The 69,219-nt window shown below is 37.2% G+C and overlaps 7 protein-coding genes and 1 long non-coding RNA gene across 11 annotated transcripts in view; 5 read left to right on the top strand and 3 right to left on the bottom strand.

Annotated features, from left to right (window-relative positions):
- Positions 1 to 7,371: 7,371 nt before the first annotated feature.
- Positions 7,372 to 8,043, bottom strand: LOC149108634 (uncharacterized). Its single transcript, XR_016208762.1, has 2 exons — positions 7,798 to 8,043; positions 7,372 to 7,417 (listed from the first exon to the last, which is right to left on the bottom strand). It is a non-coding gene; the product is annotated as an uncharacterized LOC149108634 (long non-coding RNA).
- A 5,842-nt stretch (positions 8,044 to 13,885) lies between these two features.
- Positions 13,886 to 26,740, top strand: LOC110061875 (origin recognition complex subunit 3-like). Its single transcript, XM_020768735.2, has 24 exons — positions 13,886 to 13,943; positions 14,029 to 14,083; positions 14,545 to 14,645; positions 14,987 to 15,122; positions 15,915 to 16,019; positions 16,215 to 16,270; positions 17,063 to 17,155; positions 17,291 to 17,339; positions 17,775 to 17,856; positions 18,416 to 18,575; positions 18,701 to 18,814; positions 19,415 to 19,551; positions 20,610 to 20,673; positions 21,223 to 21,339; positions 21,618 to 21,697; positions 22,180 to 22,266; positions 22,355 to 22,425; positions 22,927 to 23,012; positions 23,240 to 23,331; positions 23,797 to 23,872; positions 24,403 to 24,468; positions 25,048 to 25,164; positions 25,368 to 25,456; positions 25,761 to 26,740. Exons 1-24 carry the CDS (start codon positions 13,914 to 13,916, stop codon positions 25,864 to 25,866), a joined length of 2,169 nt encoding a protein of 722 aa, XP_020624394.2. The 5' UTR covers positions 13,886 to 13,913; the 3' UTR covers positions 25,867 to 26,740.
- Positions 26,511 to 32,594, bottom strand: LOC110061877 (protein MIS12 homolog). Of its 2 annotated transcripts, none has more exons than XM_020768737.2 (10): positions 32,414 to 32,594; positions 32,217 to 32,284; positions 31,466 to 31,507; positions 30,772 to 30,834; positions 30,627 to 30,686; positions 30,000 to 30,083; positions 29,829 to 29,891; positions 28,555 to 28,612; positions 27,971 to 28,065; positions 26,511 to 27,463 (listed from the first exon to the last, which is right to left on the bottom strand). In XM_020768737.2, exons 1-10 carry the CDS (start codon positions 32,496 to 32,498, stop codon positions 27,401 to 27,403), a joined length of 681 nt encoding a protein of 226 aa, XP_020624396.2. In that variant the 5' UTR covers positions 32,499 to 32,594; the 3' UTR covers positions 26,511 to 27,400. The 2 variants fall into 2 exon arrangements, with proteins under 2 accessions (XP_020624396.2, XP_089151187.1); XM_089295061.1 differs by having other exon boundaries at positions 26,511 to 27,460.
- A 252-nt stretch (positions 32,595 to 32,846) lies between these two features.
- Positions 32,847 to 51,272, top strand: LOC110061874 (uncharacterized). Its single transcript, XM_020768734.2, has 29 exons — positions 32,847 to 32,992; positions 33,616 to 33,849; positions 35,083 to 35,230; positions 35,498 to 35,607; positions 36,197 to 36,382; positions 37,481 to 37,516; positions 37,764 to 37,844; positions 38,009 to 38,125; positions 38,227 to 38,325; positions 38,632 to 38,787; positions 39,796 to 39,876; positions 40,740 to 40,772; positions 40,928 to 41,008; positions 41,334 to 41,429; positions 41,701 to 41,778; positions 42,212 to 42,274; positions 42,837 to 42,892; positions 43,098 to 43,163; positions 43,473 to 43,587; positions 44,290 to 44,676; positions 45,177 to 45,289; positions 47,143 to 47,242; positions 47,334 to 47,369; positions 47,899 to 47,959; positions 48,441 to 48,556; positions 49,352 to 49,462; positions 50,239 to 50,456; positions 50,546 to 50,729; positions 50,874 to 51,272. The coding sequence occupies exons 2-29, from the start codon at positions 33,664 to 33,666 to the stop codon at positions 51,144 to 51,146; spliced, it is 3,387 nt and encodes a 1,128-aa protein (XP_020624393.2). The 5' UTR covers positions 32,847 to 32,992; positions 33,616 to 33,663; the 3' UTR covers positions 51,147 to 51,272.
- Positions 51,205 to 54,187, bottom strand: LOC110061878 (trafficking protein particle complex subunit 1-like). The gene is made up of 4 exons (XM_020768738.2): positions 53,965 to 54,187; positions 53,690 to 53,760; positions 52,764 to 52,902; positions 51,205 to 52,221 (listed from the first exon to the last, which is right to left on the bottom strand). The coding sequence occupies exons 1-4, from the start codon at positions 54,061 to 54,063 to the stop codon at positions 52,105 to 52,107; spliced, it is 426 nt and encodes a 141-aa protein (XP_020624397.1). The 5' UTR covers positions 54,064 to 54,187; the 3' UTR covers positions 51,205 to 52,104.
- Positions 54,188 to 54,212: 25 nt separating this feature from the next.
- LOC149108633 (COP9 signalosome complex subunit 9-like) lies at positions 54,213 to 55,509 on the top strand. Its single transcript, XM_089295062.1, has 3 exons — positions 54,213 to 54,396; positions 54,516 to 54,588; positions 55,055 to 55,509. Exons 1-3 carry the CDS (start codon positions 54,325 to 54,327, stop codon positions 55,090 to 55,092), a joined length of 183 nt encoding a protein of 60 aa, XP_089151188.1. The 5' UTR covers positions 54,213 to 54,324; the 3' UTR covers positions 55,093 to 55,509.
- Positions 55,510 to 56,463: 954 nt separating this feature from the next.
- On the top strand, positions 56,464 to 62,833 carry LOC110061876 (lysosome-associated membrane glycoprotein 1-like). 2 transcript variants are annotated; one of them, XM_020768736.2, is made up of 5 exons: positions 56,464 to 56,738; positions 59,256 to 59,413; positions 59,962 to 60,154; positions 60,851 to 61,024; positions 61,532 to 62,833. In XM_020768736.2, the coding sequence occupies exons 1-5, from the start codon at positions 56,687 to 56,689 to the stop codon at positions 61,687 to 61,689; spliced, it is 735 nt and encodes a 244-aa protein (XP_020624395.1). In that variant the 5' UTR covers positions 56,464 to 56,686; the 3' UTR covers positions 61,690 to 62,833. The 2 variants fall into 2 exon arrangements, with proteins under 2 accessions (XP_020624395.1, XP_089151186.1); XM_089295060.1 differs by lacking the exon at positions 56,464 to 56,738 and adding an exon at positions 58,627 to 58,777.
- A 4,130-nt stretch (positions 62,834 to 66,963) lies between these two features.
- Positions 66,964 to 69,219, top strand: part of LOC110065480 (uncharacterized) — a 25,550-nt gene continuing 23,294 nt past the window's right edge. For both annotated transcript variants that reach the window (XM_089294747.1, XM_089294746.1), the window contains exon 1: positions 66,964 to 67,120. In XM_089294747.1, the coding sequence (XP_089150873.1) occupies positions 67,075 to 67,120 (46 nt within the window). In that variant the 5' untranslated portion in view covers positions 66,964 to 67,074. The remainder of the gene's footprint in view (positions 67,121 to 69,219) is intronic.

Here is a 69,219-nt window from a genome sequence, read left to right as displayed (position 1 = left end):
GGAAGATTACTCTTCCACCCACCTTCCCCCTCTCCGTAGGAAGGAGGTGGAAGGGAGGAAGATTACTCTTCCACCCACCTTCCCCCTCTCCGTAGGAAGGAGGTGGAAGGGAGGAAGATTACTCTTCCACCCACCTTCCCCCTCTCCGTAGGAAGGAGGTGGAAGGGAGGAAGATTACTCTTCCACCCACCTTCCCCCTCTCCGTAGGAAGGAGGTGGAAGGGAGGAAGATTACTCTTCCACCCACCTTCCCCCTCTCCGTAGGAAGGAGGTGGAAGGGAGGAAGATTACTCTTCCACCCACCTTCCCTAGGGTAATTTATTCATATATTTAATACACCTAATGATGAAACACAATGAAAAGCACTAAGGAGACAATGAGCATGCTACAAAAGGCTTTTTATTTAACTTTTATTCACCGTTTTACTTGCACAATATAAATTAGTTAACTCCTATCTACAATTTACTCAAGCAGAGCTTGTTAATTTGGAGATTTCAGTAAGCAAAGATTGTTTGACGAACTTTAACTCCTGTGGTTAATCCTTGACTCCTCTGAATGAAAAATGGAGGATTAATTCTAATCCATACTCCTCAACCTCTTTAGGGAGAAGATTTGGAGAGGAAGTTTAACTCTCATCCATAATCTTTCATTAGGCCTTTTACGTTTGAAAAGATTTGTAATATCAGTAAAATCTCTTTGCATAATAATTTTCTCTTACTTGTTTAAGGGTTAAGAGCTGGCGGTAAGACTAGACTATGCATTTATTCCTACAGTTTAGTATAGTCTTAAGCCTTAATTCTCTTTGAGAAAATTATTTTGATAGGAGATTTTACTTATATTACAGCCCTTTTTCGAGCAATCTTCGCCTGTAGGAGTATGGAGACGAGAGTTAATCATTGTGTACAAGGGCTAGCGGAGAGGTGTTTAACTCCCTCTGACGATTTTTCCTGGTATTGCACTCTGCTTAAATGTCAAGTAAAGGACAACGACACAATTTAACCGCATTCACCTTTCGGGTCCTGCGGCATGTTTGTTTTTCTTTAAGTCGTTTCTTTGTTATCTTTTATTATAGGAAGGCTTAAGAGCGTATTGGAGTCTAGTCTTTAATTTGCTCTTTGTACCTTCTTTACATCCGTAAAGTTTGTTTTCTTTAACTACAAAAATCGCGTCCGATCCTTTCTCTTTTTTCATCTTTGCAGTGATTCCGATATCACATACATATGATATATTCACAACTTTATTTGTTAGTTAACTATCTCTCGACTGTCCACTACATGTATGAGGATCGAACGATCTACATCAAAATGAGTTTTTTTTCTTAAAGTTTATTCTCAAGTTCGGAGCATATATTTCCAAGTGTTTCTACACTTGTCTTGTAGCCTGTTCTTTGCTGTTGTGCCGTGTCACTATTCCATTTCCTTACTATTCTTCAGTCTACCTGTCGACAGAATCAAATATCAACAGTACATTAGAATGTGTCAACTAGAATCAATATATATGCGGTGAGCTGTCCAAATGCGATGCTGCTGTCCTTGTTTTATATTTTGTCTTCAATTAAAACTTTACTGTGCTCGCTTAAATAATTACATGTTGACAGGCTGCAGCTATCTTTTGGCTTCGGATTTTTGTGATAAGAAGAGAAATGCAGCAATGGCTGATGGTGTAGGATAGTACCTCATACTGCAGCATTTGCATTAAAATATATACTAGTAAAATTCCACTAATAATAAGCACGTGACTGTATCATTGTGAAGTATAACTTTTCTTATTAATTTTTAAATTATACCCAAGAGTGTTCAAAATCAAAGATATTCTTAAAGGCCTTTCGTAAACACACTGAAATCATCAGGTAGACTGCATTGATTTTCTGACCTATTTTTACTCGTAACTGCTTTTACCCCAAACGTATTGATTGCAGTAATTGATAAACGCAGAACAGAAAAATCGAAAAGAAAGCTTCAATCAGGTTAGTTAGCATCCCCGCGCGTTTGGTCTCCTTTCGCCTGTCCAAATATCGGAATTGGCAATATAGCTCTCAAACCGTTTATTTAGCCTTGCGTTTCTTCTTGGATCAGTATCAGTTATAGCTTATTAGATCCTCTACCATGAGCTGGCTCTTCACGATTTTAAAGCTTACGAGTGTTTTCATCGATTACTGAAAGGTCCTTTATTAAAATACCAAAAACAGCACATTTCAGTTTGAAGGAAAGACCTTGTTTGGTTACAACGCTTAACATCCTTGCTTTTACAGTCCAAAAGGTCCAAAAGAAATAATCTTTGAATTGTGAATTAGAACACACCTTTCATCAGAAGTGATTTGAAATAAGTTCTTGATGCAAATATACAAGATGTTGTTATGAATTACAACCCAAGCTGCCATATACGATTTTGTCTGACACGTGATTGATTCATGGTTTCTAAGAGGTTCTAGTCACAATACCTGCATAGCATAGTAACAATATCAGTAGTAATCCCACCTTTAAGTTAAGCTTTGATCATGCAAATACATTGTGCTTCAGTACCTTCATATCTTATGGTCAGTGCGTCTCACAAGAAAATTTAAAGTCAATGTGTTTTCCACTGTCTTGGTATCAAGAAAAATACAAAATATCCCGAGGTCATCACATATTTTATTTAGTTCAGCAAGGCAAAATTCTTTAATTTCTATGAACGAAAAATGTCAAAGAAATTTTTTGCGCCTGAAATTTCGAACGACTAAACAACGAATGACTTAACTTGGTGACTTTTTGTTAAAACTATCGTAACTCATTTTTGTGTCTCAAGTACTCATTGAGGGAATTAACGTTTCTGTGGCAAACAAGTTGTCAAAGGGTGTTTTACGAAGTTTGGTGTAATTTTCCAAGCTTAATTTTCTGTGTTGATATTTTGGTTTCCACGAAGACTTCGTTCCAAAATCTCAATCTGTTTCGAATCCTAATAGTTTTCAGTGTTTTCAAATCAATTGTGCAGATTTTCAACATTTTTGCAAAATGTCGGAGGTCCGTTTGAAAAGTGGAAAGTCATTTTGACCACTGAAAGGTCATTGCCGCCAAAGTAGTACTATTGGATCCTAAAACACTATATACATGACAAATAATTTAGATTACTATGGCGTAAATACGTTTGAAAATATTTGGTCAGAGGCACTCCTAATTAATTGCTTTTCCATACTCTATGTATCTTTACCTTTCTGCCTGCTTCATTTTTCAAGTACTACATAGTCTATAAAAGAAGACAACTGAGAAAAGAATTACTTGATTAAAATTCAAGATGTTTCCCAAAAGTTGCAACGCGAAAACCTGAATAATGATTATATAGCCTGAAAAGCTGACCAAGCAAGTTGACCAGATAATTCGCAAGTAATGAGCAACTCGTGTAGAGAGTTAATATTTGGTCAAATTGAGTTCCCCGACTTGCTCTATGCGTAACATGCCAGCAAACCGATTTTGCAAGGCTATCACTTTCTTGCAATGCTTAAAATAGCGATTTGGAAAAATTCGTTTTAAACGAGAAACTTAATTTACCGTTTTCTGAAGTACTAAAACTGTTCCACACTTGCCACATAACGATATAAGCACAAAAACAACAGACTTCCATGCACAATAAATAAGGTTGAAAATCTTAGCTTAACAAAAAGTCGAACTCAAAAGGTCGTTACACATTTTTCTGAGCCAAATATAACATTGTCAATAAACTTTTTAGTAATTATCCCTTGATCAAATCGATATAAAAATTAAGAATGATTTTCTTCAAACTTTGTTTTTCAAATGTTTATATAAAAATCATTCTCTAACAATTACTGGTAACACCAGAGCGTTTTTATTCTATTAACTTTCACTTCAAAATTTTATGGAAAAGGACTTCAATTTCAAGTTGTCCCCCAAAACATAAACCAACTGCGATATTAAACCTCTCAAAACATTTATTCTCCCTATCACCATACATTCCGATGTTATGTATAATTATGTATTTTTCATTTCTATCGTCCAATATTTAAGCCTATCATTGCATTGAGATAAATTATAAGATACGGTTTAGATTGTAGTCAAGCCTTGCGAACACAAGCTACCGAAAAACAAGCTCGTGTTTACCACAGCACCACTTGTCATGCCAATAATTATCATGCACTGTGCTCTTTTTAAATTACAGTTGTTGTTCCTCCTTGGAAGTCTGTTAATTCTGTTATAAAATGCATCTTACTTTTGAAAAGGATCTCTCTCGATATGTTTTCTCTCGACAAAAATTCGCCTTACTTGAAAGTTTATATCGGGACTGCTAATTATCACTGCATTTGTAAGCTGAAAAGGTTATCGTAAATCTTTGTTTTTAATAATGTTCATTCAAAAAGATATTTTGCACACCAGCAAAATCACCACGTTTTTAGTCTATTTGATCGACTTTTGACCTCGTAATGTCGTGGAATAGGAATTCAAGTTTGCATTGCGACGAATAAACCTTTCAGTCTCAAGCTCAAAATATTAATTCTCCCTTCTGATTGCCATACATTTGTTTTTGTTGTTAGTTCTAAGAATTTCGTAGTACATCAAGACAATACACCCTGGTTAACATGTTCTTTGTAACATACATCACAACGTATAGACATTGTAAGATGAGACTGGATTTTGATCACTCTTGCGCTGCAGCCGTTACTGAATGCTAAACGACTAGAGAAATACGAAAACGGCTTATCTGCGATAGGGTGTTCCAATGACAGTCAACTTCGTGACGATTAAAGGCTAATACACTGCGATCCAACATGGCTGCACGCTCTTTTGAAAGGATGCTTGCACGTTCAACCTAGGGATAAACAAAGCAAAAACCAATCGATTATTCTAATTAACTTCGCATATCCACAGCATATCCATTTGCTGGGGAGGGAGGTTCCGGGTGAGGGTGGTCAATTTCCAAAAACAATTTCTGCACGGCAAAAACTGCTGAAAAAAAATCGTGCAAGGGGAGCCATGGGGAAAAAATCAAGCGAGTGCCTTCTACTATTATTATTTTATTTTTGCTGTTACAAAATTAGTGCACAAGCTATTTCTCACCAAAGAAAATCATGCAGAACCTTAAAGTGGGGAAAAAAATTTCGTGCCCCAAAAAATTGCCACCCTCCTCCCTTCAAAAAATAATGGTCTTTCTCTTCAGACATTTGTAGTGATTTTCTGAAGCAGTACTTTACATAGTTATAGGTGAAAATTTTGCGGATTAGCAAATTTTTTCCATCTAGTTACTTTTGAAAATTTGATAATACATCAGAAAAATTCCTGATTGCCTGACCGCGAGGTTCTGTGTTCAAATTAGTCGGGGATTAGTCGGGGATTAGTCGGGGATTAGTCGGGGATACTTCTCTGTTCCAGACTCTCGTCATGCTAGACATCTCATCATTCACGTTTTCACATTGTTAACATATTTCTAAACAGGATACTTCAGAAACTGTTACGTTGACAGCAACAGACTCAGGTAAAATGAGAAAACGATTAACTTAGCTCAAATAAGATGTTTCCAATGTCAAGTAACAGCAGAATCCAAAAGCTACACGCTGCAATCAAATCAAGATGGCTGCCTCATCTTTCAGATACCTCAGTGTGTCACCCTGGCAAATAAAGAGCAAGAATTAGTGAAATGATGGAGTTATGTTTCTTTCATTAACAAATGTTTAGTTGTAAGCGTCAATTCAATTTAAGAGAATACAATCCTGCAGGGTCACTTCCTGCAGTTGAAGGAATTTTAACAATTGGAATTTCAACTTTTGAAATGGACTTTCGATTTTGAATGTCACTTTTGATATCGATGGCCACTCTCGGCTACCACTAGCTGGCAAATTTCAAATATACATGGTACCTCTGAAAATTTGAGGGCACATTAAGATAATATCCCTCAGATAAGCTTTTCTTTGTAGAAAATGAAAATGTATCGATATGGAATAATAGATAAGATTTTAATAATTCTTGGACTGAAACAGTCCGATGGTTAACGGAAGAAGAAATAAAAGAAAATTGCGATGCCGGACATATTGAGGCAACCCTTACCATCAGCAGTGACATGCGTACACTACAATTTAAAATGCTGTACGTTCTACTTTCTTATAACCTGTCTGGTCAACTGGGAAAAACCATGGAGGAAACAACACAAATGAAGCTTTTTTTTATATAATAAAATTTTCAGCCACATTGGAGACCACTCGTCCCAAATATTTTGCAAACAGAACCCTAAATGAGCAAAAACTTTCCTATAAACCAGAGGAGCGGACTGGGATGAGACCAAAATTATTTCCGGTCTCTCAATAAAGAGAAAAAAGATGCGAATTGTGCCAGGTCATTACCCCAGCTTATATTCTATTTCAGTTCCTTAAAGTTCAATAAATCAAAGCTTGTTAATTTAGTAAAATAATGGTTGGAGCTTGTTTGTGGAATACTTGGAAATATCTCCTATTGGGATTATATTTATACTACTGCTATAAAAATTACCGTTGTAATAACTACTAATTTTGTTGTTGTTTTTGTAATCGTCGCTTTGTTGCTTCTGAAGGTCTCTTATGTCCAACTAAAATTTATCTAGGCACTAAAGATGCGGGTTGGAGAATTTTGAAAAGCTGCTTCTTATATATCCGTTTGGACATCTTCACCATGTTGCTTCAAATTTGTTTGCTATAATTTTGTTTCATCAATAACTGCTTTGATTTGGAGGCCAAATACGTCAAAAAAAATACGCAAATACGTCAAAAATCCAAAAAGATCACAGAAAGTCTGCGATAAAATCTAAATGTGATGGATCCAAATCAGTTGTTAAGTGAAAATCTTACTGATTAAAATGAAAATGAAAAGAGTTTCAGTTCGGTTGAACTGCGTTCAACATGTGTGGCCAGAAGGCAGAATAAAAGCTGCCCGTGATAGATCATCTTTCACTATCAACCGTCAATATTATTTGACTCCAAATTATTAGATTGTTAAAATTTACAAAATGCCAGATCAGGAAATTTAACGGTAAATATCCACGAATTGATGGTTTTCTGTATTCTTCGGAATTGTTTTTGAACAATATTTTGCATTTAATTTGAGAAGGGAAAATAGATTGTTCGTCCCAATTTGATTCTAGGTCAGCCGAAAACCAAACTATTATGGGTACAGTTTATATTATTAAAAGTCGATCGATACTGCAAAATTGTCAGTCACCAGCACTGATTTTACTCAGAATATCCATTCAAACTGGCTGTGAAAGTCTTTTTACAGCTCCTGTAACGTCTGCAGCGACTGGCAAATTCCAAAACGAGACGAAACAAAATGAGCTCTAGGCGTGTCGCGACAAACTGGTGGGTGGGACTACTTTACAGGTCGTCTTCAAGGGTACACAAGTAAACCACGGAAAACCAAAGTTGACGGTTATCGGCGATTTATTGCATCAACATAAACGATCGTAAACTGAAATAACAATATGTAACGAATTTCTTTCAATTTAGCGGAAAAGTTGCGTAACAAATAGTCAAAACTTACACGAGACAAACTAACGATTTGGAATCGACAACATAACGAAATTGAATAACATTACATCAAAAAATAGCCAGCGTAAATGCTACGCTAAGATACTAAATAAGATTCGATCACAGAAGTACACAAAAAAGGAACTAATTAACAGCTCAATGCTTTCGAGCCTAAAAGGTGGGCGTTCACTCTAGTAACGTTCAGAACACTTTCTAATTTAGACGATTACAAGTCAATCAACATTGTACAAATGTTCCTTTGTATTCCTTCGCCCATAGCTATAAAAAACGTAACCTAATCAAAATGACAAAGGTACTCACATATCGGTCCCGCTTGAGCCAAGGGTTAGGAAATCAAAAAACATCAAGAGTTCAAGGTTGACAAGACCACGCGAGAAGGAAAGAAAAACTACTTTAAAGGGACGCTAACTCAGCTTTTATGTGCGCGTGGTGACGCTTAAAGGTCCGATTACAAAACCAATAAAAAAGAAGTAAACATTGTAACTACGTTCGTAACTAAGATAAAGAGACGATTATTAACTAATCGAAATTGACCTTTGTCTAGTGTCCTTAACAGCTCCTGTTAGTTAAGGCTGTCTGTTATCGATCCATATTGTTTATCAGCACTTCTATACTATTTGTCACTGGTTTCAGTAGTAAACTACAAATGAATGATTATTAGAAAACAGTTTTCACAGTTTTTTATGCAAATTGGGTTTGTAATGGCTTGTTCTTCTTTGTTAACATCGACTTCTTGTCACAAGTAAGTTTCTCAATTCAACCGGTTGCATGTCTTTTGTTCTTGTTTTTAAAATCCCTCTTGCAAAAATATCTTATTTTGCCGAGTTTTACGATCAAGTCTGTATTTGGTTTATCAATATGGAAAGGATGGGATTTTAGACCAAAGCGACGCGTTTGTGAAAGTGATAATTGAGATTTGAGATCTAGAAAATTCACTGATAGCTGAGAGATTGGCTATAACATTTTCTGATAGCTGATAAGTTGACGCAAATTTGACTGATAACTGAGATTCCAGTGGTTTCGCTCCCGACCCTCTTCTACATAGACACACATTATGAAATAACAATTAAATTACCTACTGTTTGCTGCTAGAAATATTAATCCTCAATAGTTACTGTTTGCCTGATATTTCTTTTAGTTTTGCTGCCATATCAAGACAATTCTCCTAGCTAAACTCTTTCCTATCAACGCTCGTTTTTTGTCCGATGTGCTAGAATCTGGAACGTTTTGCCTGAAAGTCTTAAGGAACACAATCAAACACCCCTTGCTTTTAAGAGATCCTTACTAAAATATTACACAAATGCTGTAGATATTTTTGATCAAGAAGATATAAGGACGTGACGAACAATTTGCCCAAAGTGCAATACCGCTAAGACCTTAACGCGCCCACCGCATTGCTGCTTTTAAGCTCCCTATACTAGATTTAGATTTATATATATTGTATAATTTTGTCTTAATTATATCTAAGGGGGCCGCTGTAATTGGCTAAGCTGTAGCGGCTCCCCTGGCCATTTTGTATTTTGTTTTGCAGTCTTTTTTTTTGTTTTTTTTTTCTTTTTTCTTTTGCTTCCTCTTCTTTTTCTTTTTCTTTATGTGTGTAATAGTAGGCCGAAGCTTAATAAATAAATAAAAAAAATAGTTAACATTTTCTTCATTAATGAGAAAAATTTAATCCATTTATTTCAAATCATTAAATTTGGCTAATTGACAGTGTAAATGGTAAGGAGATTTAATATTTTGGTCACTTGGAATGAAACCTGTTGGTGTAAACGACAAAACAAAAAAGGAAAAAAAACATGATAGACTTATCTGAAGTGATCGAAGTTCTTCTTCCAGTGGCTAATCACCAGGATTCAAGAGCTGCACGCTGCAATCCACAATGGAAGCACTTTCTTTCGAACCATCTGTGCTCAAATTGCAGGGAAAAAAGAGGAGACCTCATCAAGCTTAGTTAAACTATTTTTCAATCTCTCAAATCAGGCTTTTACGAACAATTTTAGCTCTGGTTTCAATACTGTGTCAATACGTGATAGAAACAGCACAATAATATAATTATATTTTTGATAATAAATAGAAAATCTGTCAGTTGGACTTTGACACTCCATATTATATGAACTGACGGTGGACTTACCTGAAATGAGATGTTTCTAGTGTCAACTTGTGCTTGCGTCCAAGAGTAACAAAGAGCAATCCAAAACTGGCGTCGCTCAAATGTAAGCATTCTTTTCAAAACGTCTTTGTTCAACCTTGAAATAAGAAACATCAATAAAGTAAGCTGCCTTTCTTTGTTTTGTCGACTTTTTACGAAAAGGCTTGGTTCTGATCCACTTTCGAAGCACCATTGAACTGAGAGTAAGCTAGGCATTTATAAGCAGTGCAGCAGTAATGAACAGTTACAGACTCATGCACTTGTCAGCAAGTACTCGTACACCAGAATTGGCAACAAATTTAAAAATGTGCAAACACTGTGATTAAATTATCTGAAATTGAAGTTGTTCCCCTCACGAAGAAGTCGGTTAGGACGGAATGACAACGTCAACAACACTCGCTAACTGGTGACTGGCTCCAAAGCTGAACATAATCAGTTCTTGGAAAGACTACAATTTCGTTGATGAACTTGTTATCTTGTGAATAAGAACGAGAAAAATGTTGATAATTTAGTAACCTTTTTGGAGAGGTCAGTGGGTAATAAGTTTGGTATCGTGCAGAAGACCTTATTTATGATTAGCGCGTGAACCCAAAACTAAAGATTGAATACAGTTGTGCAACTTTCAACATGAATCTTGGCATCTTCGTTCGTTCCTTTGCAATTGAGGTTTGCTAGGCTTCCTAACCATTCCCTTCTTTCACCGTGGTATGCATGTAGACCTGATATTTGGGTATTGCAAGAAGACACAACATTTTGATCACTCCTGCCTGAATCGTAGAAATGTAAATGGAAGGTGAAATAAGAAAGCTTTGAAGTACTTATCTGAAAAGAGATGTTTCCAATAGTCAACTAATGGGCCGGATTCCAAGAGCTACACACTGCAATCCAAGATGATGGCGGTACTTTCTTTTGAAAAGATGTCTAACCTGGCAAAAATGAGGAGACATCAATTATAAACCATCAAATTATTTTTCATCATGAAACTCAGCCGGATTCATATACCATCTTCAGAAAACATCATAAACACATAGTTACAGTGACTTTATCTTGTTTCTAAAGCAATAGCTGAAGTGAAAGCTGGGGGGTTTTTTTCTTACGTCTTTAATTGAGCAACTTTCAACAGGAATCTTGGCATCTTTGTTCGTTCCTTTGCAGTTGAAGTTTGTTGGGCCTGTTAAACATTCCCTTCTTTCACCACGCTATTAATGTACAGTCAAGACCTGATATTTGGATATTGCAAGAAGACAAAACATTTTGATCATTCGCTACCTGAAATCCTGGAATTGTAAATGGAAGGAGAAATATGAAAGCTTTGAAGTACTTATCTGAAAAGAGATGTTTCCAATAGTCAACTAATGGGCCAGATTTCAAGAGCAACACGCTGCAATCCAAGGTGATGGCGGTACTTTCTTTTGAAAGGATGTCTAACCTGGCAAAAAGAGGAAACATCAATAAACCATCGAATTATTTTTTATCATGAAGCTCAGCTGAATTTTCAGTCAAGATGTACCATCAGAAAACATTTCAAACACAAAGCTACAGTGACTTTATCTTGTTTCTAAAGCAGTAGCTCAAGTGAAAGCTGAGGGATATTTTGACTTTCGACTTTAAGTGAGCAAAACTGTGGAAGAAGAATGTACCCTTAAGAATTAACTGTACAATTTTATATCCTGTAATGTAAATCAAAGACGTAAAGGAAATTAATCCTGTAAATCAACTTTCAAAGTGTCATTGAAAGTGAAGGATGATCCTCGCATCTACAACCGCAGTTCAAAGATGAATTTTTTCATATATACTTCACGTCAAAGTGTCATTGAATTCACTGAATTTAGTGTAAGCTGCCCATTCATTCAAGGTTAGCAGTAATATAATTAACGATTTTGTACATTGGGAGTTCCCTGACTTCACGTCAAAGTGTCATTGAATTCACTGAATTTAGTGTAAGCTGCCCATTCATTCAAGGTTAGCAGTAATATAACTAACGATTTTGTACATTGGGAGTTTATCAACAAGACTTGGGCACTAATATCGACAAAAAACTACAAATCTGTGAAATTCTGTGATAAACTTATCTGAAAATGAAGTTGTTTCCATCACGGAGAGGCCGGCTAGGATGGACTAACTGTGTCGACCACCCTTGTGCTGAACGCCTCGCGAAGAGAATGCAATTTCTTTGGACATATCTCTGGTATGTTGTGGAAAAGAACAAGGAAAACGTCAATAATTTAGTAACAGTTAGGTATATTTGTCCGTGGGTAATAAATTTCAATGGTCATTCAGGACGGAAACTATTCAGTCTTTGCTATACATAAAGTTTAGACAGCAAATAAATGAATTGATGATAAACTTTCTCTCAACCTGCAGAACAACCTTCGTAAAATCTATGGAAGTTATTGGCGTCATTTTAAAACTTAAAAAATAAATTGGAAAAAAATTAGGGAACTCAAAAGGGAGAATATACACCATAGCGCACCGAACCGGGAACGGAAGGGTTACAACTGATGACGAGCGAAAAGGCATAACGTGCGGTTGAAACAAGCTTAATATTAAATATTCGTAAGAAACATTTTAACTGGACTGAATCTTTATGGACTGCTTACGAACCAAAAAGCTTGTTCATTGTTAATAAATCCGCAGTATTTCATCAACTTACTTATTGAACGGCGCTTTCATTATGGCGTCTCTTGGGCGTCACTGATGAACACCGAGCCGAAACGTTAAACGTGCCATAATTAAAGAGACAGCTAAACGAGACGAAAAACGGCAGCAAATCAGTACACGAATAAACAACCAAGAGAAGGGAGAGACAGTTAGAAACTGTGGATTTACCTGAAGGAACTAAATAGACGAAAGATACAGGTTCGCCTTGTTAGCACACATGCAACATGACCGACACCAGAGTGATGGGTGTGTCCCTTGAGACTTCGTTATATAGGCAATTAAAATTCACATGTAATGTGAGAAATATTCTTCGCTCACACCGAATTTTTTTTTTTTTTGCGATTGTTATGCATTGAATAATTGGCAATTGGGAGAACCGACTGCGTCAACAAATTCTTAGTTACCATAGCTTCCTGACTTGTAATAAATCTCGACGGGGTTTTAAATGGAACAATTCTTTGGATTTCGACTGACGGGTAATTTCATTAACGCGAGGAAAGAAATGAAGAAAATTTATGGATAGCTGGTACCCGTAAAGGAAGCATTCCATAGACGCATGCAGGCGTCGATACATTCTCTTAATTTTCAAGTGATTATTTAAGCGCGTGAATTCAAGTCGCATATGTAAGTATGCCGTATTTTGGCGAATGTCGGGCGAGTCAAAATTCAACTCAACCTCAATCCCAGGCTCTTTCTGCTTTACCTCCCTTGTCGTTGAGGCGAGAGATTTTCTCGAGAGGCAAAGGATAAAGAGCCTAGGGTCAAGGTTAAATTCAATTGACGAGTAAAAGCGCGCAGGCAGCCAATAAACCATGACTTAAACTGTTTGTCGTTTCACTCGGCGGGGCATTTCAACAAAGAGAATTTGTGAATAACAGTCTACCATTGTTGGCAAATCCACCGTAGAGACTTTTCTTGGAAAAGTAAAATAACTCCAGGGTGCAATCAGTTGCTTAGAAACTTGCGGAAGAAAACTTGGTTAAGTCCACTCAAGCAAACCCATCATCAACCGACACTTGTTCCCTGATTAAAAGTTGGATTATAAAAGAAAAAACTGCACTTTTGGACCTTGATATTTTTTTTTACGCCAATTTAACTGCTGTTTTAATTTAGTTTGTGTGACCAATTTCAGCTTTGATTGAATTTCGGCGATTAGTGATAGGCACGCAAAGCGCGCACGAGCTTTTTCATAGGGAGTATGGAATGTGGAACGGTCTGACTTGGAACGATCTGACCCTGTACAGTCAGATTGTTCCACAAAAAAAGTCGGATCGTTTCACTTTTAAAATGAGTTTGAGAAATGTTGCCTGTTACCTCTGTTTCAAAACGAGTCCTCATGCAAAACTGACTTTGATTTGCATGAAAATAAACTTCCAGATGAACGCGTTTTCATAACAATGGTTTTGTGGCCTGGTTTTGCACGTTTCGTCTTGAGACAGAGGCAAAGCGCAAATCGGAAATAGCCTATTTACTTTACAAGTCGTCTGCTGCCGACTGCCGCTTCTTTTAAGACGAGTAGCACTGGGTACGAGAATGTATCTGGGAGTCCAGCACCCGCGCGCCCGCGAAATTGGAAATACATGAAGTACCGACTAAAGTACCAAAGATGGCGGAGGAAACCAGCTCAGTTTCCAAGGTTTATAGCCCTTTAATTCAGATTTCTAGGTACTTAATTAAATTAGAAATTGTTCTAACCTGTGCTTAAATGTTTGAAACTTTAGGGTTGCTTTCTAATCAAGAAATCGGTGCCGCATTCTCCAAGAAAAAGAGTGGCAGGTTTGTTAATTTTAGAAGCTCACTTTAGTATCATGTTCACTGATATCGGCGTGTTTAGCTTTAGCCAATTTTTATATAAATATCTGTTGTTACGGTTAACCATCTTACGCTTTGGCTAAGAAACACTCAGTGTTTCTGGAGTGAGAATGAGGTGCGTACTTTGTACAAGCAAGAGCCAAATCAGAGCAAGAATCCTTATAGATTTTTTATAGTCAGAAGTTAATAGATAAAATGTAAAATGTTATAATCTTGCTGCGACTCTGATGTCTATCAGTTGCTAATATCTAGACCAGTGGTACGCAATGAAAAGCTTCATTTTGAACAATTTAGGTTGAGTTTTAAGATATCAATTAAATTTCTTAAAATATCAACTGAACTTTGCACTACAGGTACAGACATCCCATGCTCTCCTATCATTTGCCTGGGCCACTTGTGTAACAGCTTGAATTTTTTCTTAACAGAGGAATACTTTCCAGAGGTTACTGGAGAAAGTGCAGCCCATCGTAAACAGAGATATACAAACTATAAAGAGTGTTGGGATTCTATGAAAAGTGAGATTGAGGTAACACGAAAATTAATGAAAGGCTTGAGATGGAAAAAAGGTTTAACTTATCAATGTAGAAATGAAAGAAATAATATGACTTTAGAACTACACATACTTATTAACCAAGAGTGAGGTCTTAATGCGAAAATGTCAAACTGAGACCCTTTGGTATTGACCGAGTGACAAATACGGCATACAACAAGGCTGAGGCTTGAGATTTTCCTATTAAGACCGAACATTGTAGGTGCTACAAGCCATGCATGTAATAAACATTAATAAGTAAACTTGTATAGATCCTTAAAAAGTGTTAATGTCAACCCTGAAAAAAAGATGTCAATTACGTTTTGTTTTACCTAAAGGACTTGCAGTCTCAGATGAACAGTACAATATTTTCCGACCTTCTTGAGTTCATGAAGAGTGCGCACAAGATCAAATCCTTGGAGATTGAAAGGACCTCTGTCATACAGGAAATACCTACAGCTGCACTCATCACAGGTAAGCAAGTGTAAATTCCCATTAGTCAGTAGAAATTAGATCCTAAAATTTTACTCTCAGGGTGGTTTTCAATTGGGTGTTTAAAGTAATCAGGCAATTACTTTGCTTTTGGTTTTACTAAAGGTTTGAGATTGGCTGACCAGTCTAATTGGTAAGTAATTGGGTTGGTTTTAGTTTTATGACACTCAATTGAAAACCACTCTATTATATGGCTTGTGTTTTTAACTAATATAATGCATGCTCTGCTTGGCTTACTCTAGGGCATTACTCTCCCATAATGTCCTTGGGCTGATCAGGGGCTTGCAAAGGCAAAGCACAGGCCATATAATAAACAAGTTAATAACCTCAAAGGTTTTATCTTTACAGGAAAATCTCAAACCTCGGCCTTGCTGTATTAACTTTGTTATCATTCAGCGAATGCAGCATGTTCTCAGTTTGAGATTTTCCCATAAAGATGTCCTTGGTTAATAACTGGTTATTAAAAGGAATCAAAAGGTTATTTAGGATAGACAGAAGAGGAATAAGTCAAGTCAAGGCTCATAGTTATTTATTTGATGTAACTCCATTGAAACATACATGTGTGAAATTATGTTCCTTGTTTTCATATAGTTCTATGGAAATTTTTTTTTCATATAGTTCTATGGAAAGTTTTAGAGAGCTCAATATCACAATGAAAGCACTCCTTTTATAGCTAACATTGCTTACATATTTAGCTGCAAGTTGGAACAGCTATGATCTTTTCCTTTATTGCACTTGAAAAACATAAATATTGACATGCATTATATTTTGCAGGGGTGAACATGCCAGATCATGATGTTATATTCTCTCAGCTAGCCACAGAACTTAACAATCAAATTACTCCTTTTGTTGCCTTGCTGCGGTCTAAAGATTGTACAGGTTCAGTTCACTTTTCCTATAATCCCCTATTACTTGTTTCTCTTTTCTTAGCTGCAACTGGGGTGAGAGAAAGTTTTAGAATGCAGGAGGTGTCACGCCTCATTATTTTCAGAGCACTAACAATACAGACTGAGTGTAAATAGGAAGTTCTAGATATCCATTATCTCACTTGGTAATAAATTTTGTTCTTGTCAGTTATGAAAACAACCATGAAAAATGTGATATCACAGTTCCTTGGTCATAATGTGCAGGTAAGCTTACAAAAGGTTTAATGCATTAATCTATGTGTTCTTTTCCAGATATGCATGACATACCAGGGCTGTTAAATTTTGACTGCTGCCCTTAAAAAGTGTTAGTTGTCTGTGGCATAAAATGAAAACATTATAACAGGAGCTCAGTTACAGTATTTTGAGTTATTAGCTTTATTAGCTTTAAATTGAAGGAAACCTGAAAAAAAGTGTTAGTTGTCTGCAGCATAAAATGAAAACATTATAACAGGAGCTCAGTTACAGTATTTTGAGTTATTAGCTTTAAATTGAAGGAAACCTGAAAATAGTTATTTGCTAAGATGAGAAAATGCCAACTAGATACTAATAAACCATAGTAAGTAAGTAAGGAACAAGGATAGTTATGGATGGAAAAGATTGACACAGGGTACAAACAGTGGACTTGAGAAATTTAGGCTTAACTTTTCAAGGAGCGCAAACCATGGCATAGCTCCTTTAAATGAGTATGACTCCTAACGTCACCCAATATTAATGAAGCAGATAATCTCTTGTGGATGGTTTTCTGCTCAGCATGCCATAAATAATTGATAGCCTACCCTATGGAGTTCCCTTACTACTTGCTAATTTAAATGAAAAAGTTTGCCATTACAACTGTAACAATCGAAAATGCATCATTTTGTTGTATTTCCAAATAAACTAATATTTGCTACTTCACAGTGTGGACCTTGCTGGCATATGATCCCTAAACCTGATCCATTTAAGAGTTAAATGTTACATGATTGGAAGACAGTCTTGACATGATAATTTCTTTCCAAGGACGAGGACGATCCTGGCCCTTCTGAGCAAGCAAAGAAGATCAGTAGTTTTACTATGCCTGTGCTTTGCCACTGGTACAAGAAAATGACCAAGGTTTGTCAAACGTTTCAAAGCTTTATTTACTTGTTGAAAAGTATGTTGGACTACAAATTGCTGTTTACAGCTGACTGCAGTTCACCTCTTTGATTTAACAGCCACTGAAATAATTTTTATGTTCATTCCTTTCAGCTTGATGGCTCCAAAAGAAGATGCAGCACAAAACATTCTCAATACTCAGGTGAATTTATTCTTCTAGCCTACGTTTGAAAGTTTTAGTTGACTCTTCAGTATTAAATGTTTATGGAAGGCACTTGCCTCAGACCACCCCAACTGGCACAGCCCGATTGCCATTGGAGCTCGGGCAGCTGAAGAACACAGAACTGCCTCTGCAGGGAAGAAGCGAGAGATGCGCAACGCCAGTGCAGCAAGCATCCAGCACCTCATGCCCACCCATGTTTGCCCAACCTGTGGGAGAGGGCTCCATGCCTGGGTTGGCCTCAACAGCCACCTCTGGACACCTTGTACCTGGTCATCCAGCAACTGATGTCATGGTCATCTTCCACTCCGAAGGACAAACAACATTAAATGTCTCTTAGTAAATAAATTATCTAATTATACTAAATCATTGTCAATGACTCTCATCAGTTTTGATACCAGTATTTTTCAATTCCAGATCGTCCTCCTTTGGTGATTATTTTTGAGGACTTTGAAGGTTTCCTTCCTGCTGTTGTTCAAAATTTTGTGACAATTTGTAGGTATGCTCAATATAAGATTTCAAGGACAATCAGTATGGAATTCCATCAATGAATGCAAAATATATATTATGCATTCGTCCACAATAGGTCAGAGAATGAAAAGTGAAAACCTTTGACTGTGCTCTTTGTGAGGGTCAAAGAGACTTAAGAATGAATAACTGACGTTTTATTAATATCTTTCATGCTCGCAAGTCCCACACATGGAACACATGGTACTTTTTTACACTTTGTGGCTTGCATTGTGTAGTTGTTGTAGAATTCTTTTTCTCTTGATGTAAACATTATTGGAGCTGATACTTGTAACTTGATGTGTAATTTACTCTGACTCTGTCTTCACCGCAGTGAGAAGCTACAACTTCTAGGGGTAAAACTTTATCGACACAACAATAATATTGTCTAAAGCCACAGGTCTGCAATGCATGCAGACTGACTAAACGTATAATATCATCATAGATCTGTATATTTGCATGAAGAACAATTATAGCTGTTACATTATTTATCTTTCACCATAGCACTTGTTTTATTCAAACTGGCTTGAGATTTCATTTTTTTTTTGCAGCCAATACCTGCATGAACTTCCCTTGGTTTTGGTCTTTGGTATTGCAACAGCAGTGACGACTATTCACAAAGTACTTCCACATGCTGTTTCTGGCGTGTTGTCTATTGAAAGGTTTCAATCTCAGCCATCTCACATTTGTGTTCTGGAGATCATAAACAAGGTTGCCTATCTTGTGTCTTCTCTGTCCACATTTATGTAAACCCTAATTTATCACAACAACATGACACCATGTTCCATAAAATGATAAGTCCATAATTTTATTTTTACCTAATTTATTTGTGTTAGGTGTTGATGACTGCCAAGTTTCCTGTCAAGCTCGGAGCAAGAGTGTTTAGATTTCTGTATGAGAACTTTCTGTTCCATGATTTCTCACTACAAAACTTTGCCAGAGGGCTTCAGGTATTATACCACTTTTTGAATAGATAAGGATGGAAATCTATTTTCCTTAGTTGAAAATTGTCAAAAGATCTTTGCTGATCCCACAAGAATCTTTAAATTCTAAGATTTTTGATTTTGACAAATTCATAACAAAGATCTTACAGATCCTTAATTGCCATGTCAAGGTCATCAAATGTCTTCTAAAGATAATGATACTTGAAAGATCTTTATCTTAAAAGATCTTTGTCGGGACAATGGCAGGACTTTTATATCTTCTGAATCACTTGTAAGCTAAATATTAAATGAAATAAATAAGTGACCTTCATTTATCCTTGGCCAGTGTTTTAAGCCAAAGGCTCGTGGGGCCAAGCAAATTAAACATAACAAGGTCAAAAACCCAATTTGTCAGGATGCAAACAGTTGGCTAATAAACGAAACTGTAGAGTTGAACTTGGGTTTACTGTGAAAGAACTCCAGCTAGTGGTCAGAGTGGGACCTAAACCTGTGACCTGCAGATTGCAGGTCACACTGCCTCTCTGTGGTGTACCCGGACCTCCTGCTCTGAAAACTATTCTCTGTCGCTTTGATTTTATGCGGTGTTTTGTTATTTCTCTCTTTTAGTTTTGCTTGATGGAGCATTATTTTGAAAGTCCTTTAAGTGTGCTTTGCTGCATGTCATCAGAGGACAGAGAGGGTATTCTGGACAAAATGAGTCACAAACAGGTGGAGATATTGAGGAAAACAATGTCTTTCCGCCGGTAAGGTGCCTTACTTTGTGAGCTTGCTGGATGATCTTGTATTTTTTCATTGCTGGAGCTCATTACATTTTCTCCAAAAAAGGTTGATTTTGTGTGGCTTGAAGATATTTTTAGAATTCATGATCTGTTATAAATTAGATTTTCACTCAAGGTAAATAGATCTAGGAAGTTTCACGCAAGACTGACGGAAATGTTTTTCATCAATCCTTTTAGTCTAGTTTTGTTTTGTTGGATTTTAATACCTTAAAACTTCACCTGCATTACTTCACAAAAATGTTCCCATAGAAATTTTCAGAACTTTACCAACCGTAAGACAGCTGTGCCAGGTTGAAGATCCAGAAAAGTCTTTTCTAAAATTATCATTTATGACAAGTAATTTGGTCTCATGTGAAATGGCAGGTGAAGTCATTACACTCATTGCTAAAGGCAACTTTGATACAACTTGCCTTAGTTGAAACTGTCAGCTTTCCCTAGTACACCTGCAATGATACTTTTTCTTTCTGTCTTGTTTATGGTGGTAGTCTAGTTGCTGAAATATACCTTGATTGAGCCACCTTTCACTGAAGCAAGTTTAACTAACTTAAACTAATTAGAAACTGTTTTGTTAGAGTGGTTTTCAATTGAGAATAATAATATTAAGAACAATTCATAATAATAATTGTGGGAGGTGCGGTGGCCTCATAGTTAGTGTGCTCATTTCCAGACAGAGCGGTCCGGGTTTGAGCCCTGGCCAGGGACATTGTGTTGTGTTCTTGGGCAAGACACTTTACTCTCACAGTGCCTCTCCCTTCAGCCAGGTGTATATTAAATGGATACCAGCAAATTTAATGCTGGGGGTAACCCTGCGATGGACTAGCATCCCATCCAGGTGCAGTAGAAATACTCCTAGTCACTTCATGCTACAGAAACCAGGAGAAGCTTCGGCCTGGTGGGCACTTGGCTCGTATGTAGACTTAACCTTACCTTACCATAATAATAATAAATAATTCAATTATTGAAAACCACTCCAAGGTTGTGAGATAAAGTGTATTGCATCTCATCATGTCTGTTTACTGTAGATATGTTGAAGGTGAACCACCTTCAAAGCAAACTCAGCTGTTATTGGATGATTCATTCACAAAGGTTAGATGCATGTACTTGGAAATTAAAGTAGTATAGTAAGTGACAATTTAGCCCCATTTCAGGACAGTGCCGTTAAAATATTGTTTGGAGGTGAGTTAGGGATGTCTAATTCGTGGCTGACTTCTTTGCCTCATTTATGTTAACATTGGAGCTATAAATGTTACAGAGAAGGAAAAAGGGAAAAGTCCTAAGTTGCTTCTCAGAGAGGCATCTGATGCTCTAAGAATCTGGCTTTAGAACCATGCTGAAGTGTTATTTTGGCAGCATGTTGTACATATTTTCATTTGTATGGCCCTTACAACAACAACAACAGCAACACCAACAACAGCAATGACAGTTGTTACAACAACACCAACACCACCAACAATGATAGTTGTTTCTCAGATCAGTAGTGTTCTCTCTATGAGTAATGTGTAATATGAAACCATACATGTATCCACTCAGTCTCAGTTTTGAGATTATTCAAACCCACTGGTAACCTTTGATAGTTGATTACAACTTTGCAAAACGTTTTTATACTGATCTAACTTGTTTATGTACTTCTTAAAGGATGTAATAGCTGAGCTGCTGGATGATCTTGATAAAAATCATTGGTGTTTCTTCCCAGTTCTGCAGTGTCTTCATGTCCTCACCTGCAATCTCCCACAACATCCTCTTGGAAAGAAGGTTGTTAACACAATATCATGTCAACGTCTTAGTCTAGAAATCAATTTTTTTTTTCTTACAAACACTGAAATTTTTGTGGTCTATTCATTTCCCAACCAATATTAAAGGACCCCTTTGAATGCCAATTCAATCTGACTCTTTGGCATGGTAAAATGCCATGTTGTTTAATTATTTAACAGCTTTTGACTTACAGTTAATCTTGTTGTACGTTTACCTTACAGCTACTGTCAGCAAAATTAATGTTTTGATATGTTTATTTGCTTTCTTGATCCCATTAGCCCAGTGATGTTTATGAAAACAGTCTTTCAAGTAACATCTATGACCAGGATGCATATAAGGAGGCTATGTCTTTGCTTAGGTATATTTAAATATGTCTTGATGCTCTAGAATCAATGGTCAGCAGACCCACAGATGACATCAAGAGATTTGAGCAAAATGTGCAACCACACCTTGCAAATGAAGGCAGATAGAAATTCAAAGTTCTGGGAAAACCAGATCTTACTAGCATTTTCTGTGTTACTGACACATAGTAGAAATGAAAAAAAAGAAAGAAAGAAAGAAAGAAACAGAACATAAGGGTTGTCACTCTTAACTTCCTGATTGTTGTCTGGCTTGTCTTTCAAAAAAATTTCATCAACATTGATGTGTCAAATATATTAATAAGTTAGAATATAATTATATAATAACAAAATTGATGAAAAAAATTCTTGTTTCCATTGTATGCTGATAAGATTTTTTTGTGTTACATGTCTTTACTGTTTGCAGGCTTTGGAAGAGTTTTGAGTGATAACTGGTGTATGATCAATGCTTCTTTATTAAATTCAATTTTTTTATTTCCAGAGTTTATTCTAGAGATGAACTTCTTCCACATCTTCAGAACTGTGTCGATGTGTTGGGAAATGCTTTAGACAGTCCTGAAACTGAAAGGTCAGTCAGTGCTTTTAGTCATTGTGCTTTGGATAAGTGAAGTCAGCCAGTAATGTTTCACTTACAGCCTGTTGTGTCTTACTTCTAGTCATTGCCAAGTGCTCAAGGAATCAAGAGATACCATTACTGGACTTCTTAGGCAGTTTGATAACCTTAGTGGTAAAGTAAAATATCCCTGACTAGTCTTACAAGAAGAAATTCGTAGCATTATGTATTGTGGCCACCACATAAATAAGTTATGAATGCTAACAAAATAGAAGCTGCATTAATTTTACCACACCAAGTCAAGAGACATGGCTGCCATGGAAAATCCCTAAGCTAAGTATAGTCCTTAGATGGAAACCCTTGTCAGGGGTCTCTAGGAACATTCCCACATGTATAGGAGGGCCCTAGATCCAGTCCTCATGGTCAATTCCTTATGGGAGGTCCATTAATAGGATCCTTATGTTGAATCCCTATAGCAGATCCCTAACCAGAGTCCCTGTAGTCAAACTATTAATATTATTCTGTATGGTCCTTGTGAGAGCTTCTTGGAAGTAGTCTGAGTTAAGGGAGGTCTCTGCAAATTTGCGGAGTTTAAACTGTCAAGTAATATGTGTACCTTTGTCATAGTTAGTATGCAAAAATGACATTATAATAATCTTTGTGTGTTACTTACAGGAATTCAAGAGACTCAGGAACAGAGTTCAACTTCAACTCAGAGAGAAGCTCTCTCATCTGTTACAAATAGATTTGAGCTGCAAGAGGTACTTCAAATGTTTGGCACATTGTGCTCAAACGTTTCTTTGTTAAATTTTCCGACTGATAGCTGAGAATATTGTATACAGCACAGTATTGTTCTTCATGTCTGACTCAACTTCGTTCTCTGTCTCTCTCCTTTCCTCTTTCTCTTTACCTCTTCATGTCCTACACTGTTTCTTCTTTCCTCCATGCCCTAGTATTGTGGCCATTATTTATTTTATATTTATAACAGCGACTTATGAGTGCAGCAAAGCAGAAAAGGAAAGAATCTCCTTATGATAAGCTGCGTCAAAAAACAGTTGACACTTTGGATGAGATGTTCAGGTAACAAAATACTTAACAGTACTTCACTGTATGGGTCATATTCTACGAGTTCACAATTGCTTGGGTCCTGGTAAACATTTTTTCGTAAAGCTTGGCAGGTTTGGGTCCCCAAATTTCCATGAGTTTGAAATGGATTCTTGCAAAACTTCGGAGATTTTACTAAATTCAGCACAATAAATTGATCTACGGAGCTGGTTTTTTGTTTTTATAAAAAAAAAATGAAAACTTGTTCATATTGTGTGACATTGTCAAAGTGGTCCATTAACACAAAAGCAGAAGCATATGGGTTATATGCTTCTGCACAAAAGTTACAAGTTTTCTGCATATCACCCTATTTCATCTCTTTCCTTGGGTTATGCCTGGTAGTAATTTTTTGGAGTGCTGGTCATGCAAGACATGTTAACTCACACATTTGTCACTTCTCTCATCATAACTGCTGTATTATTTTTCTTTCTTACTTATCAGGAAGTTCTTGACTTGTCCACGTAATATGCCTCTGTATGAAGTTATGTACTATGACAATGTGCAAGAGATAAGAAAGGTTTGTACACAGCTCATTTAAGGTTACAATTTATTCTATAAGTTACTAGATAAAGTAAATCAACTTAAATGCTTGTAATGGTATAATACAGTGCAACCCATTTTTAAGTTATATCTGGTGTTTGGTATCACTCACTCATCCTCTTTACTCCTGTGAGTGGAGCATAAGACTGCCCAGCAATGTCTTCAATCCATCAGGGTCTTTAGCTTGCTGTTCCACCTCATTCCAGCTAGTCCAGCCCAGGTCTTTGCACTTAGCTTCAACAGTCTTATACTATGTGCAGTCCCTCTTTCGCTTAGTTAGTCCTGTGTGGCACAAAAGAAAACCGCAAGAAAAAAATGGACCAAGCAAAAGAGAGACTACTTGTAACTAGTCTATGGCAGTACGAGACACTTGTATATATACAAATTTTTATGCTACCATTGGGTTGAATTAGTTATTACAAAATGACCTCTTTTTTGGGAGGCAGCTGTCAATATTAATTTTGCTAGTCTCTCTCTCAGAGTACAGTGTTATTTTGTCATTTCTAGCACTTGGTTGGGATGCCTCGTGTTGCTATTCAAACAGCCCTTAGTAATCCACAGCATTACCTTCAAGTGAGTACTGCACTACGAGTTAGGTAGTCTGCGAGCAGGCGCACGTTTGTTTCACCAGACCTCTCCTGTCAGATCACTTCACTCACTGACTCACTCTTCACTGCTCTCTTGTGTTACTCAAAGGCGAACCTGCTCGCAGGTTATGAGTTAGGATCCTTGCTTTTTTGGTATGTGATACAGAAGGACAATGAATGAAGACATAGATAGTGGTTTCCTCCCTGGAACTGCTGGAAGTATTTCTTAAACTTCCTGAACAGTGGTTGTCTTCTGTTGCTTCTTGAGATGTTAAACTTGATATTTGATTGTAGCACCCCATGACTTTCCATAGGCTTTAGAAGTGAGATAATGCCAAACCAAATTTGTTCAATCTGGGCTGATATCTTCCCCTTAGGAAACAACTGAACATTATGTAACCTCTGGATAGTGTTTTCATAGATGTAAACAAAAAGTACCCACCTAAACTGCTGTCATATTTTTATCACTTGTACACTGCAATCCAAAGAACACTTGATCATTTTAGTATCTTAGATTTATCCCCCATACCAGATAGCCTCTCATTCTCACTGATTTTCAATTTAGTGTGAGTGTTGTCAGACAGATGTTGGAACAGTTCAAGACACTTTACCAGACATTTGCATAGCTTACAAACTTCACTTGGAGTGCGGCAGACTAATAAACCTCTACGACTGGCTCCAGGTTTGAAGCACGTTTTTGGTTGTCCTGTGAAAGCGGTCATTTTCCTTTTCACTATCAGTAATCAATTCTTTCAATTTTTATCATTTACATGCAGGTCAGTCCTTGAATTGTTAAATTTTCTGTATCTTATGCACAATCGTGATCTTGCTGCACATTCGTACACACTGTTGGTTTCATGTCAACTTGGCTCTTCTTTTTTTCAGGCCTTCACATCTGTTTTGGAGCCTCCACTAGCACATCAGTCTCCAAAGGGCTCACCAAAGAAGAAACAGAAAACAAATGAACAACTTCAGTATCCTTCTCATTACATTGTTTCAAATATCTTCTGTAATAATTATTTTATTGATCAGAAAAAATGGTAGAAATAGTCAAGTGTTGTCTGTTGATCTGTGACAGTCTGTCAGTTATAAAGGATTTCTTTGGTGGTGTTAAGAAACAAGCCTATTACCTCCTTTCATGTTTCATTTGTCAGTTAATTATTGATCAAACCAGGATTCTTCAGAAAAAATCACTCACTCCTACAATCTCGCCGTAAAGGAGAACACAAGACTTGCAGGTTACATGTTGTGTCAGTTCTACCTTAACTCAACCTGCAGTGCTCGTTTTATCCAGGCTGTATCAGAACTTCAGTTTCTTGGATTCATCAAGTCAACAAGACAGAAAACTGATCATGTTCAGAGGCTTACTTGGGGTGCATGTTGACGGCAATGGCTAAAACTGAACCACAATTTCACGCCACTTAGCAACGTTCATGGAATGTAATTTATTTGTGTTCACTGAGAATACTGTTGTGTTGCAACATGAGTCCTTAAAACTGATACTGGCCCATGGAAAATATTGCGTTCTTTGACAACAACACAACATGGAGGCATGTGTTTTGGGACTGCTGGTCCTAAGAAACAAGCCAAAGTCAAAAAATGGATGACAGATATTAGACTTAACATAATATTAAATCGTCTTGATGAGGACTGGAAGAGACAAGACTCCTACAGACAAGGGAAAAGAAAATATTTTACATATTTTCCTTCTGATATTTCAAAATATGCCTAGACTTGATCTGTACGTTATTGACAAAGTTTGCTGGAGGATGTCAGCAAGACTATGCCATTTTTTTATGGTGCATGTTGTTTCAGAAACTTAAATTTTTAAAACCCATTAAGCCTGGGAGAACAACCATGGTGCTTGCAAATTTCTTCTTCTGGAGACAAAGCAATAAAAGCTTGACTTTTTTCAGTTGCTGGTAAAATTGACCTTTGGTATAGTGAATCTTTCTATGGATCATTTTTCCATGGATTATGTCTTGTTTTTCACCCTGAAAGTACAAGTGCGAAGCTGATTCCCAAATATTATGTTTACTTATTTATTGGACCATTTCCATGCGATGTGCTTTTACATGTTGCTATTTAAAGTTTAATTAATGAACATTATACTACAGTACTAGTATTCCGTTAGCCTTAAATGAAAAAGAAAAACTGTGAAATGATAAGCAAAGAATCTTTGAAGAAAGAAAGTTTGTACAAATTAAACTGATTTGAAGAATAATTATGATACAAATAAATATTTTGGTACAAAAACATACTATAAAGCTGGTTGTATGAGCACACTTTTCTTTATGCCATGATGTTCTGGTATTATTACATGAGCAACACAAATGGGCCAGGGGGATGAGAAAATGAACGTGGGAAAGATTTAATGTAGAAGGTCTTCAAAACAACACTTTGCTCACATGCTCATCTTCGCTTTCTCTCCCCAGTCCACTCTTATCTTTTTGTTGTCATACATATTAAATTCGTTTCTCTCACAGGCTGAGAACCTGCGAAAAATTAAATTGGACTTCTGTTTCCCAGTGCAAATCAATAATGATGGAGCTTTCCAGTAGTATCTTACAGTCAAGCAGTCTTGTATATTTCCTCAATGTTAATTTTCTAGACTGTGTAACCTTATCTAACATTGTAACCTCTTCTCCAGAAAACAATATTTCATTCTGCGAGAACCATAAGAGGTCAAGTTGTCGAGTTACATGTTCACTTTTTGACAATTCATTTGACATGTCTGCTTTACACAGTTCTTGAAATTTGATTTGCTAGTTGTCAAAAAAGATGTCCAAACATTGTCAAAAATGTATTGATCACAAACTTTGTCAAGTGGCAACATATGGCAGTCACTGCCATAAATTACGTGTGCCAGTCAGCACATTCAGAATAGACACATGTCACTAGATTAATCAGGTTTCAGTTCATCCTAGTTTAATTTTCTTCTGTCTGCTCGTGTTTGTAGAACTCCTTTTGGCAGGTGGCTTCTGAGGAGCAAAAAAGTAGTAAGAGGTTATTATGCAACTTAGTCACAATACCAAGACTTAAAATCTCCTTACATGCACGTACATTTACCTAGCAAGTATTTAGGGTTAAAATGAATGCTTTTTGGAAGATCAGGAGCTTAACTCTCATAGCATCCATACTTGAATCTTTTAAGATAATGTATATATAAGAAAAGAAATGCTCTAGATTATCTGCATATAAAGTAGAAGTGTTCTAAACCCATCAAGTTTGACATGAGGTGACTGATATATTAATCAAAAGGTTCTGATGATTATGTGATCTGAGGCTCTGATCTGCTGGATTCCTTACCCCTTGCCTATAAAACTTGATTGACCACATTTCCAAACACCTCAACGTTTGTCAAAAATACTCCAGTACACATTTTATTTTCAACTTTCTTCTCAGTGCTTGGAAATGCAGTCACACATGGCCTTGTATGTTTGATAAATTATGTAAACCAGGAAATAAAATTTGCACTATACATGTACCTGAACATGAAAAGCTCTGGTGTTAAGTCCATCTGCCAAAAGATCATGAAGTTTTGTTGCTTCTTCATGCATTAACGTCAAACTTTGTTTTATACCTAGAAAACAATGTTCTCAAACTCATTTCTAAATACCAATTCATAAAGATTTAAAAACAAACATAGCTGAGATGGTGGTTTGGATATCAGATAATTTGATCTTAATTTGGATAAATTTTTATAACTTTATTTCTCCTTTTTCTCCCTGGTCTATACCTTTCCCTAGATTCTACATAAATGTTTCATAATTCCCTCCAACATTATAATTTTCAATTTTTTTTTCACGACTGATCCCTAGAATTGGATGCTTTTATTTTGGAGTTTAAAGAATCTATGGAAGCTGTAAATGAATTTTGACCAAGTGAAAAATGTAATTTGTCACCAAACAGATATTAGCAGAAAAAAAATTCAGATAAGGAAAACGGGTTGGATTACAAAAAAACCTTAGAAAATGTCTATCACCGATCGCAACACTGGAAGTAGATATTTAGCAGCTCGTAATAGGGCTACCTTTACAGTTGTGTAGTAAACATGAGAATTTCTATTTACCTCCACTTCCTTCAAAAGCCTTCTCTACTGTATCAATATGTTTCTCAAAGTTGTGAAGCTAAAAAGTTATGATAATAAGAGTTTAGTAATTGGATGGTAGTCTGCAATGGAGTTAGCACAAGTATTTAGATCTCTATCAATGCTATACTAATTTTGGATCATGCATACTGAGGGTATTGATCCAAAGTCAATCAATACCCTTCATCGATACCCTCAATCAACTCAACTCTTACACACATCTTGGTTGACAATCAGTCAAGAGTTGACTAATTTGTGATCAATGTGTGAGTTGGTTGACACTTGGCCGGCTATTGACTGACTCTTGATTGAGTTTTGATCGAGTTTTGATCAAGTGTTAATCGAGATGTCAAATAAGTGTCAATTGAGTGTTGACCAAGCATTGATTGGAATGTTGACCGAGTGTTGATCAAGTCTTGATCGAGGGTTGAGCTTTACTACACGTGATCCTTACTTTTACTAAAATAGTAACATTGTAGTTAATTTAATCTTTCTACAGTATAGACCTATACAGTGTTGTTTAGATAAAAAAAAAAAATTAATGTTGCAGTTCCTAGGGAGTAATGCTTTAAATACCCTGACAAACACAAGCAATAAACACGCGTTCTATGGCGTAAAGGGGAAAACACTGCTCCACAATCGGCGTGACAGACGAACTTCCATCGCGTGACCAAATGCCAAACTTATCTCCCCAGCGGTTAATTCTGCACTGGATCGGACAAGTCGGTGAGGCCAAAAGGCCACTAAATTAGCGAAAACGAAGCTTGGGGATGTCACTGCAAGACTTAACCACCACTAATACCTGTGGAGCAGATATCCCCCCAAGCAAAAGAAGTGCCAAATTAAGAAAAGAGAACGCTGGCCATGTGTGGCGCAGTGGACAATAGGACATTTTGAGGTGTACAGACGTACAGTTGGTAACAATCTGAAGACCATCTGCCAAGAACTTTAATTAACCAGTCTGGGAGACCAGCAGCAGCTGCTGTAGAGGCAGTGCCATTGTATGTTAACAGAAGTTAATTTAATCTTTCTACAGTATAGACCTATACAGTGTTGTTTAGATAAAAAAAAAAAAATAAATATACACTAATTATGTTCCACAATTCTGCAAAAAAATATATAAAGACCAAAAATTGAGAACTTCCACGTTGTTACTGAGCTAGAATAAATAATGGTGACAACTTTCTGTATACCAGCAAAGGGTTTTCAGTAGCTGAGTATTACAAACATTAACTTTACAATTAATCATATGTCACCTGTTCTTGAGCATTATCCAAATCTCTAATTTCCTGCTTCAATGCTGAATTGACATACTTGGCCTGTAAGACAAGTGTTATAATAATAATATTAACAACAACAGAATATGATAAAGAAGTAAACTCAATCAATTTGCATTGGGTGATGTATTTTTTTCTAAAAGTGCTTACTGCTTTGATTTTCTTTTCTAGTTCTTCAAGCTCTTTATCAATCTGTTTTTCATCCTCAACCGTGTACTGATGGTTGCAATGTACCTGAAATCAAATAATACATCAACTACATATTGTCTTGAAAAATTTCCCTTTCTAACAGCCAAGTTAAACTGTGAGTTATAATGTTACACCATTTGGATTAAGCTTAGTATAGGAAAATTCAATATTTGTTTATATTAGTAGCCCTTTATAAGCAGTAGCACTTTTTGAGGTAAGTCACTTGTCCATGTTTGCCTTTTGTGGCCATAGTAAAGAAGTGCAGCTTGCCAAGATTTCCTCCTCCCAATTTATAATTTATAGCTTGGAACTGTAAGATTGTTATGTCAGACAAGTAAGTTTTATACATCAATAGCCCAATACCTAATGAAAATGAGATTAACCTGACGTTAAATAAACTATTTCGTCTTACATGTATCTTTCTATGGAGAAGCGGATTTTAAACTTATCCCAGGTTAGCTGGCTAGTATTCAACCTTTAACTTCCAACTTGTCCACAAAGTAAACCAGGAAAATGTGATTTACCTAGTTGAGGGCATATTAATCACATGACTGTAATACAAGCTACCTCACTATATAGTTATCTCACCTTATCTTCAGGTAATAGAACATTAGCTGGTATCTTGAAGATATTATTCTTTACATAGACCTGAGTGGCAGAAAACATATTTGAGCATGCAATATCTGACAAATAAAAATTTATAAAGGAAAAAATGTCAAAAATCTTGTTTCACCTCAAATCTGTCAAAGGCAACATCAATACTCCGGTAAAAATTGTTGGCCATTTTATCACTTTCCTAAATTGAAGTTAAAAAAAATATTTAATAAAGATTATTAAAACATATACAGTGGAACCCTGCCTTCCGGCAACCCCATTAATGCGGCCACCTTGTTATTACAGCCACTTTATTCTGGCCTGAACAAAGGCTCAGTCAGTCATTTACTGACCGTCACCTGGTTAATACGGCCAGATTTTTGTGGCCTGTTGGTGGCTAGATTAACAGGGTTCCTTTGAAGTGAAGCCTTGTTAGCATGATTGGTCTGCAATGCGTGTAGAGAGATCATATTATTGTACCCTGCCAGAGGTTATATTTTTTCAAATTTTGTAACTGCCAAAAGCAAAATAAAGTAGGTGGGGGCAACTACCCTAAAAAAGGTACCAATATGATTATGTTGGTGTCAGTAATACAAAACACTAAGTAAAATATCCAGCAAGATTCTAAATGACAGTCCTTGATAACAACTTCTAGAGACAGCTTATTAGATGCTGAGCCCTGCTAACAAATTTGTTCCTGTAGGTCTTGTAGTCTGAAAGCAGTCTAAAATTGGCAAATTTACAATGGCATCCATGGTATCTACATTCACTGGAAAGATTATTTTGGCAAATGGTGGTAACTGAGTCTTAACATTTTTAAAAGTAGGTCTTACCGCCTGGAGTTGCTCTTCTGTTACTGCACTTGACAACAAGGGCTAAGTTAAAGCAGGAAATTGTTAAAAAAAATCCTCAATTCCATGAAAATGTAATGGTAAAATCTGTTCTCAATTAAGAGATCAGAGCTAGAGGCTGACCACGAAAAAGCTTGGAGTATTATAGACGGGTTACTAACTAAGTGTGAGGTCAAGATAGCTGGATATTGACCAAGTTCTTCTTTTTGCATGTTTATGGACTTTGACACTGTCTTGGTCCATAAATATGCAAAAAAAAAAAAAAATGAGGCCAATATCTAGCCATCTTGGCCAAACAAGCCTGGTCAATAAAGGATTTGTTAATAATATGGAAAAAGAACGCTATTTTCTTGGGGGACACAGTGGGTAATCGCAAGCCGTCATCTGGCATGAGTTTGTACAGAGAGTAGGAGCTGAAATATAAGAGTTTGTTGCATCAGCTCTTAATCTTGTATTTAGCTCCTATATCTCCCTGCAAAACTCTTATAGTACGCTTGGGTAACCTTGGCAATGCTTGGGTCTCCTAGGGCCTTCTCCCATTGAAGTGAATGTTTCCTGAGAAAGATGATTGTCAGCAGCGAAAAACGCAACCGTTGATCGATCAGAATTCCCGTGGAGGTGCCGTAAGGCGTAAAATGCAACATCAGATAAGACTATTTGTGCTAACAGAAAGGAGGGATTGCCTCTCTATCGATCTCTGTTTTTGTCTTTAGACCACTTTAGATCAACTTACCTCGCTTTTGAGAATATTTTCCAGTTCTTGAAAGCAGTCAACGACATAATCATTAACTGCATTATACACTGAAGATTAAAACAAATGGTGTTAATAAAGTTTTAACAAGCTTTAAGCTTGGAGCTTCACTTTAAAATTTTGAGCCTTGATTCTAATATTGCTTCAGACAGTTACCGAAAGAAATCATTGCAACTAACCTCCATCTACGAAGGATTCTGGTGTAAATCCGAAGAACTGAGTTTCATATTCGTATTCTGTGGGTTTTGAATCAACTGGCTCCATTCTGCTGGAATTCAAGTTTTACATTTCACGCAAAGACAGTAGAAAGTACGTTGCACTATGATCTGCAGCAGGTCAGCAATGAAAAACTTCCCGCCATAACTAAAAACAAAATTTTCGTACGGGAGTAGGGAGAGGTGGTTATTTTATTTTTCAGTCTGATAGCAACATTACAACCGAAAACACTTTTAAAATAGATTTGATAGATTGATAATGCCATATTTTCTTTTAATTCTTTCATTAAATTGCTGTCGCGCGAGCAGAAAGAGTTTTCATTCCTGGAAGCTTTCTTTCACTCACTCCCCACCCGTAGGGTCTCTGTGGCTATTTCACACAGGGGACTGGTACTAGTGTATATTTTATTTGGTCTGTTTGTTTGGCTTTCACAACGGTCGGAGTTGAGCTCATCGAGATCTTGGTAATTTATTTTCAACCCTTTTTTTCGCCTTTTTACTTCCCTAGAGTGCGTGGATCTCATTGCGGTGCTCTTAAGTTGGGTAAGAAGTTTATTTTGTACCTTTACTTGGTCTTTATAGATTGATGGACAGGACTTCTTGTGTTCGCTTGTATTCGGTTGTATCGGGCTTGAGTCTTCTAACTTTCATCTCGCGTGCTCTTCAAAAACAATATCTGATGCAAATCAAAAACAACTTCGTTTTAATGGTTTACATCGTTATGTTATTGATGAATATAAGCACATGAAGTGAACTTAGTGTTTCTATCCTGACCTGTCCAGCTCTTTTCAGCAGAATTTAGAGTTGATGTTATCTTGAGTTCATACTGTCCAAAGGTCTGTCATTCAGTCAGCAGCGTATACCCTAGCCTGTATTCTGCATTTGCATTTGACTGTTCATGATCGATCAGTATGAAGCTTTATAAATTCTTATTACCTTATTGGTGCGTGGACCAGTTTTCACCTTGAACAGGTTTTGCTTTCTGTTCATTGTTTTTCTTTCATGCTTTGCAAGTGAGGTCTGTGGTCAGTCAAGTGACATTACTTGTCAGATGTGTTATTACTGGAGATGAATATCACGTTGCATCTCTGCAGCAGGCTCTGCTAAATTTAAAAACAGAAAACTTGGTGTGGCCTGTTGTATACTATAACTTTGTTTTCTTTCAGATAATTTGGGAAACTTGATAATTTCTTGATTACCAATCCTATTCCACAATGGATTACAGTCCCCAATCCATGACTTCATCCATGCCATATGAGTCCACAATGACGCACACTATGTCAATAGCTGATGACATCAAGACTCAGCACAGACAGTTGTTTAACCCAGTCACCCCTGACATCTCACCTCCTCCACAGATGGCAAATGGAGGAATCCCCTTGAAGAGTAAAGAAGCTCCAGTAAGAGTTAATTAAGCCCAAGCCGAAGGATCATTAACAGTTATTTATTGACTTAGAGTGAGGTCTTTATGTGGAAATCTCAAACTAAGACCTTGCATTATTGACTGAATGATAGGGAGGTTAATATAGCAAGGCTGAGGTTTGAGATTTTCCCATAAAGAACATCTATCCAAGGTTAATAACTAATTTATTTACATGGCTTATATAAAATGTTTTTTTTAAATTAGTGTAGTTTTAGTTTTGATTAGTTTTTGCAGGCACGTAATGAGCCCTTGGGTATTACAGGAGATTAATATCCTAAAATTAACCAATCTGGGTGTGTTATATCAGCTACAAACATAAGCCATCCTCATAGGCCACAATCTTTTTGGTTTGCACTAAAAAATCATGACCTCTGGCTAGTTCTGAGTTTTGTGAGCTTTGATTGCCAGCCAATTAGATTTAAGTAGAATATTAACCAATGGAAGGATAACAAGCTCTGGAAGACAATGCCTGGATGTGTTCTGGCTACTCTGCTGAGCTATTTGTCTGATTCCTTAGAAGATGGTAAATCAGCTGTCTACTCTAACAATAATGCTATACTTCAAAACTTTGTGACAACCCTGTAATAAGATGAAAAATTGTCACCTAACAAAAAGCATGATGCATAAGAAAAAATGCATGATTATTAAGTCGTGGATGAACTAGTTATATGCCACAAAATCTGCAATGCTAGAAGGTTAAAAGCATCTGCAGTTGCATGTCGATCGATACTCTTAATTGACCCTCGATCAACATCTCAATTGACAATTGATCGGCATCTTGATTGATACTTGGCCACACTTAGCTGACATTCTATCAACATCTCGATTGACAGGGTCAATAGTCAGCCAAGTGTCATCCGACTCATATGTATTGCTCGACACTTGATGACATGTCTGTAAACATTAGCCGATTCTCGACCAAATTTCGACGGAGATGTTGATCAAGTGTCAACCAAGATGTCAATCAATTGCCAATTGAGGGTCGATCTAGGGTATTGATCAACACTCGACCGTGGATGCCTTAAGTACACGTCATCCGAAAAGTCAGGCACGACTGGTGAGGCTTTTTTTTTTGACCAGATCATGCAGAGAACCCATTACTCTCCTGAAGTCACATTGATTCTGCTGCCCAGTACTTATTCTCTTTTCTGTACCTCTCCCTTCTTCCTTATTTTCCTGAGACCTTTGTATTCAATTCTCTCCTCTTCAGCCTGTGTTGGAGTTAAGCAACATGACAAATACAGATATTCAAGAAATGGAACAAGTCAGGGAACATCTTCAACTGATGCTGCAAAACTATAAAGGATTCAGTGATCATCAGGGAGATTATGAACTAGCACCAAGTACAACAACTGCAGGTGATTTAGAGTAGTAAAATATGTGACCATTATTTATGTAAAAATGAAAATTAGGGATTAATAATACAAATGATGTTTTGGGGACTCATTCATCATTTTCAAATTTAGAAAACTAAAAGTGAGATTCTTGTGAGTTCTTTATATTCTAAGAATGTGTGTGAAAGTCTTGTTGTGTGTGATTAAAAGCACTACAATGTTGAATGTAGAGAGTGTTAATTAGGTACTAATCAGTTAACACTGTTTTAACTCTACCATTTTTATTTACAGACTATGAAACACAAGGTAATGAAGCTGATAAAGAATCCATTGCCAGTGTTGAAACTACATCTTTGTTACAAAGATTGCTGCCAAACTCCTCCCCACTTTCTGAGCTACAGGTATTTTTATTTAACTTTGCATTAAAATTTTGTATAGAAAATTCTTTGGGTTTGGTTTCCTCTAGATAGACTGCTCTTCAGGACATCTGTTTGTATCTCAGTGATATAAGGATACAAACTGCATATAAACCATACCCAATCAGAAGCCAGGTCTACTGTCCTGATATCCTGCAATATCAAGTCATTGACCTGTTATGGCTGTGATATGATCACTTAGCTGAATTTGGATATGGTAAATACCTAATTTTACACACGATATACATGTATGTACCTTACTTTATGGTACTTTGGTAGCATATCAGCATCGTTTGGTCTCACCATGGGTATCTTGGCTCAAGAGCGTTTCACCAATTAAAAATACAAAACCTTTGGTCAACCAAACTTGCCTGATATGGCACCAATGCATGCCAAAAGGTGCGATTAGGTGTAAATACAGCTTACTAATAATATTGTCAAAGAAAGGAGAGAATTAAACAATCATGATAAAAACTATGAAAGACAAGCTAATAATTAAAACCACCCAAGAAAAGGTGCAGGGAGAAATTTGTTATGGCAAAATTCATATACTTTATTTTAATGTTTTAATTAGGTCCATTTCCAAACTGCCGAGCAAGGCATACCATCTCATGATCAACACACAAGACAAATGGTCTCATTCTCAGGAGATAGAAGGTTAAAACCAATTCCTAGCAGTAAAGTTACAAGTGATAAAACACTTCTTTCCGAAAATTCATTGCTGAGAGATCAGGTGGAGAAGGAACGGTTCAGAAGAAAGGTTAGTGATGATTAACTCTAGTTTCTCCTTGCAATGTTTGTGAATGCATCTTTAAGCAGTTGTTACATAAAGGTAAGAAGAATAAAGATCAAATAAATATGTTATGTTATTTTTTTCTTAATGTACCAGCCACTTCTCAGAACTATCTTAAAAAGAAACGACTGTGTGGTAATGATTAAACAGTGCAGAATAAATTTATTTGTCAACAGTCACAGGGGGTTCATTAATGTTTTCAACAGGAGGGTAACTGGTTTTCACAGGCAGGCAAAACTATTTGAACTGAACTTCTTTTAATTATAAGAAAAACTTTCCGCTAGATGGTCAACCCAGGCAAGCAAAATCATCCTCACATCCAGTCCATTTGCCCAGTGCTTAACCCTTAATGAAACGCCTGTTGTCAGACTAGGAACTGAAAGCAAGAGCAAGCATTAGCAGAGTTAATTACACCTTAAGTCTCAAATTGTTTAGAATACAGTAAACACCCGCATATAAGAACACACAATTTCAGAGGTCAGACTGATTGTATTCTTATTTATCGGATGCTTAGTGAAAAATCAGCCTCAGGATGTTCTTAAATGTTCTTAAATTTTTTTAAATTCAGTGCTGTACAGCATAAAAAATGTTGCTAGAAATTTTAATCATGTTTTTGGACAATTACATAAATTGATGGAACAATAATTAAAAACCTAATGTTCAAATAGGTCTACTGTAATCAGTAATGTAACAAAACAGTAACAAGAAGGGTGTATGTATAGTTCTGTAGATATTCTGAAGAGAACAAAGGTGCCCAAAACTTAGCTAATACCATTGGTCAGCAGGTGTGTTTATGGTAATTTGTGTAATTTTGACACCCTTCCCATTTTATAAGAACATTATTTTTTTTCCAGGCTGATATTGTTCTTATAAAAGTGGTGCTTTATTTGCCAAATTTCAGCCTGATGTTCTTAATCCATGTGTTCTTATATGCGGGTGTTTACTGTAATTGATTTCTTCATTAAACTGTACAAGCATGAAGAAGTTCTTGCAAGCTAGTACTGTACAGCCTAACCCTTTTGTCATTTTAAATTTTCTGAGTTTTTATTTATTTATTTCTTGTAGCACTGTGAACAGCAAATACAAGAGTTGCATGGAAAGGTTAGTATTTGTTTCTAGAAGTAACTAGGGCATGTGACAATCTTTTGATAAAATAAGTGAGCAAATGCCTTTATTATAAAATTTAATTCATCACGTTAAGTGCATGTAACAGACAGAACCCTCTGTATCAGACTGTAGTGCTGTGCCATTGCTTCAAATGTAATCACAAAATATGAGATCTTTTGTCAGTGATTGTCCCAGGGACTCTGAGAAAGTCACAGATTAATTTCACATCCTCTGCTTACAGTTACTTGAGGTTCAGCAGCAATTAGCAGTCGCTATGTCTGCTGAAAGGAAGAAGGATGCAATGATTGAACAACTTGATAAGGTTGGTGGCTACTGTATGTTGATCTTTTAAATGTAACAACATTTTTTAATATGTAATCTGTATGCACAACTGAGTGTTATATAGAATGTCATCAGTTTTTACTTACAGAAATTGTAGTACTGCACAACCACTTGTCACTGTGATTTTATATTCTTTTGTTTCAGACATTGGCTAAAGTTGTCGATGGATGGAAGAAACACGAAAATGAGAAGGTAGCCATTATCAATCAACTGAAAGTGGAAAGAGAAAATGCAGAACAGTCTCAGCAACGACAACAAGAGGTAACCATCTTGTCACAGGTGACATTTCCATGTAGCGGTGTTTCATGTGCCATTTCAAATGACATGTTGTACCAGCCTGTTTGTTAATATTTGTCTTTTAGATGTTGTTACAGTTTGAGAAAGAATTAGCACAAGCTGTGGAAGCTTTGACAAAGGAGCAGGAAAAAGCTGCTCAGGCTGAGAGAGAGAAACAGACGCAGGTAGTGAAACCTTTTGAAAATGCAGTCATGTTGCCAACTACCGACTGACTGTCAATTGACTGTTGATCGAGATGTTGGTTGAGTGTTAATCAAGATGTCGATTGAGGTGTTGATTGAGTGTCGATCGAGGGTATCGATCGACACTTGTCTGTGGATGCCTTTAGTAATGTACATGATGTGATGGAATACCAATATCAAAGGAGAATGCTAACCTACAAGATTTTAATTTACTCATAACTTACTGTATACAGTGTCTGACAGGTTTAATAATTTAGGAGTTCTCACCAGTTTTGAATGATTTTTCAGCTCAAGCAACAAAAAGAGGAGAGAAGCAAGCTACTAGAATGTCTCTCAAAAGAAAAAGAAGCACTGTCGCAAATTGAACACGAAAAAATGCAAGTCATCAAGGACAAGGAAGAAACAGAAGAGAAGTACATTCAATGCAACCAAGCCTTGAAAGAAGTAAGTGAAATGTCATGTTTTTCTCTTGCCTGCATTTAAAAACAAAACAATGTTATCGCTGGAAAACCATTGGCACCATTAGTAGTTACTGTAATTTAACTTATAAATCTATAGCAACAGTACAGAGTAGTCAGTATTATACCCGCAAGATCACTTCAACAGTGCCTTTTTCAAGCACCTACAATGGACTTTTTTTACTGATGTCATGCCTTTCTGATTTTTTTGTTCTAACAAAACACAAGCCTCATTGCTCGATTTATGACACCGAATTTAGTAAATCTATGAATTTGCTGCAAACTAATAAAAATATGGGACCCCTAACTTGCCTATTTTTACAAAGAAATGTATACCAGGTGGCAATGCTTTGTAAGTTTGGGTTCCCATATTATTATTAGTTTGCAACAGATTCTTTTGAAACTTTGTAGATTTACTAAATTTGGTGTGATAAATTGAACTATGGAACAAGGTGATTTTTTGTTTATTTCAAGAAAATTCTGAAAAATTGTTGATATGGCGTGAAGGTGCATTTACTTGATTTATCCATTTCCTGTGTTACTTGATGAATGTTTGCCATGAACAGCCACATCCCCTTGTTTGTGTCACCATTTAGTTGGAGTTATTACAAATAAATTAGGTGATTGCCAAATTGTATTTAAATTACCCGACAATAGCAGATTTGCACAGTAGTCACTTGACTACAACTACCAGAATTTCTCTAATTTGTTTTTTGTTATTATTTAAATTTTGAAGTCCCAGTGGGGTTTAAATAACAATTGCCCCAATTAACATTTATAAGAAACAGCCAAAGTGAAGGATAACCTGGTAGCACTTGGTAGTCAAATGATGCCATCATGCAAATCACCTATAACAATAATTTATTAATCTCAAAGCCACTTACTGTGATGCATTTTAACATCTATTTAAGCATTCATTCATTCTGTTTATTTGCAAGAGGAGTTTATTCTGTTTATTTAAGTTTATTTAAGTTTATTATTCTGTTTATTTAAGCAAGAGAAGATTTCTGAAGAACTCCAGTCAAGAATTGATGGTCTTGAAGCTGAACACAATGAAGCTTTGGCCAGAGAAAAGGTATCATAAAATATTTGTGATGTATGTAACAATTAATTGACTTATTGATTAATTTCTGAGAATGAATAGTTAAGTAAATACATTTTTAATAATTAAAGTGTGTGTTTATTTAATATACTGGTAGCTAAGAATGCCTTTTTGTATCTTGAGTGACTACAGGCTAGTACAGTATTTTTTGTCGTGAATGCTTTTAACTAGCAATAATTCAATTTTGAAAAGTTTTGAAATTATAGAAGCATTAAGACCCTGAAGGGTGAAGGGTTTATTATCTAGGGATTAGATCCTACTTCGCAATCTAATCAATCAATTGATAATGCACATACAGTGGGCATAAAAGCTGCACCCTGCGAGCAGAGCCTCTTTTATCTCTTTTTTGAGTGGATAGGAGGGTGTAAAAACAGGTGTATGTGACCACAACAAGGTTGTCAAAAGTAGCCTGTGAACACAGAGAGACTTCCAGCTTTTGTTTCACGCCGCCAAAGAAACAAAAGCTGAAATCTATCTGTGTTCACAGGCTATTGGCTGCTTGGCTATTTGTCTGATTCTTCAGAAAAAAATTAGAAAATCCGCTTCCTACTCACACATTAAAAAGCTGTCCACTTCAAACGTTTGTTTTTTTTAAAACCCCGCTGGAAAGATATAACTGTGTGGTAAAGGTGTTGGATGGATTATAATATATATCAAGGGTGCACAACAGGAAGTGGGGGAGATGAATGCAGCATTTGTAATCACATGAATTCAGTTTGCAAATGTCCAAAGAATACTTGGATACCTGCATAAGAGTTCATAATTATGCTGCAGTTAGCTTAAAAGGGCTTTTAAGTGTATTCTAAAGGTTGGCACATAATATTTCATTCCATCAGGAAAAGCTACAAAAAGAAATACAGGCATCCAAGGTAAATTCTTGTTTCTTTAAAATTCAATTGGAGCATTTTAAAGCCCAGACCTATGAAAACTTGTTCATTTACTTATACAGTTTTTGAAAAAGTTGATTACTATTTCAACTGCCATGATAAAGTATTTTAATAACTTAATCATTTTAATTATTTAGGATGGCCAAGCTGTTCTTGCATCAGTTCAAAAAGAAGTTCAGCGTCTTGAAATGGAACTTGATACGAGCAATAGAGAAAAGGTAGTCATTTTACATTCTAACTCAACTGTAATTTACTGAGAGCAGTTTATAGTTATTAATAATGGAAGAGCTTGTAATGAATGACTTTTTATCTTGTCTGAAGTCAAATAGTTTACAGGCGATTTTTGTTTACAGTGATTTTTGCCTGAGGTTTCCGTTTTTATCTGAGGTTTAAAAATGAAACAGGTTATAACATGAATAGACCATCTAAAGTTATAGTCTTTTTTTCTGCTCTTTATGTCAAAGCTGACTCTAGACACTTGAACTTACTTATTAATTATGATAATCATAATTATATCTTAATGTTGCATTCTAAACTTTTTAGGAGAGCTTGAAGATGGAGCTCCGCTTGATGGAAGCTAAGCATGAAGCAAACAGAACAAAAGAGGAGACAGAGAGACAAGCTGAACTGGAGAGAGAGGTTGCAATGCAATTCATAATAGTTACAACCATACAATCTGGGGAAACTGTCTAAACTAGTGTTAGGTTATTTGGGAAAATGTTCCTGTGTTAATTACTCATCAGTTTTGAGATCCATTTGTGCTACAATTTATCTTAAGTGGCTAATGGATTAATCATTGATAAAAAAATAATTGAATAGGGAGAACACCTCTTAATTATTAGCGAGAAAGAAAATGGTAATAACTGAAACTTTTAAATTTTAAGTGTTTTTCATTTTTACCTTAAAACAGATGACTGAGCGGCTGGAGGAGATACATGAGCAAATGTCTCAAACAGAAACAGACCTAAGAGAATCACACAGAAAACAGGTATTAGGGGACTTCAGATTTGAGTACGAGTGTAAGATCAAGTACGAGAGCAACTTTTCAATTCTAGTTTGCAGGCTCCACTATCACTTCACATACATATCTCATCCCAATTGAGCTACTCTCTCTACCTAAAACCAACATGAAAAGGGAGGGCTCTTGAAAATGTCAGTGGTTTGAAATTCGCAAGTTACAGTACTTTCTCGTACTCAATCTCGCACTCGTAGTCCAATCTAAAGGTTCCTATTAGTTAAAAAAGAAAACAAGCTTTGAATTAGCATACTTAGATGTATTTTCTGTGGGGCTTGTTTGATGTGCTAAAAACTTGTTAGTTGTCTGACTTAATCATGATCTCCGCTTGCTTTTGGTTCAAGAGTTAAAGCAAGAAATCACATTTTCCTGTAACGCTGATGTTCTTGATCTCTTTAACTTATAGCTTCTGGAGATGAATAAGAAACACAAGGAAGACCTTGAGCAGCAGCTTGCCAAATTTCATGAGGTAGGTTGTGATAAAGGTGTATTTTATATGTCTCTTAAAGGTACACTACTCAAAGTCAGATTCTAGAAGACAAAGTTTCATTAATGGAAACCTAAAGATAGTGGTCTAGTTTTGCCAGACAATTCTATACATTCTGATTCAAGTGTACTGAAGCTAAAAAGTAGATTTTAGGTTAAATGAGGTAAGTCTACAAACATGTACATACAACTTAGCTGTTGCGACATCAAATTGAACAAGTGTGCCAACATCAATTCTCGTCATGCATATCCACAGGTAAGACTGTAAACTAATTTTGCCAGACTTTTTCATTTCTGTTGCAGTCATGTCTTGGAAAAATTGCAGAAAAATAATTTCAATTTGCCCTTCCTTCGACAATTCACCTACATCAATCAACTTAGTGTTCCAAAATTACCAAAGGTTTTGATCAAAAATGCAGTAAAACTGTTGTGATAGTATCCCTTTAATTGTTCCTGCTAGGGCAGTAGTTTTTGAGTAGCTTAGAGCTGAACCATTATGCACGGAAACTGAAAAAAGGATCATCTAACACCCAGTTTTTCTGCAGGAGCTGAAACGAAAGGACATTAAGCTGAAGTCTACAAGTGATGAATATGAAGAGAGGTACATGTATGCACAGTCAGTGTTACGTGTAAAAACCACATATGTTCATGGAAACAGTCAACTAAAAAGTTGATTATTTTTTGTCAATATTTGGCAAATTTTATGTCTGTTCAATGTTTTCAGACAGTGGGTGCATGTTCTTCCATTAATATTTTGGTGTGACGCTATATAAACATTCCTGTCATTTGGCTGGTATTTCCTCTAGAATAAGTGGTTTTCAAGAAAAGATGGCATCACTTTCCAATACAAGGCAGTACTTTGAAAAAGAAAGGTAATTGTGATGCTGTTTTGGGGTGTTAGAGGTGTAATGATGTGGTAATAATGAACACTGTCACAGTGTTGATTGCAAAAATGTAAGATAGTCAAGAGGATATTTTTGCCATGGGTAGTAACAGTTATGTCACTGTCATCCTTAGTCTGTGCAGTTACGAACAGTTGTTAACAATTAAGGTATCCTGGATACTTTTGGGCCTGTCTTTGAGTTTGCATACACTGATGGCTGAATTGTGAGCAGATTAAATCATTCTCAACTGATAGTTATCATCCACTTACAGTACGTTAAATGTATGTTATTTTGTAGACAGATTCTGTCAGTTCGCCTGCAGCAAATGATGCAGGCTCATTGTGATGAAGCCATTAAGCTGTTGAACTCTAGTGCTGCTACGCTTTCCCCAGGCTTATCTGAAACACAACAGGTATTTCAATTAATAATTATTAATAATATTAATTATAAACATACATGTAGCCCAGCAAACAGAGGACATTAAAGAAATAACCGGTATCCTCCAAGCAGAACTCTGACTAGATGTTACTGGTCTTGACATCTTGTCATGCCATCTTTGATGAATGACAAACACCATTTCCTATGTGGGTATAATTTAGGGCAATTCAAACATACTCAGCCATAACAGGTGTTATTGGTTATGGCCCTTATTGATAACCCTACAGGGTATCATCATTTAAAGTGGTCGCTATTAAAATACTGTGAAGTACATCCTACTGGTCAAACTTTGTTACAGTTTTGACGTTTTTCATTTTTGTTGTTTGATAGAGGGTTTTTCTTTTTTTCTTTGCTCAGGTTTTGATAAAAGTTTTCTTAATGAGTACAATACTAAGTGGAAATGATGACTATTATAAGTACAATGCTATGTGAAAATACTGCAATGTAAGACTGTGTACTTTTTGATTGTAAATAGCAATACTTCACCAAAAACCAGAAAACTTCATGAACTGGTCATTTTGTGGTTAATAGCTAAAGGATATTTGTTTAATTAGTTAGCTCATTGCCACAATCAGTAGTCTGTCAAAATTGTTTGTAGGTATGAATCCTCAAACACACTGCAGCATGCTAAGCTTACCTATCTCAGCACCCAGACTTTCCTTGTGATTTTTTTCAGACATCCTCCTTTCAGTTTAGCCAAGATCATGGTTCTTTCATGAAGAACACTAAAGACTCATCGTCCTTCAAGTGGGGAAAAAGTACAGAACACCAGCCTGATAAAGTGCCAATCACAGCAGCTCTGTTCCCATCCTCACAGCTACAACAACAACTGAAAATATCAGAAAAACCACTGTCAAGTCTCCACTCATCTTCTAGACCAGTGTACAATGTAACCCACGATAGCTCACACACCGACAGTGGAATGTACTCAACTAGTTATCTCAGCATGAATGGTGATTCTGAAAGACACGAGGTGTTATTGCATGACCAGTCTGCTGGTGGTCTTGAGTTTTTCCCTCTTCGTGCTGTTCTGGACAATGACAAAAGTATTATCAGTGGTCAGGTAATTTTCCAGTCCTAACCCCAACAGGGAGTCAGGACTTCTAGTAAATATTAACTTATTTGCACAAGTCAAGGAAAAAAGCATTAAGTGGATCAATTTGATCAGTTTATGAGGGCCAACATTGCCCATTCATCAGCTGTGGCACACCAGGTAATTCTGACAAGCTTTAATACTGTCTTTTCAGAAAATTTTAGCATCAAACATTCAGGTGTTGTTACATCAAGATGGGTTTGTGTATTTGCAGTTTATTCATTTATTAGCTTAGTCTTGGCCCAAGCCATGTTCAACATTTAAACCAGAGGCTCTGTTTCTTCCTGACTATCCACATCGAACTGCTTTTCATCTTAATTCAATTAAAATATGTTGAACTCAAATAATTAATTTAAAAGTCAATCTTTTTCCTTTTCTTCAATTAAGGTTCTACTCATGAAAAGGTTGACGCTTGTTAACTAGGCCTTACTGAATCAAAATTAATCATTTACAATTTATTCTCATTCCAGTCTGTAGTCAACGGCGATGATACCGATGATAAGGAAAGAACTCTGCTAGAACAAGAATTAGGGACAGATAACACACTGTTGTCAGTCTATCCTCATGACACGCATCAACCGAGGTGAGCTAAGTACTATCACTGGTACCATCAAAACACCAACTTCTTTTTCAGGTTGAAAGCCTTCAATGAGTATGGGAAGCTCAGGAGGTTATAAACAGAAATTCCATTTTGATAAGTTAATAAAGGTGGTGAATTTTTTTAAGCTCGCTAATGAAATGTGAAGGTGAATTAATCAACATGACATGAGCATGGGACAAAGAAAAAATTCTGAGTTCCCGACAGGAATCGAACCCATGACCTCCTGAACACTGGGCGGGTGCTCTATCCACTGAGCTACGAGAACTCATGGAGAGCAAGGTCATTTAACTGAGTTCATATATGATAGGTGTCCTGCATACTGCTAGGATCAACGCTATTGAATTCATCGTGAGCAGTGATAAGTTAATAAAGATGGTGAATTTTGACATTCAGAAATTCAGAAATTCCATTTTGCACCAAAATTTTTAAAACTATACCTTTTTTGATTAAGTGGAGATGCGGTGGCCTTATGATTAGGGTGCTTGACTCTGCTTCAAGCGGTATGGGTTCGAGCCCTGGCTGAGGACACTGTGTTGTGTTCTTGGGAAAGACACTTTACTCTCAGATATATCTCTCCACCAGGGTGCGCAAATGGGTACCAGGGAAGTTAATGCTGGGGGTAACCCTGCGGGGATGGACTAGCATTCCATCCAGGGGGAATGAGATTAAGAAACCTAATTCCTATGCAGTCAAAACTAACATTGTTCAAATGCGCCATTTTACCCTACGTTACCTACTGTCACTTAGTATGGCACTTTTGTAAAGCTAGCGATACTAGAAAAGTGGAGAGATTACAAGAAAGAGGCCTCAGAGCAGTTTTTAAGGACAACAGCTCAAACTATAATCAACTGCTCGCGAGGGCCGGTCTGCCCACATTACTTAATAGACGACTTCAAGACCTCTCTACTTTGATGTATAAAGTTAAACATAAGTTATGCCCCTATTATCTCTGTGATCTTTTCAGCAATAACTCTAGTACGTATAACTTAAGACAATCTGACTTTACAATGCCAAGGTTTAACTCGGTGAAATATGGTAAGCACTCGATCAGATATCTAGGACCCAAATTGTGGTCAAAATTACCAAAGAGCATAAGAGAGGCCACGGGTGCTTACCATTTACAAAAACCATCCGGTTGCAAAATTTCAGGCATAAATATTAAACAATTAAATGCGACGTTGTGGGAGAGGGAATCGCTATAAAGTATATTCACATCAGCTAGAGAGACTTAAAAGAGCAGAAAAATAGCATCATCTCGAATCACAGCCCATATTTTCTGAAGCTTACCAAACGGAATGGTGCAAACCATTTGATTTTCTAACTGGAATTTCCGGTTTTCCCATGTAAATGGTAAGTACCCCACATCTCTCACCACTTTTAAGACGAACATCAGAAATCTCAACAATCTTGAAGCATTATTAGATGATGGCTGCAGAGGCTGTCCACTCTGCTCCTCCTAAAGAATTTTTTTGAAGTATGTATTATTGTATTATAAAATCCACTGTACATTGTCTCATAACATATTTTAACTTGGATTTAAATTTTACTTTTGTTAATAGCTATAGGTTTTTTTTCTTTTTTTAAGTATTTACTTCTAATTTAACTCGTTTTTGTTATGTCCCCGTATTAGTAGGGGAGTTTTTCCCCAGCTAGGTGGTTGATGACATTCTTAATAAAGTTTCTGTCTATCTACCTAGTTGCTTCATGCTACAGAAACCAGAATAAGCTCCGGCCTGCTGGGCCACTTGGCTTGTATGCAGACTTGACCTTTTTTCATGAATGTATTTTTTGCATGAAATTTACTTTCAAGGTCTATGTACTTTTTTGATTAACAGGCACATTTCACCTATAGCTGCTGTGACAGAGGATACTATTTCAGAAAAACTTCAGGAGCAGGAGTCACGTCAAGCAGAGTTGAATCACTATGTGAAAATGGTAAATTCTTCAATTAAGATAATAAACAAGAGTCTGCTTTTCCAACCTGTTTTTCTCACTTAATTGTATTTATTTTGTTGACTTTCTTCAGCTCCTGCAAAGATCACCGGGAGATCAACATTATGAGGTAATTTAAACAAAGGTATTAAGTCAAGATTATAATTATGTATAATTATATAATAATCTGAGACTAGTGTCCAACTTTAAATAGAGATGGGGGCTATAATTCACCAATCATTTTCAACCACTTGTTGTCATGCGACTAAATATACCTGAAGCCATGTGACAATGTGGAGCTAACTTTGCTGAGGAAGACTGTGAGATATGGTGGAAAGCTTTGTTGCTTTAATTTCAGACCATGCGAAGAGAATTGTTATTATCTATTGAAGTCTTACTATTGCAGGCTTTATCATAGTTGTTGGGAAGTTGGTTCTGATAGTGCTAAATCAACCGTCTTTCGTCCCTCTCCCCCTCCAAAGAACTAAGCTGCCTCCTATCTTTGTACTCTTACTGTTTTGACCACTACACATGCTAACTTTGTCACTTAGAAAGATACCTAGAATGTTATGACATTGTACTGTTGACATTACATTGTTAACTCATTCATTTTTAGTCTCCCACGTTTTGAAAAGCAGGTTTTTTGTGTCTTGTTGCAGCAAGAAAAAGACCACCTCCCAAATGGCCTGATGTTGATTCCTTCAACTGCTGAAGTGCGAGGTATGTGCAATCCTTTACTATAACTTAGTATAGATGGGCTGTAAACTTTTGCAGTTTGTACAAGTCTGTCTTTCCAATTCTTTCAAAACTTTCAAACCTGGTGGGATGGCTCATCATTTGGCAACATTTCATTATATATATGATCAAATTCTCTTTGTCTATTTATCAAATGAATTTTGATATCATCTCCAGTCCTGTTATGTTTTTGCAATTTTGCAAGGGGCTGTTAAAAGTAATCGAACACCCTCAAAGGTAGCTTGTACCACCATGTCACAAATTTACCAGTCTCCATGAGATGGAAGTAGATGTATATTTACAAAACCTGCCTGGTAGACTGCTGGTGATAATGACCACTACTAAGTTATTATTATTATTATTATTATTATTATCATTATTATTATTATTATTATTATTATTATTATTATTATTATTATTATTATCATCATTATTATCATTATTTTGTCATTCATGTAAACCTTAGATGGATCTTCATCGTCAGGAGTCATATCTCCCATTCAATCAGATCATCAGTCTGAACCAAGACATGTGACCACCCCAATCTATCCTCCCACAGGTTCAAGCAGTCACTCCTGTCAGGTAGAGTCATTACTATAATGATATATTTTTGAAAATATATATGGCCCTCAAGTAATTCTGCAGAGAAATGGTGAAGATGAAATAAATGGCGCAGTTACATTTAATTCCTACTGTTGATTTTTGTTTTGGTAATCACATGATTTCAGGGCTAATGAAATTGCATTGTAAGCCCTATGAGCTCATGCAGTTTGTAGTCTTTGAAACATTTACAATTGCTTGTTTATTCAAAATTGGATGAGAATAATCATGTGATTACTTGTTAATAATACACTTGAAAACATGTACTATTTATGGTCATCTACATGTTCTTTCCTAGGCAGGCTGCAGTGTGATTGGTATTCCAATAACTTTGAACATTTCTGAGAATATTCACAAAACTTCCAAAAATGTTTGAAAGTCTTTGGAGAACTTTGGGTGATATTCAGCCATCTTCACTCGTGTTTCACATTTGCACTGGTGTTACATGAAAACTGCACTCCTTTTTAGCCAATCAGAATTGAGTAATTTTATTTATTTAGTTATCAGGGATGATAAAGATGGTCACTGAAACGTTCTTCAAACAGAAAGATTTTGCTGGAAAATTGCTGTAAAAGAATTTAATCATTGTTAGTAGTTACAAACTTCAAGGCACTTAAACCATTTATATCTCGTTCAAACAAACAAATCAAAATATTTGATTTGCGAAGTCAGCATTCACCTTGATGAGCAGACATAATAGCTTCTCCACTTAAATATGGTAGAGCAGAAAAATCATTACAGGCAACAGGGTCTCCTCATGCTATATTCATTGCACAGGATGGTAAACATAAGGGACAACCAACACAACCAGCCTTCACAAAGACCACAGTCACACCAGGTTCATTCAGCATGCCAGTACAAGCCAGGAGAGATGGTTTTACAAGTCAGGTAATAGTTAAATTACAATTATTGTAATTAAAAAGATGATATAACTGAAATTATTTTGAGTGTGGTTACCTTAATTCTCAGATATCTCTGCAGATCTTCACTTCTCTGGTTTATATTCAAAACATTTAAATATTTGCGGATCAACTCACAGAGAACAGTCAATAAAAGTCATCATAGGAGTGAAATCTTGGACAAAATCTATGCTTGCATGTGCCAACAATAACTCAGCACTGTTTTGTCTTGCAGTAGTACAGAAATGAAACCTTGAGAACAGCCTGGGGGTTTCAATTTTAAAAATGTTAAAAACTTGAGAATTTCCAAGTGTCATTTAGGACATTTCACTGTGGGAATCAAAAGGACATGTGGATTGAGCACTCTTGATTTAACTTTGACATGTTGATTCTCCACTGCCAATCAGATTGTAGAATACACCACAGGTTACCTCAGGCTTGTGGTTCATTCATGTCACATTAGATTGGTTTCCTCTTGCAAGGCGACAACACTCCACAAGATAAATAATTCTTGTGTTTATGCTTTTTCATTTTGCAATGTGCAAAACAATGACATATTTCAAAAGCAAACCGGGCCAGTTTGAGAATATTAAAGTCGTCACATAATCACATGATTGTGGGCATGAATATTTAAAAAAAAGTCATCCATTTATAAAGCCTAGTAGATGGTTCTACTGTTTTCAGCAATCACTGCTATGTCCACCACATCTGAAATAACATTGTTTCATTGAAAACTAGTTCTGTCTGCATTTTTGCTTTTAACAGATGCCATCTCAATTGCCGCATGCAAGATTAGCTCAAGTTGCACCACACACTCCACCCCGGAGAGAAAGAGACAGTGATGATCAACCTCCACCCCCAGGGGCTCTAACTCCTCAACAGGTCGGTCAGTTGTCCAGAATGCTGGGTCTGTTCTCAGGGCCAGGTCAGCCACAACTGACAGCAGAGCAACTCTTTGCTTATCTCAGAGGTGTTCAAAACAAGTGAGTATTTTTGAAAGAGCTGCTTTTTCATGCAAACTTGCATTTACATTGATTTCATGTGATGTTTGATGGCTTTTCTCTTTTATCAGCCCTTTAGGTAACATTTCTTCATCAGGACCAAACCCAGTCAGCACAAAGAGCCACAGTACACACGAGCAGTCTGGGCCTGGGCCTAATGTGAGGGACTCTCCTCCCCAGGCTTCTCACAGACAACAACGAATGGGAGCTAACAAGGCAAGAAGAAGTCTGGACACTAACTTTCACAAGAGACAGGTGAGAACACACAAGTCACTGATTTCTTTGACTAATAAGACCGGGTATAGCTCTTTGTACCAGAACTAAACAGCTTGATCCTATACAGTTGCCAGTTCATTGAAACAGTAAGATATTTTGGGACTTGTTATTCTCTTTCTACAGGTCCAAGGTGGTCAAACCCAGGGCCCTTCTGTAAGTGGTCACCCTATAGTCCCACCAGGTGGCCAGACTACCAAGTCTACTGAGCAACCAGGCCAGACAAAAGCTCACAAACAGCCAGTGAAACAAGCATCAAGTCATGTAGGGCCTCCCCTCAGATACCATGGGGTACAAGATGGAACTAAACTGCCAGCAAAAACTACACAGCAAAGTAAAGAAACCAAAGCAAAGCCTGCTCCTGCTGGGAAACAAACCAAGATTAATGCTTGGAGATAGCTTCTATAATTTGTTATCATTTATTTTTGTACTTGTCAATATATTTCACAGAGCAAAGGAAAGCAAAATATCATAGCTTTATTTTCTAATAAATTATGATCTGAGAGAAGTCTAATCTGATTGAAACAGTTGTTTGTTATTTTCTCTCATGTTACATTTAAGAGTAGATTCTCTTTGCTGACACAAACAGAAATTGGGTGTTTACAAAGGAGAATAAATCTTTTGAGTTGACTGACTTATGTTGAAATACGAAAATCTAACATAATGGACCTTTTTGCCTATGTTACACTATATCAGTAATCTTTGGTATTTTTCTACAAGCAAAAACCACCTTCATAGTCTAGATCAATCAATCAAGCTGAATTTAGTAGACATGCAAAGTTTCATGACAATCAGTTGCAAGCCCATGAATATATGGGACCCCAAACTTGCCAATTTTTACAAAGAAATGTATGCCAGAGGGCAAGCATTGCCTGCTGGCATACATTCCTTTGTAACTATTGTCAAGTTTGGGGTCCCATATATTCATGAGTTTGCAATGGATTCTTATCAAACTTCACATAATATGTACTAAATTTGACATGATCAATCAAGTGGTGATGCCTATTTTTTTGTTTGAATGAAGAAAAAATTAAAAAGCATGGCATTAGTAAAAAGGTCCATAACTTGACAAAATTAACATCCCCTTTAGAGCATCTCTTTTATAAGAAATGAACTTTCCCCAGAACACCACCTTCCTCCAGTGTTAATATGACTCGAATTAATTTACAAACATTGTCTTTCATTGGCCAGCCCCTTATTTCTCTCTGGCTTGCCATGTGAGAAGTGAAAACTGGAGTTCAGTCAAATTTTCACACAGCCATTTTTCTTGTGTATGTTACACTTCTTGTTCAACAGTCACGGTACGGGGAAACCTAGGAAAACTGTTTGTAGGAGATTTGGCTAAGTTTAATCTAGTTCAGTTAAAGATGTTCAAACTTCTAATGTATGTGTCCAACTTGGAAGCAAATAACTCGCTCTGGATGGGTTCATCAAGTCGGCAAAGAGGATTTTTTACCACATACTCAACATAAATCTGAAAAGGAAGCAAAACATCATTACTGATGATATCATTAATGTATGTAACTTTGTGCAGGCATGTATATGGTTGTTTACAGCTGAGTGCAACGTGATCATTTGCAACATGATGTAAATTTCTTCTCTAATTTGCATCATTTCCAGTTGCTAACTTGATCGTGTTGCACCCAGCTGCAACACAAGACTAAACAACGATATTTAGAGAGGAAGCCGCATCAGCCTTAGCTGGTTTTCCTGGGGGTCCACTACCCTGGGTGAGCTTGAATTTGAAGTGTTGATTTTTGTGGAGGGAGGAGAACTGGAGAACCAGGAGAAAAACCCTCAGAGCAAAGGCAAGAACAACAAAGTCAATCCACATATAGCACCGGGCCGGAATCGAACCCATGCCACATTGGTATAAGGCCAGTGCTCTCGCCACAGTGCCATCCCTGCTCCCACTACGTATTGTAAAGTTCTGATCATCATCTAATTTCACCTTACAACATCAATACATTGTTAAGCATGAAGGCGATGAGAAACAGATAAATTTCCGTCAAATACCTTGCTGTATATATTGAAGAGAACATCTCTTGTGGTTCCAACACTCAAATCTGTGTTCATGATGAACTTGAGCCCTGTTGGTGTTTCATAGAAATGGAGCTTGTACTTGCTTGTTCGGTAATTTAAGAATCCATCTTTTCTGTCTTTGAGTTAAGGATTTCTCAAGTGAACTTTTCAAATAGACGAAGGGTGAGAATCAGTTCTTTCATTGCCCCCATTCAGGCAGAACCAGTGAACCACCAACAATCACAGATGGTAACTAGCAAAGCCTTACTATCAAAATACAGTATATCAGTATGACTGCTATCAAACTCTGTATACATAAGCATGTATCATAATCCAATGTGTACTTCCAGAAAATATCCGTACCTCCCTAGCACAGAAGGGATTTTGTCTAAGACCCTCCCCCAACCCAGCCCTCTAAAACTTTTCATACATTCCTTTAAATTTTTCAGTGTTACAGAATCCCCCACCCCCAGGAAATTCCAATGATCCCTCCAGTGGAGGAGTATGGATATTTCTGGAACTGCACAATGATGCATGCTCACGACAAGAGCAAAGTAAACTTTGCTTCACCAGAGAATTTTTTTCATGTGCAAGTAAATGATCATCTTTGTACATGTCCCACTGGCAAATTATGTCATAAACCAATGTTGATTCACCGGCATGATTTCAGCTGTGCTACATCAAGACACGAAGCACTGTGAAGTGTAGAGACCACTTAAGAAACTTGAGTTGGTCTCAGTTGTGCCTCAAGCAACTGTTTTTACGTTTCTTTTGTGCTCTCCAAACTTCCCAGCATGTACACGTATCACACAGTATCTTAGATGCTACAGGATACATCAGTCATTTCTTAATTGATTACGTATTTCACTGCCATGATAAGAAAGATATTTCAAGAATACTCCGACAGTTTGTGAGGATACGATTCCGAGGGAGACATCCGAGCCACAAATGACTTGATTGAGTACAGCATTCCATACATCAGCTTAAATTCCTAGAAAATAGGAAGACTGTATTTTAAATTTAACAGCGCCGTTTGTGCCCGAAAACTCGATTTAGCACCCAACATACCTTTACAGCTTATATGAGCCAGTATCCCCCTCCCATAAGGTGCAGTTGAAGGTTAGTTAAAACGGCACTACTGTACATGAATGATTTTGTGAATAACCAATAAAATGTCAGTCACGTCTCAGCTTACCTCGTCCTTTGACATATTTGACTCTTTACGTCTATTCCAAGACTCATAATAAAGACATGTGCCATTCCGATCAAATACATACAGATTATAAATGGTCATTTCTGAAGCTTATTTTTCAATAATAATGAGATAAACTTGTGATTTTAGACTCACTCTCCGGCCGACTCCCCGACCAGCATAATTTTGTATGTTTCGCGGGTTCAGAAATATGTCAGCGGTAACTTTTTGAAGAAATAGGTGATTCATAATAATCGGTCATTTAACTGTTGCAGCGTGGTAGGTAGAGTTCGTTTAGCAAAGTGACTAAGTTCCTCTAAATTTCTCAGATTTCCTGTGTATTCTACGCTGTATTTTAGCCAAATGAAGCCTGCAGGTGTGGCCCAAGATGAAATGTTTCCCGATGGAGATGCTGGGTGGATGGAAATGGATGAGGTAACGATTTGATTTATCTGAATTATATCCACCATTCCATGCATGCGAACAACCTCTTCCGCTGTGTACATTTGTTCATTCAAGTTTTCCGGTTTTGTTCCCTTACTTTTCATTGTTAGGCTGCATCAGGTGGTGGAATGCTCATTGAGCTAGCAGCAAATGAGAGAGCAGTCCATGGAGACTTCTTTAACAGTACATATAAGCTTATACCTTGTACTTTTTAGCTTAATAATTTATAGCTAAAACCTTTGCCGTGTTTTCCTAGTCAACAATATAAGCTTACATGCAAAGATTTCAGCCTGCTGATTGGCTGAGAGAATGTCATTTTGTCCCAAACAGTGCAGAAAAATGAAATTAAGCACAAAAGGTTGAAATTAAATTGCATGTGTATTGATTTAAACAAGTAATCAAATAAATTTTCTCATGCAATTTGGATTAAATAAATAGTAATATTCATAAATTTTTCAAAGACTACAAATTGCACTCGCCCTACGGGCTCATGGAATGTTTTTTTCAGAATTGCACTTGAAGTCATGTGATTACTTACACAAATTATTGACATATATACTTGTTTGTCCTATAGATTACAAAATTGTTACAACAATGAATATCACAAGGATCAAATAACGCTTGTAAACTTGTTTTGTTTGCTTTCTAGATTTTGATGACCTCTTTGATGATGATGACCTTCAGTGAAGAATTAGAATAATTTACTATAACTTTGTAAATAATTTTCAATGAGACTTGAAAGCATACAGTCAAACATGATGTAAATAAAGACGTTATGTGAATACCATCCTCGGAGACCCAGGGGCAGTTAGTGGGGTGGGGAAAAGTCTAAACAGTGCGAGAAAAAAGCCGGACGAAGAAAAGTCAAGAACAAGGTGAAGTTTCTCGTTCTTGACTTTTCCTCGCCCAAATTTTTTTTTCACCTGTTTAGACTGTTCCCCACCACCACTACCTGCCCCCAGGTCTCCAAGGATGTGTGAATGCATACATAGCATAAAATTAGAGGCAAGTTGACTCCTGTATTTGTAAAACTGTTATGCTGTTTTTTTGCTCTATGTTGAACCGTTTTGAAAAAGTAAATAAATGGTTGTGATAATTTTTTAAGACAGGTTTGTGTTGTGATCAAATCCAAAAACATGAATCAACAAAGCTATATAAGTAAAATATTAAGTCCAACAGTATTTATGTCTTCCATACCTTGGGAGTTCATTCCAGCTTCATAAAGTGGCAAATTATTTAAGAATTACACAGTTAGAAACCAAGATAAGCAACCATTCAGCCAGAACATCTGGAAATTTTGATTTAAAGTCAAATGAAACAGTAATTTTATTCCTGGTGCCATCTATCAATCATTAGATGGCCTCTGTGTAACTAAGCAGATGATGTGACCAGGGCTGAAACCAGAAAAAATTATGACTGAGACAATGTCCATGGCTTAATTCTCTTCCTAGGTATTTTGGGTGTTTATGATGACTGTAAACAACAAAACAAAAAACAATGACTGAAGCAAGTGCCTTGGTTTGTCTGTTACTAGCTATGGCCCTCCCAGTGGGTTACAGTAAAAGAATGAAAGCTTCTCCCTGCAAGAGGAATGCTGGTCAGGACAGGTTTTAAAACATTTCACCTGGCTGTAAGAGTTCACTGGAACTGAAACTACTGTTACCTCTGAGAGAGAAAAAGTTTCTTGCCCAACTGACATATAAACAGAATGCCCCAAGCAAGCACTTGAATATACCATGCTATTAGACCTGGAATCCAGTGTGTTAAGTATCAGCATGGGTCACACCACACCTTCTACAGTGATATTAATGGCCTTTGTGTCCATTAAAAACTTAGTCAAGTTGTCAATAAATTTTGTATTTTTTATTGCCAAATCTTTCTCCATTTTATGTATTTTTTATACAAAATGAGTAAATATATAGACCATGACATTAGCTGAGAGCTGCTATATGATGTTTCAGAATCTTATTTCTGAAAAGTAAGTAAATAACCTCCTGTCAGGCCCAACCCAAGCTTCGTCACAGCACTCCACCCCTACCCTACCCAACCGAGTTTGAGAAGTCTGTTGTCACATGTTCATCTCTGTCTGGGACGAGTTGATTGATGTTTTGTTCGCAGAAGCGTGTTGAATGCTCTTTTAGAAATATTGTGATCGCATTAGAAAATACCGCTTTAAAGTACAACAGATATCAGGTAGATCTTGCAGTTCCAGTTGTCTAACCAAAAGACTGTTCAATAGTAGCTGATAGATCGAAACGCTGTTGTTTGAGACTTCTGAATCATGGCTGCGAAGACCATCTCTTGTTTACGGTTGTATGGTTATGTTATTGTCGGTGAGTACGAGTTTCTTGCGCTTTATTTTGCAAAATTACGAAGGATACTGGGATATTTTGTTGCCGAAAAACGTTCTTTTAGAATGTCACGCTTTTCGCTGGTAAATAACAATTTGCCGGCCTGTTGTAACGCGCAAAATTTCGTTTCAGCTTGTAAGCATGCAGGGTCTCTTGGTGGTAAGCGATCTACTCCAAGAGAGCGAGAGATAAAACTAGATTCGTCTTTGCGACCTCATCTGTTTGCAACTTTTCTCTTACGGATGGACTTTGGTTTGAGTCACGCGGGGTGTTTTTCCCTTTTACAATGGAACCTCTCCACAACGGCCATCTTGCCTTGGGAACAGAGGATGCACGTTATGGGGAGGTAGGAGTGTATGATGACCAGTGGCGGATCCAGACCTTGAGCTAAGAGGGCGAGGGGCTTTTTTTTATTTTGCTTGCTCCGCCAGCTTTTCTTCCTTCTGCGTTTTTTTGTTTTTTGCCCAAATTAAGCGGGGGGGGGGGGGGGGGGAGGGGGGGGGCTGGCTTTCCCTAGATTTGCCACTGATGACTCTTGTTGTTTTGGGGGGTGCAATATTTTTTCAGTCAAAAATGCTTATTTTAGCATATATAAATCAAAATGTATCAATAAAACAGAAACTAAACAGAAACAGAAATCAGCGACACATGGTACAAATCAAGTTAGGTGACCTCTTACACTAAAAATGGGGTTTTGTATACACCGTTTATCAATTGTGGATTAATGGCCGGTGTCAAAAGATTGTTTCAGCTGGTTGGGACGAGTTTTAGCGTCCATTGCCATTGTGGAGAGGTGGCCATTATAGAGAGGTTAAAATAAGTTAGATTTTAAATGTATGGACTGTCCATTGGGACCAAGAAAGTGGCCATTGTAGAAGGATTACTCTGGTCCCAGAGGTTTTTCTTGATATTTCTTCTTTTCGCAAAGCGGCAAACATGAGTTGCGAAGTGGCGAGAAAGAAAAACCCCTGGTTACCTTGGACTTGAATCTCACTTTCATGCAGACGCCAGCTGTCAAACGCATCAAATTGATAATTACAAAAGGGACCGATGGCAACTTAGCAATCACGTGCTTATCAGCTGCTAATGGTTTCCGCTCGGGTGGTGGAGAGTGGTATCACTTGACCTACTTGGCCGGGGTCAATGCGCGTGTTTGCAAGAATTAATGTTTTCATCCGCAACGATCGCGAAGGTTCTGTCTTGTTAAACATTACTACAGAGCATGTTTCTCCACTTACTCGTTTTGTAAGAAGGACTTGGAACTTCCGAATAGAAAGACATAAGCTTCTTGTCTTCGCTGCTCAAACTGGCCGCTGAAATGCCACGGTTTCGCAGTTCGCGGATATGAGAGTCCACGAGAGACTTAGAGGACACACAACCAAAATTGTGCCATGATGAGGGTATGAATAACCTGACAGGCACAGGTATTTGCAGACATCAGAGAGCAACTGAAATATAATTGATTTTCCATGTCTGGTTGGCAGTATGGCGAACAACACATCCTTGCGATTTATGACTGCAAGTAAGGCTTTTCTTTTGATGTTCGGTGAGACTTTCAACCTCTGGAAAATGCTGTTTAAGTACCGAAGTCAAAATTTCTTCGAAGACACTGTCAGAAACATAATCCATGTCGAACATAGGCGAATCTTGAACGTGTATAAACTGAGAACTGAAGTATTATGCAAACAAATTCCTTCCCTGGTAGAGAGGCAAAATTTACCTCAAGTAGTGCAGTGACAGATATCCCCACCATCCCCGCAGTATTACAAATCAAACGAACCAATCATATTGATTTGCGTGTTTGTAAAAATATCAACCAATCCAAGCCCGAGGGTCAGATCCTGACCCTGGCGTCTGCATGAAAGTGAGATTCAAGTCCAAAGTAGCTAGAGGTTTTTCTCTCTCGCCGCTTCACGACTCGTGTTTTCATTGCTTCGCGGCTCTCTCGCAGCTCTCTCATGCAGAGAAAAATCAAGAAAAACCTCTGGGACCAGGGTATAGAAGGATGGCCATCAGTGGAGGTTTGACTGTAGTCAAAATTGCAAAAATTCTGATTCATAAGTAATATTCAAAGAGGCTTGGAAATCAGTTTGCTGCACTGGAAAATTCTCATAGAAAATGGTACCTCTCTGGACTACCTTTTAAGAAGGCAAACCAAGCCTCTTATTCCTGTGGATTGAAATTTCCAGAATTTTTTACTTTAAGTGCAAAACAGCATGGAACCCTTTAAAATTGAAGGTGCCTTCTTTTTTAAGGCTGAGTACATCTCATGAGGTATCTCACTCTGTTCACTACACAAATATTTCTAGAAAAATTATGTTTACTTGGCAAATGGTAGAGGCTGTCGAAAATCACAGTATTGCTGACGAGACACTAGTACATGGCACAAACTTTTTAACAATTTCAAACTTACAACAGAAGTTGTACTACTGTACTCTAGTGGTTTTGATAGTAGTCTCAGATGTTGTTGTTGTTGTTGTTTTTTTTTCTGCATTCTAGGTCTGGTCGTGGTTAAACTGATTGCTGGTGATGACAGTGCATCAAGTCCCCTTTCTCCAGTAATGGGATATGGCCATTTTAATGTATCTAATAAAGATGGAAAAATATGTATCTTGTTGGATTTGTCTTGTTCTGTTAGTGTGCAAGTGAATAACACAGTAAGTTTGGTGGTTAATAACTACATGTAGTGGCATAATTCCCCACCTTAGCCTGCATGTTATTCTTTTTGGCCAAGACCACATTTTACAAAATAGGATTAAAATTGAGTATTACACTAATAAATAATAATTTGTTACACCCAATGGTAGGCAGTTTGGTTAACCTCATGGAAGGATAATGTTTGGAGTAACCAACTATCATCCCACTTAGGGAGAGCTCTGGACAGTTTAAGGAGCTACGTCACAGTTTGCACATATTGAAAAGTTTAGCTTAAATTTTTCAAGTTTGTCATTGGTAATCCATGGGAATCTCCATTCTTGTTGCTTTTTGATTTATTGTTATGATTATGTATCTCTCTGGTTTTTCTCTATCTTAGTAAACTATTGTTTCCAGGCTTCCTGCAATTTAGAGGTAATTTTGTCTAGGTGGCCAAAATAACTCAAAATACTGTGACTAAGCTCCTTTAATGTTAATCAAAGAGAAATAAAGTGGTTGTCTGACTGACATTGATTGACATCCCCTCATCACAATCTTCTGATTCTTTTAGGTCCTTCAGTATGTTCTTCCACTGAATGCTTATTCAGATGGAAGCTGCAGTAAGGAAACATCATCAGTTACTCTTTTTTGGGAAGATCTTGGGACCAGCCTGACTCTCTCCATGGCATTTACAAATGTGGAAGAAAAATGGAAAGCAACCAGCCTTGCCTTCACTGCAGTAACTACAGTTGATAACAGAACAGGTCAGTGATGTTACAAGCTACCTGGCCTCCGTTGTTCAAAGGCTGTATAGTGCCATCCACTGGATAAATCACTATCCAGTGGATAATGTAGTTTGTTTTGTCAACACTTATCGATTCGTCCAGTGGATAGCCTTATCCAGCCTTCGAACAACTGGGGCCTGATGTAACAGCTTTGTTCTCCCTTTCCCTTATGGTGCGAGAACTTCAAATCAAGTCTTTTTTTGGTAAGCTTTTTTTTCCAATAGCGTTGTTATCGATTATAGGAATTTTGCATTTCAAAACAACCAGTAGTTGGGTTTACGTTTCCAAAGGATTGTGGTGGTGAAAACTCCAGTGGATCAATGCAGAAGGTCCTTTCTCTAGTCACAGCAAAGAAAATAGACATTTTATGTTTCACAAAAAAGGGGACATTTTCCACATGAACCTTATTTTATGTCCAAAGCACAGCCTTGTACCCTGCAGGATGGAGATTTCCTTCTCTTTCTGCTCAGTGAGAGATAAGGCAGGAACCGTTGCTCACAACACTTTGGATTTCCTCTCATGCATGCCATAACCACATCAGCATGTTACGCATTTGCTTTGCTAGCGAAACATTTACACACAATCAGCTTGATATTTTATAATTTAATATTTTGAGGTAACTGTTGATTTTTTTTTGTGTTGATTTCCTTGTCATGCCATTTCTCCCATTGAAAGAGACCAATGTAAGTGCTGTGCAGAATGACTCCAGCAAGCTAGTGATAACAGCAAACAAAGAGAAAAGCTTTCAGTGCAGTAAGAGCCTGGACATAGCATTAAAGAGCAAGGAGCCAGTAACAGTGACCATGAAGAAAATAAAGGTGCAGCCATTTGGTGACAGCTTTGGTAAAGGTAAAAAGGCATAAGTGTTGCTTGGAAGGAAACTATTAAATAAAATTTAGGACATTATTTAGAGAGGAAGCCAGAGGAGCCCTCACTGGCTTTCCATGTGGGTCCTCTGTCCAGTTCAAATTGGAACTTGGAACTTGGTTTTCTAGAAGGGGGGAAACATTACAGAACACAGAGAAAAACCCTCAGAGCAAGGCAAGGACCAACTCTACCGACATTTGGCACCAGACTAGAATCAAACCTGGGCCCTATTGGTGGGAGGGGAATGCTCTCACCACTTCACCATCCCTGCACGTTGTTTCACAGGCCATTTGGGAACTTTTTCAATGACTCAATGTTGCAACATCTCAAAATTACAGAGTGATTAATTGCAGAATGCATATTCTGCATTGCAGCTGTTCTTTAATGTGGCATGAATAGTGTCTGTGATGGATCTATTTCTTTTGAATTGTTGAAGAATTTAATTACAAATGACATAGACTGAGGGATTGCTTGCTTTTTGCTTCTCAGCTGATGTTTGTTCTTCAAGTAGCAATGGAACTCCTGCCGAACCAGTGGACACAGTTGTACCAACTGCTGTGGGTTGTGTGTTGGCCGGCTTAGTCATCATACTTATCATTACATATTTTGTGGGCCGCTGTAAGAAACCTGGCTATGAGAAAATGTGATTTTAATTTTGGTGCAAGGAAATAATGAATGTGATCAATAATCCAAATTATTGGAGGCTGTGTGAAAAATTAATTAAAGATCATTGGACTAGAGCACTACACAAGTGAGAAGATGACAGTGGAGGGTTTTCAGTAGTTTACAGTAGCTCTGTCACGAAATGTTGTAGTCATTTTACTGATGTACAAACTCAGTTCAAATTGAAGGGGTCATTACAATTGTAGTTTGATGTCAAAGAAAGCAATGACGGGGCATTTTGTTTACATAATTTATGTGTGAAAAAGTATCCAATGATAAGACTGAGCAAATGACAGCAATGGAATTAGTGTTGAATTGTATCTAATTTAACTTGCACTGGCTTCATAAAATCACTCAAACAAGTCAAGCTGTTCAATAGCCAGGGGGGGACTCCCTTATAGAAAGGATGGGGGTGCTCGTCGGAAATTTTGAAAAGAACCCCTCAGAGGTATCAAGTTCCTGTTTGTGGGCATGCCTTGATTTTTTTTCTCCCCCAAGAGATACCAATAATCCTTACATAACACGTTATCTCCCGTAATATTTTTTCACCTCAATACCCTTAAAGGTACCGCAAAAGTTCCTTTTGAGGCTGAACACTCTCAAGAGGTACCAAAACCACTTTTTTAACCCTAAAAGGTATGATGAGCACCCCTGTTGTATTTATATGGGAGTTGTTCAACCCCCCCCCCCCCCCCTCGGGTTCCATAGACCATTTTCATTTTAAAGTGAGTTGTGGTGTGAAACAGTTCATATGGGAATGAGTTTTACTTGCAGATATTTCATTTTCATGCAAACTAAGCCCTCTTTTATCTCAGTAAATGGTTAATGGGTTTTGTACCAGGACCCTAAATGAAGTCAACAGGTGGCTTGGAATTAACCTTTTAACCTAGCATGAATATTTTATTTTTATTATTATTATTATTATTATTATTATTATTATTATTATTATTATTATTCCACGATTGTATCGAAATCTAAAAATTTGAAACATTTTTGGCTGTAAGTTATCGAAAAGACGAAATACAACAGTTCCAAGGTTATGAGGTGACAGGATATATATTTGTGTAGGGAATCTCTGTAATTTACAGGTGTTATTTTCATAAATAAATACTTAGAAAACCATAACAAGTATTGCACATCTTACTCTGCACTCGAGCAACACTTACGCTTCTTTCTTGCTCCTCTAACTCCTCCGTACATCTCCTAAAGCCTGGTTTTCACTAGCAACGCAACCACAAGCGCAGGCACAAACGCAAGCAATAAGGATGACCCAGGTCAAAACGAAATTCGACGCAAACACAAGCACGAGCAAAATCGTCCGAATCTTGGGCCATTTGGGAAAACTGTTTAGGCGAGAGGTAATTTCATTGGGCAAACAACCGCGTGTGGTAAATATCCTTGTGCCTGTGTTATGCCTGAGCGGTATTTCGTTTTCACTTGTAGCAGCGCAACCGCAAGCATTAGCGGAAGCACAAGAACATAGGCACGCAAGGCGTGCAAGAGTTTTTTTTTTTTTCAAAGTGTCGGAGATAGGAGCATTCATGGAGCTGTTTACTGTAATGATTTGGTTAATTTGACGAGTTTTTTGGTTGCGATGTACAGTAGGAAAGAAACTGGGAATTTATGATGTACATGCGATGTTACATCGGTCATTGTGAGATAGCTAAGTGGTAAACCATAAAATGTTTGACTGAACAAACTACAGTAATCCGACACGTCTCCAGATTAATGTAGATACCATCTTATTTCCTAACAAGCAATTTGATTCGTTCTTTGATACAAACCACACTGTGATTGGTGTGACACGCGCACATGCATAACTTCCTCACTCACCGATCACATAGCCCTTTCAACCCCCAAGAGGAATTTTCGCTCAAAATACTCAAGTTAATTAAGAGACCTTTTCGCATTTTATACGAGTTGTAAGTTTACCCTTTTTACACAACACAACACCACTTCACCGAAAATAGAAAGGAAGAGAAAAAAAACCTCTCTGACACTTTGAAAGCCTGATTTAATTAAATTGCACTTTAACTTGGTACCACGCAGTCTTCAAAGAACATTTGAGCAATTTTCATACTTTTTACCTTTAAAAATATCGGACTGAAATGAATGTCATCAAAAAAAACTATTAAACTGCTACTGCAGAGACGTAAAAACCGTCCAAAAATAATAGCTTTTCTTTTGTTTAATATCCTGGAAACAATAACCGATAACTTGTCAGCTCTAATTGAATTTACTCCCATATAAAAAACAAAAGTGTTAAGTTACCATTTGTAACTAAAGATAGTATACATCTCGTGGGAAAGAGTGGTGACGATTCGTCAGCTTTAACTGAGTTTACTCCCTTGTGAAAAACAAGTATCAAATTACCCTTCGTACCTCAAAAATAAAAATATCTCGTTATATTTGCATGCAACAAGAACAAAACAATCGTTACCTGCACTTACTATTGTAAACGTTAGAACTGTTTCAAATCTAAATAGTCTCGTCTCCTCTAAAACGTGTCCTAAGAACTAGAAGCGACGATTCGTGACCTCTAATTGAATTTACTCCCAGTGAAAAACAAAAGTATCAAGTTACCTTTGTAACTAAAAATGAAAATATCTCGTTCCATTTGCATACTACTAACTCACGAACTGTTTCAAACCTCCAGGCTCATCTCGTTCATAATTAAAATCCTCAGCCTAACCCACAGAAAATGTCGAAGTAAACCCAATATATGAATACTTCCTTCCTCTTTTATAGAAGAATAAATATGGCCGTTCTGAACTTTATCGGGATCAGATCTTCTCACATACCATTTACCTTTACAACAAGAAATTTGACTGGCTGTTTATAGTAGACCCAATCTGATTGGTGTGACATACATACATCTCTCACTCACTCACTCATCCATTAACCCGTCCATAACAAACCCGACGCGACGACTAAGAGGTACTTTCTTTACAAAAAAAATAACTCAATAAAGTGACTTAAAGCTCCGAGGCTCCGAGCGATTTTCCTAATTTCGGTTCCAAACTTCGCACAAGCAGACGGCGCGCGTATTAAAAACTCAAAATATTAGGGAGTTTACGAAACCACGACGGCAACGGCAACGGGAACGTCACTGAACAAAAGAATTAATGAGCAGTACAATGGCTGTGCACGTGCGTTATAATTCTTAGTACATTTCTTTGCCATCCTCTGCAAAACAATAACTTGAAATGGCCAAATTTTGCGTTGTCCGGAGAACGTGAATCACGACGGCTAATTTTTTAAATTTTTATTTCAAATTTATCGCTGTGTTTCGGATTTAGTTTTGCGATAGTTCTGACAGTGATAAACATAGTAAATGGCTTTAGAGTATCGCGAGATTCGTAGGTAAAATATAAATTCATTTTTAATCGACGTTGTCCTCGGCGTCGGCGTCGTGGTTTCGTAAACTCCCTAATGGCACACAAAACACAAGGTTGGGCCAATCTATTATTCATATTCTAAACGGATGTTAGGGCTCCCTGTGGTTCTTATTGCCGTTGCCGTCATGGCTTGAAACAATTCAGTTCCGCGATTTCCTACTCGAAAAATGTATTCTGTATCACTAAAAGTGCTGAAGCAGCAATTTTCAAAAATGGCGGATGCTGGTGACATTGAAGTGTCTGAGCGTTCTTCCTTAACTCCTGCTAATGCTAGAAAATTTTGAAACTTTTTGCCTCAGTGATTCAAAATTGATGTATTCTTAAGACAAAAATAAGAGATATTTGGGGTTTTTTCAAGATATTAAAAAAAAAATTATGTGATATTTTGAAGATTTTTTGAGAATTTCGGGAAAGACATCTAGGTTAGGCGATTTTTTTAAAGGCCTACTGAGTGGAGTAAACAACTTATCGGCGCGTGAATAGCCTGCAGAGCAGGCGAGATTTTTTCGAGCGAGCGCTCACATCGTAAAAAGTTTAGCCGCCATCTTGAATTTTTCATGCAGTGGAAGACTGGGGAGAGAAAGAAAGTTTTACCAAGGGTGTGAATGATAGGCAAGAGGAAGGATAGGGGAGGGATGGAGCGAAGAAAATCTCATTTTCCCCTCCCCCATCCCCCACCGTCTAACATGGCGGTCTAAAAAGGCGGTCGCAAGGTTGTAACGCTAACTCGCCCCAATAAGACGCCTGCACTGCAGGCTAGCGCGTGAAAGGCTGACATTTTCTCTTTCAATCAGAAATTATACCGAAAGACCTTAAACCCAAAGATAACTTCAACGGAGGTGCTTTAATTGTCAAAACAGTTCTTATCGACGAATCTTCGCGAGATTCATTCCTCAGCAAGCAAACATCCTCCTTCCTCCCGCACACCATCTTCAATTCTCATGTACTAATTACTTCCTACACGTGTAACCGTTATGTAAATTATCACCGCGAGGAAGCCGTATTTCGTTTTGTCTAAATTAGTTGGGTATTTCGAAAGCTAAAAAAGGTAATAATAAAGCACTGGTCTAGAGATATTCTTGCCAAAATGGAAAATGGAATGGAGCCGGTATCAATATCCCAGCTTAAACAATTTTTCAAAAACGAAAATCAGTACGTACCAGACTTACTCGCCATTCGGGCGATGAATGGTCTAACTATGGTGATTTGTACTCCGGCGCCCGACGCTTTTCACGCTCGCATTGGCGAGCGGGCGAGCGCTAATTTCCAACACTGTGACAACTAACTGTTTTATTAACGTTTATCAAAAAATCTTTTTCCTTAAATAACTTGCGCGCGTTTCAAGATTTTACTTTCATTTCTTGGGAAATGTTGAATTTTATAGCGACCTTTTTGTTTTGCTTGAAAAGACTGAATTTGACAAAAGTAACACTCTCCGAACTGAGTTATTGTATAACTTTAAGACGGGAGACATGCATCAGTTGAGTTTTAAAGCTATACTTTACTCGTGAAAAACTATAGATATGATTCCTTTGCCATTATCCCGCCCCATCTCGACCATCTTGTGAGCGTCAGAAATCAGAGAACGCTAACATCTACAACTACATCTACATTGTTATTTGTCAAAGGTTGCCCATCCCGCCACGGAGTGCTGGTGCAGGTATATGTGATCAAGTTAATAAAGAGCAAAGTAACACTGTGCTTTGCATGGTGCTCTTACTGTACCAGAAAAAAAAAAGATTGTCAAATGTTAAAATGTGCCCGGAGGGCTAGTCTGAAAGTCTCTGGTTTACCGGTAATCGGGCGCCGGCTATTTTTGCTTCCGCCCAGCCGAGTTGCACTGTGGGTAGACGGCTCGTGTTTGTCATGTGACTTCGACTTAACATCACAGTTTTTGCGGAACTTTGGTCCTTTTGCAACTGCATCGTGTTCTGACATCCTCAAGGGTTTAGAAAAGTGAAAAGGTTCAAGATGTTGAAGACTTTTGTGCTCCTCTTTTGCTTGAGTGTTACTCTGGGTGAGTACTTTTTTGTCTGGCACAGTTTTATGTCGGGTATTTCTTCACTAGCATTGCACCACCGAGGTTTTCTTTCGCTAAGCATCGGCTCTAGGCATGCTAATGAAAAGCGCCTTCAACAGATGGAGTCTGTTTTGAACCTAAGAGTTCTTATCATCGTAAGATTCGTTACTTCTCTTTAAGATCGTTGCTTTTTTGTGCTAGCTCTTGAGTGCTCCACAATATCTATAATAGTGTGCCTTGATATGTTAATTCTGCCAGTACGTAGTGTCGATGGTTGCGCCAAAATGTCGAAGATTGCTGAAACTGCGATTGAATGTTAACGTGAAGTTTTTCTTTTATGCTTTCTCTTTGCCTCTTTGCAGTTGTCTCTGTCTTGCGTTGAGAATTAATTGAACGTGGTTAGATAAAAAACCCGTCTTGTACTGTGTGCTGAAATAGCCAAAGCGTGCAAATGTGAAACCGTACTTTCCGCATACATACGCTTTACCAGTCATTCGAATAACTTGTGACCATTGTGAGTCGTGACTGAAAGAAAGTTTCTTAACAAATCGGGTGTTTGCGTCATCTTAATCCTTAGACAAATAATTCGCAATTTGTTATTTATCACGCTTGAGACAACAAAGCATTTTAGTACAAGGAAATTGTGTTCCCTGGCATTGTGTGCAACATTTTTGGATCACATCAGACACCATGGTTTAGGATTCATGAAGTGAAGGATTACATGTTTAGTGGTTTCCAGTAAAGGCTATAAAGAATGAAATCCTTAGCTGCAGATCAATGGTATGACTTCTGTACGCCCTATTTGTAATTATGTAAGCATTTTCTTTTGTACTAAACGGTGTCATGCATGAACTGTTGTCACAATTATTTTTCATGCATGGACTATCGTCACAAATATAGCAATTTTTACAAAACTTCATTCGAGTATTGGGTTACATGGCCTTGAAAATTGAGGGAACTAGTAAGGTGGCATCTTGTGGGGCATCTAAATTGTCCAGATATAGTCTTAACCTCAGGGCCAACTTTTCTTCTGGTCAGAATCAACAATGCAGATAATGTTCATGTATTAGACTTGCCCAGAGTCCACTTGCTGGGTGCCAGCTGAAGTAAAATTGGGTGTCTTGGAACGGAAAGACAGAACGGAAAGACAGCTACTTCTCATAAAGAAGTAGCTGTAATAATTATGAATGCACTGAATGCAAATATGGAGGACTGCTTATTCGGCACCTGGAACAAATCACATGAAAGAGAGGCTTGTTAGGCTTTGATGTTTTGTTTTCACAATGCTTCCAAAGAAAAGTTTTGCGTCATTGTCGATTTGGTCTGTTTTGTTTTGCCCTCGCAGTAAGTTTTTACATTCCTGAATGCCACCAGAAGGGACTGAAATCTTCCACAGCAGAGAAAGTGTTTTTTTCCATTCCCTGTGTTGTTTTCACAATGCTTTCCAAGAAAAGTTTTGCTTCATTGTCGATTTGGTCTGTTTTGTTTCGCCCTTCCAATGAGTTTTGCATTCCTGAATGCCATCAGAAGGGAGTGAAATCTTCCACAGCAGAGAAAGTGTTTTTTCCATTCCCTGTTCGCCTCTCAGGGAAAAACAGACGAAGGAAAGGAGTTCATGATCACCAAAGGAACTGTTTAAATTTGTTTGCTACATTTCAGGCTGGAAGATGTTAGAAAAAGCATAAGCGACTGCATTTAGCTCCAGGTTGTTGTCATTTGGCTCAATGCTTTCACTGGTTACAATGATGGGGGCAGTTGAAGTTCATTCACTTGGTTATTACACCATAGTATTTGTTTTGTGCAATTCCCTGTGAGTGGATGCAGATGTAATCAAATTCTTCTTTTGAGACAGAGGATGTCTTTCAAGGGAAGCTTTTCTTTAAGTAAACTGTGAAGTCCATCCAGTTGAAAGGACAGGTTACAAGCAATAATAAAGTTGATCAGTAACTTGAATTCAGGGTAGTTTGCTTACCAATCTGGGCTGTTTGAAAGCCAGTTAATGCTAATCTGGGATTAAAAGTTAACCGAAGCATTAATTATTCTTGTATAGAAACATTAAAATTTCTATGCCTAAATTTTGTGTAGTTTGAGATTAA

The sequence above is a fragment of the Orbicella faveolata genome, unplaced genomic scaffold (genome assembly GCF_042242905.1).
Source record: "Orbicella faveolata isolate gen_17 unplaced genomic scaffold, um_ofav_v1 contig_25, whole genome shotgun sequence".
Taxonomy (NCBI): domain Eukaryota; kingdom Metazoa; phylum Cnidaria; class Anthozoa; order Scleractinia; family Merulinidae; genus Orbicella; species Orbicella faveolata.
Note: the sequence above shows the minus strand (reverse complement) of the source record. Positions and strands in the feature narration are given on the sequence as shown.

What these genes read in the sequence shown, in the direction of transcription:
- LOC110061875 (XM_020768735.2), top strand. Translation starts at nt 13,914, where the DNA reads ATGGCGGAGGAAACCAGCTCAGTTTCCAAG. An exon ending in CTATGAAAAGTGAGATTGAG is followed by an intron (nt 14,646 to 14,986) that starts GTAACACGAAAA and finishes TTTTACCTAAAG; the next exon opens with GACTTGCAGTCTCAGATGAA. An exon ending in TCCTTGGTCATAATGTGCAG is followed by an intron (nt 16,271 to 17,062) that starts GTAAGCTTACAA and finishes TTTCTTTCCAAG; the next exon opens with GACGAGGACGATCCTGGCCC.
- LOC110061877 (XM_020768737.2), bottom strand. Translation starts at nt 32,498, where the DNA reads ATGGAGCCAGTTGATTCAAAACCCACAGAATACGAATATGAAACTCAG. An exon ending in AAAATATTCTCAAAAGCGAG is followed by an intron (nt 31,508 to 32,216) that starts GTAAGTTGATCT and finishes GCTTTAACTTAG; the next exon opens with CCCTTGTTGTCAAGTGCAGT. An exon ending in TAGAAAAGAAAATCAAAGCA is followed by an intron (nt 29,892 to 29,999) that starts GTAAGCACTTTT and finishes CTTGTCTTACAG; the next exon opens with GCCAAGTATGTCAATTCAGC.
- LOC110061874 (XM_020768734.2), top strand. Translation starts at nt 33,664, where the DNA reads ATGGATTACAGTCCCCAATCCATGACTTCATCCATGCCATATGAGTCC. An exon ending in CTCAGCAACGACAACAAGAG is followed by an intron (nt 38,126 to 38,226) that starts GTAACCATCTTG and finishes TTTGTCTTTTAG; the next exon opens with ATGTTGTTACAGTTTGAGAA. An exon ending in AAAGTATTATCAGTGGTCAG is followed by an intron (nt 44,677 to 45,176) that starts GTAATTTTCCAG and finishes TTCTCATTCCAG; the next exon opens with TCTGTAGTCAACGGCGATGA.
- LOC110061878 (XM_020768738.2), bottom strand. Translation starts at nt 54,063, where the DNA reads ATGACCATTTATAATCTGTATGTATTTGATCGGAATGGCACATGTCTT. An exon ending in CAAATATGTCAAAGGACGAG is followed by an intron (nt 53,761 to 53,964) that starts GTAAGCTGAGAC and finishes CCTATTTTCTAG; the next exon opens with GAATTTAAGCTGATGTATGG. An exon ending in CGGATGTCTCCCTCGGAATC is followed by an intron (nt 52,903 to 53,689) that starts GTATCCTCACAA and finishes ACTCAAAGACAG; the next exon opens with AAAAGATGGATTCTTAAATT.
- LOC149108633 (XM_089295062.1), top strand. Translation starts at nt 54,325, where the DNA reads ATGAAGCCTGCAGGTGTGGCCCAAGATGAAATGTTTCCCGATGGAGAT. An exon ending in GGTGGATGGAAATGGATGAG is followed by an intron (nt 54,397 to 54,515) that starts GTAACGATTTGA and finishes TTTCATTGTTAG; the next exon opens with GCTGCATCAGGTGGTGGAAT. An exon ending in CCATGGAGACTTCTTTAACA is followed by an intron (nt 54,589 to 55,054) that starts GTACATATAAGC and finishes TTTGCTTTCTAG; the next exon opens with ATTTTGATGACCTCTTTGAT.
- LOC110061876 (XM_020768736.2), top strand. Translation starts at nt 56,687, where the DNA reads ATGGCTGCGAAGACCATCTCTTGTTTACGGTTGTATGGTTATGTTATT. An exon ending in GTATGGTTATGTTATTGTCG is followed by an intron (nt 56,739 to 59,255) that starts GTGAGTACGAGT and finishes TCTGCATTCTAG; the next exon opens with GTCTGGTCGTGGTTAAACTG. An exon ending in TGGTGACAGCTTTGGTAAAG is followed by an intron (nt 61,025 to 61,531) that starts GTAAAAAGGCAT and finishes TTTGCTTCTCAG; the next exon opens with CTGATGTTTGTTCTTCAAGT.